Genomic DNA, 72,089 nt, shown 5'->3' with positions numbered 1-72,089 from the left:
AATTTAATAGTCGCCATGTGTTACTTAAAGGTTGTGTTTTTAGTCCCCCAGAAACCCAAATGTAATTTCCCAAAAGTAAAGTAAAAGTTGCACTTAAAAAAAAAAAAGTCTTGATAAATGTAAGCACAAGAAATTGGTATTTTAAACAAGGAGCTCTTACAGAGCGAAAATAAAATAAGTCACCAAATTGAAGCATTTGTCTTTGATAGACAACACACACAGTATGAGCATGTTGCTGGAGTTGTCCATCGGCACAGTACAGTATGACTGAGGTTAGGTCTCTGTGGGGATTTTCTGTGCTGCGATTCACATGTTTTTCATGGATTTGTTGGAAGCAAGTTTGCTCTTTTTGGCAGAACATTTACCCTGAGGGTTGGGTGAAAGGGTTCACCTGCTTGACTTCTTTTCACAGGTACTTATCATATTTTATATGCTCACTGTACTGAAATATTACTTCAAATATTTAGAATGGCTGCACAAAGGCATCAGGCAGTTGAAAAAAAAAAATCTCTGACACAGTAGAAAAAGAGAAAAATGAGCTTCAATACAAAAAAGCAAACAGTTAAGCTTTGGCGCTTATGTTATGTGAAACAGATGTAGGTCAGTGAGGTATGTAAGGTTAAGAGAATGTAAAGTGTGTGTGTGTGTGTGTGTGTGTGTGTGTGTGTGTGTGTGTGTGTGTGTGTGTGTGTGTGTGTGTGTGTGTGTGTGACTACCTCCCATCCTCAGAGGATATCTGTGTGGGTGACATGGAAGTTCAGGGCACATCCAGGAAACAGGCCCTCTGTCCGACTATCATCCATCACCTGCAACCACCACAGGAGTCCCACGTGAGGAGGCGGAGGGGTGAAAACCGATGTTGGAGGAGGAAGAAGAGTATGAGGTAAGTTACTGTCTTTTTTGGCTTCACTCAGAGAGCAGGCCTAACCAATGTGTTTCCTCAATTTGCAGTCTAGTTCAACAGTTATATGTTCAAGTAACTTGAGCCAAGTGGTCCAAGTCTCTTAGAGTTCAGGGAACAAATCCAGATTAACTGAGGTGCAGTTTTCTAGGACACAGAACCCACACCATGTCCAGAAAACCCCAGAACCCAAAGGATTATGGAGCATTAGACTGTTTGCATCTGATAGTCAACAGGTCCTCTTGCTTGATTAGAAGCCTCTTCATGTGTTCGTAGCTGTTCTTAGCAGAAGGAGAAAGAAAACACAGATGACGATTGACGTTCATATCTGAATCATCAATTATGTAATCAAACACCTGCATGTTTCCTGTTGTTTCACCTCACACAAGGCGCCACAAATGACAAAAAGAGGAACATTTAAAATGCTGTAAAAGTTGGCATATGTCCATAGCTGTCAGCCAACCTGAATCAGTTCCTGTCATTACATGGCTGCTGTTGCCGTGGGTGAAAGCGATCCCCTTTCTCTCATCTTAATGTCACTATAGCAACACAAATGCGCAGGTCACAGGGTTTAGCAGGAAAGACGATCACTTCAAAAGGGACGTCAGAGCAGTATGTGACTGACTGCATTAAACAATGTGCACACAAATGAATGGGGAATAGTGTGAATGAGTTTTTTTTTCTTCGCATTCTCAGTCATCAGATCGGCGGCCTTATGACTTGACTGATAAAAGTGTTTTTCTTTGTTGTCACTAAAAAAAAGCTAAAGTCGTGAGAGCTGCACAGCATATATAATCCATTTCTTATCTTCCATAATATGACCTTTGGGGTCTCTCTCTTTTTTCCCCCAGCGAAGTGAAAAAACACTGATTATTGGCCACATATTGTCTCCAGACAGGTCAAGGGGCTTCCAGTAGCTGAGTCAGACCTCTTCCTGGAAGCCTGTGAGTCACATCCCCCCTGATCCAGCCCTCTTCTCCCCTCACGCCCCTCCTGATATATCCCACATATCATCTACTTCACTCAACCTGAACCGTCCTCATGCACGTCTCTCGCTTCAAGTACCCCCGAGCGCATGAACATTAATGCAAAAGAACAGCTCGAGCATTTTGGGGGTTTTGAAGCAGGTTGGTGTTATTTGTGCAGCTGGATTTTTTTTCTTCTCTTTAACTTTTCTAATATACATGCATGCATTCTGCAGAGTAAGGAATGTCACCACAAAAGCCTCCCACCCCTCTGCCCCAACAGCATTATACCCCAACCCCTCCCCCGAGTCTCGGGTTCCCCCGCCCCCACCCCTCTTGTCCCCCCTTTCCCGGCCATAATGATCTCACCCAGCTGTCACTGTGTAATCCCACCCACACGCACTACAGCACATACGTCTGCTGCTGGTGGCCGCTGACATCATTTGTTTTGTGTCGCAGTTTCCTGGAAATCCAAAACAAGCTGCCAGCCAGAAGCTTTTTGAACAATGATTTGGGGCCATTTTGGTTTCACTGTTAGTAATGTACTCATTGTAAATGTTCTACAATGTGACATATTTATATTCTACACAGTGGAGTTGGATATAAACAGGTTTGTGAAACTGGGGTTCATTGGACCAAATATCAGAGACACCATTTGATACAATGCAGTATAAGACAACAGCAATTACGACCTAAAAAAACTCAAATGTTGTTGATTCCTCACCATCTCAACCAAAAGTTAACCGGCAATAATTGATTTCTTGGCCACTTGTGCAGAAAGTATCACTACACTTTGAAATTGGTATGTCAAACTTGTCAGCAATGATTTTCTCACAACATTTGGAGCATGTGAAGTCATTTTCATGCTACCTGATAGATTTAAATCCAATATTCCCTCTCCTTTCAGCTCTTCCTTTGATCTTGACCGACACCTGAGGTATACATCTGTCTCTTTTGCTGCTAAATGCTCCTCCAGCTAGTAGCTACATGTATCTCTATGAGCGGGTAGTGTTAGAGTTTAGCATTTAGATTTTTTTTTCTGCCACCAACAGCTGCCGGCTGCGCCCAAAAATGACACTATTAGTGGTGAGAGTGAATTAAAGCAATAAAGTAGCAGGACAGAAAACCAAGACAGTTCCATTGCCATCCATTGTTAATACAAAAACATTATTTATATCCGACTAAATATAGTAACCTTAAGGTAGCGTAATACTAGTGCATTGCAGGTTGAATTGAATAGAACAGGTGTAATAAACTGCAACCCCAAACACAAACACACAATTGAGTGCCTTCTAGGCGACCACTGGATATGAACCTGTAGACTTGTAGACCTGTAGACCTGTAGAAGACCAGGCAAGGCACAGGAGCATCTCCAATATAATAAAGAAAAAAACTCATAAAGCATGCCTGTTCCTTACTTATTTTCTAATTTTAGGATATTTACACCGTGCATACAATTGCGATTTTGCCAGGAAACCTTTGCCTGATAGTGTAGGTTGGCATGGCGACTAAGCAGCAATGACTCTCCTTTACGAAGCTTTCAGTATCTGTAGTTTTGACAAACAACAGGAAAATCTGAAACATGTGTTGCATTATCTTGTCTGATTCATTGTGAGACACACAGGCAAGATGCTGAGCGGCGCTCTTGTTTAGTTCTCTAAATATAGAACAACTTAAACAAAGTGGCCTTTATGCTAAATGCTGCACATCAGCTCTGTGCATTTACACAGGAATGTAGATTAGTTTTTCGTCTAACTATCTTCTTAACTTACTATCTTCTCTTCATTAACGGTCCTCCAGCGAGACAATGTGGGGGGACAAGAAGCAGGAACAACCTAAACTCAATTAGACCATTTTTTCACTTACGGTTATATGCTATAACCTCAGGGTTCTATGTTCTTATCGCAGGGTTCTATGGTCTGACCTCATGGTTCTATGCTCCAACTTTATGGTTCTATGCTCTGATCTCAGAGTTATCTGACCTCAAGGTTCTATGCTCTGACCTCCGGGTTGTATGCTCTGACTTTAGGGTTCTATGCTCTGATCTCAATCAAAGTTCTCTGACCTCAGGGTTCTGTGCTCTGACCTCAGGTTATATGCTCTGACCTCAGAGTTCTATGCTCTGACCTCAGGGTTCTATGCTCTGACCTCAGGTTCTATGCTCTGACCTCAGAGTTCTATGCTCTGACCTCAGAGTTCTATGCTCTGACCTCAGGGTTCCATGTTCTGACCACAGGGTTCTATGCTCTGACCACAGGGTTCTATGCTGTTACGTGTCAGTGTTGTGTTCTCCCCTCCCCTCTTGTTTTCCCCCACAGGTTCCTATTGGCTAATGGTTGCCACCTGTGAAGGCCAATCGGCGAGACGGTCGGCCATTTTAAAAGGAGGAGGTCGGAAGAGTTCGGGGCGGATTTTGTTTGGTCATTACTGAATGCACACTGACACTGCTAGGTGGAAGGTTTGTGGTGAGAGGTTGAGGGCAGTAGGTAAGTTTGGGGTACCCTGTACACTGGTGCAGACACGTAGGTACTTTGTGTCTAGAAACACTAGGTTATTGGTCGGTGCTCCCTCTGTATATGTTTTGACCACTCTTTTGTAGAGAAGTTAGAGAAGCCATTTTGTTTGTTTATTTTCCAGAGGTAGAGAGCTAGGCCTAGTTTTGTTTTCTTGATTTCTGTTTGTTTGGCACGACCACAAGCTGTCCCCAATCTCTCCCACATGACAGAACCTTTTCTTGGTGTGTTGTGAACCGCCAGTGTCGAATAAATATTGTTTCTTCGTTACTCCTATTTTCTGACTTTGTTTCCTTTATTCTTTGGACTGACCTGTGTTTGTTCCCCCCTTATCCCCTAGACGGGAAAGGGGACGTAACACATGCTCTGACCTCAGGGTTCTATGGTCTCACCTCAAGGTTCTATGCTCTGACCTCAAGGTTCTATGGTCTCACCTCAAGGTTCTATGCTCTGACCTCAAGGTTCTATGGTCTCACCTCAAGGTTCTATGCTCTGACCTCAAGGTTCTATGGTCTCACCTCAAGGTTCTATGCTCTGACCTCAGGGTTCTATGGTCTCACCTCAAGGTTCTATGCTCTGACCTCAAGGTTCTATGGTCTCACCTCAAGGTTCTATGCTCTGACCTCATGGTTCTATGGTCTCACCTCAAGGTTCTATGCTCTGACCTCAGGGTTCTATGCTCTGACCTCAAGGTTCTATCCTCTGACCTCAAGGTTCTATGCTTGAACCCTGCTGGATGTTCTCCTCCCCTGTCTCCATTATTACATGACGTTACCGTACATCTACAATTTAGCCATTAAAGTCCTCTTAAAAGACAGCGAATGTTCCCTTTTGTTATGTTTGGGAACCATTTGATGCAACTCATACGATAAAAGATGCTTTCTGAAGGTCTTAAGTAACTACCAAGCACATCCATAGAGCAAATATTTGGGTAACGCCGGGGGTGTTGACCACGAGTGGAGGGTAATCTTATTTACATTGACTTTCTTTGTCTGCCACTCTGACAATAAGTCTTCCTCAACCGCACTCTGGCAGTCGTGGGCGTCAAGCAGTCGATCGAAAAGCCAAATCTCAAGAGGGCCCTCCGCCGAGCGTCGCCACGGTCAAGCATTGTCGGAAGTTCATGCGCGCGGCGAGCTCATTGGACATACTACGCAGCCGGAAGCTGTGCGCTCGGGTGCCTGGTGTAGGAGTTGGGTTATTGAAATGAGAAAACCCTGCAGCCTGTAAGACACAGAGATCAGCTATTCTTGCCTCCACGGTGATGTGTCAGCATGTAAGAGGCGTCAGTGTTGAGCGCCGCCCACAACGCCAGGGCCCGGCCGCGCTGTAAATCTAACGCTGTGTTTATGTAATTGGATGTTTATGCAATGAAAAAGGACTGGACTCTGTTGAGGTGGATGGCAGAGATGCGGTGGCAGTTGAACGGGTGGGTATCGTGTGCACCCACCTCGCTTTAATTACCATATTTCAGAGGAAATTAGACTGTTGAAGGGAGCATAGTATATATATTTTGAGTATATTCTAAACATTTAGAGAAAGAGACGAGGTGTGCTTTTAAACTCTGCCAAAGTAAAAATGATTGTGAACCTATTTTTTTTTTTTAAAACAGGACTGCATGAGTGTGCCTGCTGTTACATGAAAACCTTGATAATCTTCTTGTTTTCACTGCAATTTAAGGATAACTTTGTGTTATGGGGTGGAGTAATTTCTCCAACCTTGTGGGGTCCTTAAATCCTTTCAAATCCCCATCAGGTATCAAGAAAATGACTGTTATCAACACTGTTTTTCTTAATTCTTGAAAAAAATTAAAAAGGTTAATGCAACAACATACAATTCCTTGTAAATAAAGAAACATCTTGTAAAAAAAACAGTGTACGAACTTCAGCCGAGAGTCAATAACTGTGATTATAGATTCACTCAAAGGTACAATTTAATGGTTTACCAATAAACAGTGAGAGATCCAGGTCTTTTGAGAACGGCCATGACCAGGTGTAATTACCTGTGAGCCACAGTCTGGTGTGAATGACCCGATGCAGTCTGAGAGTGTGTTCATTACCCTTTCGCACACAAACAACTAAAAGCTGGGCATCATATGGCGTGGCATGTTATGTGATATGTGAACTGATCTGCTACACTTGAATAATCCTGCTTTCAACTGCATCGCCACATGATGACACAACAAAAAAAAAAGATCATAGCTGCACCAACCAATATATTTTATAGTATCAGTTGTTTAAACGTGAAAGGAGCCACGATTCTCACATGGAATTATCCAACTCTGCAGTTCTCCTCCAGTTTTATGGAGCAATGGAGTGATTTCCAGCTTGTTTTGGTTCTCTAGCCAGCCAACTCTTTCACCAATATCATTTTCTCTGACAACAACAGACCAGACAGCGATTTTCCTCCAAAAAGCTCTGATAAGCCCGCCGAATGCTACTTTCCTAGAATCTGACGACAGACAGACAGACAAAGTGAGCGACTGGCTGGTGAACACAGTGAAGCATTTAGCAGCTAAAAAGTGTGATAGTTCTTCTCAGGAGTTGGTGGAAATCTCCTTCTCTGCTGGATGTGTAACCGTACACTTTACTAACATGTTCGTCATCACAACTTTATGAGACAACAGTGTGTCAGATGTGTTTTCAGTTTGTCCGGCTGCCCTTAAATGACTAAAAAAATGAATGAATGCAGCTTTAAGCCAACACAATTTCCACTGTAATGAGTTACCTATACTGGAACTGATTTCAAGATGCCATCCGCCCACTGCCATCTGATTTGCACAGTGCTGAAATGAATGGCAACCTAAGAAAGGAAGGAAAAATAATCCAATGTTCAGCGGTAATGATTTGCAGCAAATGTCCTTCACATACAAAAGCAATGCTACTACGTATATACACACTTCAAGGCTGTTCATGCTCAATGTTAAATTCAATTCATCAATGTATTCTTCTTACAATATAATAGCTATATAATGACTCAATAATGTTCATCTTAGGTGGATATCATACATATGTGTGTTGTATTCCTGAAGCTACTAGCAACTTCATGACATTATTGAACAATATACAATGTTATGAACACAAAATAAACTAAACTTCTACAAACGCTTTGTTTTTAAAGCTACTGAGACCGACTTACAACCACACACATACACACATTCCGGGAGGAAACCTTACACCTCCCATATTTCAGCTCTCCAACAAAAACATGCACTGCCCCTTGAGTTGCGGTTGAAAAGAAGGAATTCGACAGACGGCCGGCCAGCCAATCAGATTCTCCGGAGATTTCGATTTTTCGCCTCCTCCGCCGTGATTGGTCGGCGTTTCCCGCGAGAACTCCGCCCCCGCGCAGCGATTGGCCGGTTTTCCCGGCTCAATGGAAGTCATTTGAATACGCCTCGCTTTGAGGCTCATTACGGCGCTGCTGGTTCAAATTGACTCAAATATCAGAAGCAGGAGACACAATGGAGGAGAGCGCGGCGCAGACACACCGCTGAAAGACGTATCTGCTGCGCGTTTACACACCGGGATAGAAGCTGCACGGTGCACGAGCAGCGGGGGGTTTCTGACTCTTTGGATAGTTTTTGGTTCTTCGCTTTTTTCCAACTGTTTCCTGCCAATGAACAGCATTGCATTCGGACACTGAGCTGCATCCCACCAGCGGTAAGTTGGCCGGAGTGTGGATGATGTGGTTATTCATGTGAAGAATTCACTTTAATCTTCCTCCAATCAGACCATTATGGTTACTAGAGAGCCACTAACTTGTCTGTAGCCCAATTAAGGTTTATCTATTGGCTATAACAAACTTCACTTTCTGAAATTAAACTTTATTGGCAAAAAAAAAACAATCATGTTTACTCAAAAAGCCTTGTGGTGTTTGAAAACCCAACGTTATATTCCTCCCTCGATTCTCTTCTCTTCCTCCTCGCTACATTTGTTGTTGTTGTTATTGTTTACCGCCCATGTGAGTTTATAATTAGGCTGGCTGTCAGACGCACACACACACACACACACACACACACACACACACACACACACACACACACACACACACGTTACTCACCAGCAGCACCTGCGATGGGACTGTGGTTACACAGCATGGCATCTTCACAGTCAGCCTTTACTTTTACTGTGTTATGACTCAGTTAGAAACCCATTATGTGTGTGTGTGTGTGTGTGTGTGTGTGTGTGTGTGTGTGTGTGTGTGTGTGTGTGTGAGAGAGAGAGTGTGTGAGAGAGACCAACAGATTGTGTATGTGTCTGTAGGGAAAAGACAAAAAAGAACGAGAGAAAGTGTGTGTTGTTCTGGCCAAGCAGTCTTTAAACAGCCTTATTCCCTCCACACACTTATATTTATAAACCAATGGTCCCTTAACTTGCTGTAATGAGCTGTGGAGGCTGCTTAAATTAACCTCAAATTAAATGGTTTCAAAAAAGCAATCTGGGGAACACGAGCAACATTTTTCTTTTTCTTTTTAAAACGTTTTCCAACTATAATCTTAATATACTGCGCGTGTGGTAGTGGTGTGTGAGATTTGTAGGCTTATCGGCAATAGCAAATGTGTATCTGTGTGAAAGAAAACCCCTTACACGAGCTTATAGGTTTATTATATCCCAGCAGCAGAGGATATAATGGGTCTTTATCCTTTCTGACACTAGGTTAATACTGTACTAGCCTACCAGATCATGCAAGGGACAGGTGCGGGTGTGTTCCTGTGTGCCTCTCTATGCACTTCTAACCCTGTGTGTGTGTGTGTGTGTGTGTGTGTGTGTGTGTGTGTGTGTGTGTGTGTGTGTGTGTGTGTGTGTGTGTGGAGCCTACTCACAGGGGAATGCGTGCTTGAATGCAGTGTGTGTGTGTGTGTGTGTGTGTGTGTGTGTGTGTGTGTGTGTGTTGGAATAAAAGATAAAAACAGGACCAGCAGTGGGTGAATTGTATTCCACTTATCTCTCAAGCCAATCTGAGCATGGGGTCTGTATCCGGTTCTGTTTGCCTCTCTATCAGATGTGGTTGCAGGTGCATGTTTTTTTTTAAAGTGGTCAGCGGTCCCCGGCGTCTGGTGTTTTCACAGAAGCGGCAGGCCTCACCTGACCCATGAGATTACTCTTTTCAGCGCCGCACTGTTTCCTCCTACTTTACGTGTGGCTCGTCTGGTCTGGTGATAACGATGATTAAAGTCTGGTGGCCGGCCCGGAGGTCGGAGTGTCAGACCTCAAACATCTGAACCGTGGTGCAGATTGTTTTGAATGCCATTCATACTTCTTACAAAGTGAAAGGGAAACGACCCCAAAACACAAAGGATTATGGGTGTAGAAAGGCGGATGCAGGTTCTTATGCTTGGACAGCCAACGAGCAGAGACATCATGATGCTTGTTCAGCAGTAAATGGTGTGTTCTTACATACAGACGAAGAGACCCAGAAGTGATATCAAGTAGTAAAACATATTTTTACTATCCATTATTCTGCAGATTATGATTTGATTAATTCATTGTTTGGTCAAAAAAAAAAATATCCAGAAACCCCTCATCTTTAACTATATAAACAATGGATATAATTATATAATTATAATTATAATTAATATAATTATATTATTATTATAATTATATTATATTATTATTATAATTATCAAAACACTAAGAGATGTATGTTGTGTCCATCCACTAATTGTTTCAGGGGTTTTTCTCAGTAGAAACAAACACTGTGCTGCTTTCACCAAAACCTGACCGTTGTCACAATACGACAAAGAGGATCCGATTAAAAGCACCACTACCAGCTGCACTTCAACAGCAGAATCAGTGGAAGGTGGTGCTATGTGAAAGGTGATGTAACAGGATGATACACAAGCTAATTACAGCCATCATATGTCATTCGCATAATTCAAAGATACCAACAAGATGTGGGGAAATAGTCAAGACTGCTCGTATTAAAAGTTTTAGTTGGCCACTCTTAAGGAACATCCTCATAAAATGAAGATAAGAAGATAAGACTGCTGATGGAGCCATCAAGGGTCCATCCTATGTGGCCTAAATGGCATTCCTAAGTCAAGTATATACGGTCGCTTCTCCGCCTACAGGAAGTAACACATTAAAGTGTGGCAGTGAAACCCTCTAAGTCTAAAAGGCCGTGAGCGAGCCTCCTCTTCCAGAGAAAGATGGCCTTTTCTTCTCTTTTCCTTTAGTGTAAGTGCTCTCAGGTGCTGCAGGTTACCGGCCCCGTCTTACTGTACAGGGTTTCCGTGTAGTGCTGTTTAAAGGGTTAACTATTGTACGCGGAGAACTTGCCCAGTGTGCAGCTTTGACACAACCACGAGTAAGTGATATGAGCGCAGCCTGGACTTTAACCTCATTTATCGTCACGAGTAAGACTGTGAAGGGGTTTCTCCCAGACGAAGACGCTCGTCTTGCTCACGCGGCTGACCCGCTGTAACTTATTAGTGTCAAAGTACATACGGTGCAAAGTAGAACAAAGATAGCGATGCATAGGCCTTTTACTGCTCTGATAAATTGTTTTACAGGTCTCCTTATCAGGGGCTTTTCTCTCACGCCATGTGTCCACATGACGCTAACAACCTACGTGTTGAACCTTTGCTGAATGTGTGTTTTCTTGCTCCCGGCCCTGCTTAAAGACCTTAAAATGTGATTAGACCTCACAAAAACAACTAGGAGTCCTTGCAAACAAATCTTCTCTTGTTCCTTTCAGCTCCTGTTGTGGTTAAGCATCAGTGGGGTTTCAGCCGGTTTCAGCACCGGCTATTATTAGGTCAGTTTCTCTCTGTGGTCAGTTGGCATTGAATAGTACAATTAAGACTGACTAAGATAGCTGCAGGGTGCTCACACACTATGACGCACGATTAAAACGGGCATGTTTTAGAATGTATTTTGCATGTTTTTCCCTCGTCACACTAAATGAGAGCCGCTTAAAGTCCGTGAGCCACGTGAAGTTATATCTGCTTATGTCAATACGTGAGATTCGATATAGGCTCCTTGGCCGAAGTTGCCAAGATGGCTTCCTCTGTACACCTTTTGTTGCACTTTGCTCAAATACAAGTGTGGATTCATGGCGCATGACCGCACAGTAATTAATGTCTGTTACAGGTGTAACAAGAGTTCACACCTTACAGGAGGATTGAGAACATTGGGGACGTGAAGATGATACTGCAGCCTCAAATTCCGTGCAGACGAGGCGTCATGCGCCCTGACGGTGGGCTGGCTGGCCCGAGTGTGTGTGTGTGTGTGTGTGTGTGTGTGTGTGTGAAAGCTGCCGTGTGTGTCTGATGTGCTGTGATCTCTTCCTGGGGGTCTTTGTGCGGTTGTTAATGCCATGACAGGAGAGATAATACCTCCATTGTTGAAGAGCCCCCCCCCCCCCACTCGTTCTCCCCCTCCTGTTATAACTGGTCTCAGCATTGCTGGCTGTACCTTTTTTTTTCTCTTTTCAAAACCACATTGTGTGATTTGGAAGAAGGAAAAAAAATCGTCTGCCTCAGGTTGAAAGATTTAAGTTGGTTTTCTGGAACCAACTGGAGGGAAGTTAGTCTTAAGCCATCAATGCTTCGGCGTATCTGCAGCGATCCAAGAGGGAAGCTGGTCCCACCGCAAAGCAAATGCACCTAAAGAATTCATTTCGTTCATGGTTTGAAAAAAAAAAAGAAGAAAAAAAAGCATTGGACACTAAAACTATTAAAAGGCAGCATTCACATCATTTGACAACCGTCACATTCATTAAAAACCTCCATATGATGTTGGGTCTTTGAAGCAGCTTGGACAATTTCCCCTGGTTTTGAATCCATTAGCAGATGATATTTACCTGCAGCTCCATCAAACGGTCAATTAGTTTCAACCTTTTGATGAACCAGGTTATGGCATTTTAGGCACCACACGCTACATATCGCACCGATATGTAGCGTGTGGTGCCTGAAATGCCATTTGTCCCATGGGAGATATTGTTTGTTGTCACAATAGGAAAATAGGAAACGGATGCCAGTGGCAGGGAAAATGCACGATAGAACGTGCAATGCTTATTAAGTATTTTAAGAACGTCTGTACGGGAGCGTGATACTGGATCCTTTTCGGTTTTGTTGGGATCATTTCTGCTCTCTCCCTTATTTTCATTACCACGGGAAATCCCATTTGTAAGGCTGCAATCCTTCAAAGTTTACAAATAAGAGAATTTAAACAATGCTTTCAATATGAAATTATGCTCCCAACGCCATCATTACGGCGTCCATTGGATAGCCCAACCTATGATTTAGAGAGAGACACATTTTTGGTGCTGCAACATGGAAGCCGCAAACTATCCGAAGGGTCAACTTTTCAGGAAGTCAGTCTGGAAAAACAGTTTTTCCCATTGGCCTACGGTCACCTTTTCAACGCAAACAGAGGCTTCGGAGAGAGAAAAACTGTTATAAATATTCCTCACTAGATGCCTTATGTCAACTTGACCGCCGGAGCTTTTCCAGATTATATTATATTGTGACTTCAGGAAGGTAAAGCCAGTGTAATCTTTTAACTGAGTTAGAAGGAAAACAGCAGGCAGAGATCACAGAGTTCAGAAGACGGGCTGGCACTGGACTGGCTGACACTGGCACGACGCCAGGCGCTGTGGTGCACTGTAGTGAGAGTGTGTGTGTGTGTGTGTGTGTGTGTGTGTGTGTGTGTGTGTGTGTGTGTCGCTCAAGCCATCATTTGTTCATGTTTGACATGTGTGTGTTTGGATTATACCGGCAATGGGGCTTGGCGCCATGGTGGACATGGGTATGTGTGTGTGTGTGTGTGTGTGTAAGATGTTGGCTCAGGCAGACACTCCTCTGTCGGGCCCTGCGATGGACAAACAAAAGTCGGCTGGATTCCTGCAGGGTTTTGTTTTCTGGCACAGTGAACGCTCATGTGTGTGCGGCTCGATTTACGCTGGCATGTGGTTCCTAGACAGACAACAGTAGCGGGATAAAGATGGCTCCAGAGTTAAAGCACGCCTTGGTGGTGATCTGGGATCAGCTTACCAAACTCAAATCCAATTATCTACACCATTAAGTCAAAAAAAATCACTGCGGTCTCGAGATCTTCCATCTGCTGGCCTATTCTTTTCCCCCTTTGTGCTGCCCCGATGGCGGAAAATACAAAATGCACCGTACAATATAGCAGAACACAGTGAAAAAAATAGGCTTTGAAAAAAAACTATTTGTAAAAAAGAAAAACTTCAAATAACTCAGAGGAAAAGTGAAAAGTGAAGGTATTTTCCAAGAAGGTATCTTTCGAAATTCAAAGGCAAAACTGTAAACAGAGGAGGGGTAAAATTATGTGATTAAGTGTAATTGCTTTCACAGACGCTTCTAAGTCTCCGCTTTGCGTGATCAAGTTGCTCAAACAGATATTTTCACAACATGTGGACGCAGCTCAAACACCGAGCACATTCCACGGGAGAGAGGGAGGCGGTGTGGTCGTGTGAAAGAAAGGAGTCTTGACTTAAGATAAAGTAGAGTGACGACTTCTAATGGTGACGGGAAGCTAGTCGGTAAAACAGGAGCGGATATCGGTGTTTGATGACGTGTTTTTGTACGTGTTTTTTCCACTTTTGTAGTATTTAATGCCACTGCTGAAAGTATTAGGTTGCTTAGCTGATCGGCAGAAGATCAATCAACAGAACAATGTGTTATTATGTGCTACTTACAGCTTCTTCAATTTGTGGTTTTGCAGATTTTTAATTAGTATAAATTGAATACATTTGGGGTTTGCTAATTTTTATAAGCAATATGACATTAAAAAACACACATCATAATTCATTTAGGGAACAATCACACCTATCGATGGGATATAGGACATAATCAAAGCGTTCTTCTTCTTCTTCTTCACTAAATCCTGTTAATTTGTGAGATCTTACGATGATAATTGCTTTTCTATTCCCCCCTAACCTCCACCGTGTGTCTTTTCCCCCTCCAGGTCAACATGCCTCCCACAACCCCGTATGCCGGGAAGTTCAGCTCCTGCGCTCCTTATGGCAACAACAACAACAACCACCCTCAGCCTCACAGCCCGTACCGCAACGGCACCGACCCGAGGCCCGCCAAGGAGAACGCCTACAGCGGCGCCTACTCTCCCACGGAGAACCCCTACGACGTGCCGCAGCCCCACAGCGCGTACCGCAGCTCCTCCGTCTCCTCCGCCACCGCCAGGGAGCACCACTACAACAGCAGCTGCGCGGTGTCCGAGAACCCGTACTCCTCGCCGCAGCCTCACAGCCCCCGACAGCACAGCACTTCCTGTCCCGGCCGCGCGTACCGCCACACCACCGCCGCCGCCGCCACCGTCGCCCCTGCCGTCGCCGCCGCCACCAGCAGCAGCGGCAGCAGCGAGCAGTCTTCTCGCAACAACTCCGTGGCAGCGAAAGGCCGGCGGCACGGACACGGCGTCACCGCCAGCTACGGGGAGATGTGTTACCATGACAACAGTTTGGTTTCCGCATCCCTCGAGGCCCTGATCCAGCACCTGGTTCCCACAGTTGACTACTACCCGGATGTAAGTGCCAGTCAAGTGTTGTGAGACATGCGTGGCGCCCGTTGTTCTTGTCCTGAGAGCTGTTGTGTTTCCTCGTCATCAGAGGTCGTACGTGTTCACCTTCCTGCTGAGTTCGCGCCTCTTCCTGCACCCGTACGAGCTCATGACGAGGGTGTGTCACCTGTGTGTGGAGCAGCAGCGGTCCGGAGACGCCCTGCTGGACAAGGTGGGTGGACTACACACACACACACACTCACACACACATACACACAGCTATAATTTGTCTCCCCGCCACAAACTCAGACACAAACCTCCGTAAATCTTTTTTTTGGGAGACTATTTCATAAGCAAAGAAACTCCCGTCCTGAGAGGGCTCAAATTAGCCAAAGGGAAATAAAAATGAAAGGGAACACATTTAATGGGAACAATAAAGTAGACAAACAAACTACCTAACGAACATCAGCGTATTGTGTCAGAAAGACACGTTATATTCATTGATGCTGTGTTTCCCAGATCCGTTTCCGAGAGGTGGCGCCCAAGCTGGTGCAGCTGCTGACCGAGTGGACGGAGACGTTTCCGTACGACTTCAGGGACGAGAGGATGATGCGCTGCCTCAAGGACATGACGCACCACGTGGCCCGGGGAGACGAGGTCAGTGCCAAACGTGGTGAACTGTTCTTTCTGTCACATCGCACGTGATTCCTTTGTCATGTTGCGTTCACACCAAAAGCGAATTATTCGCGCGAGTAGATTGCATGCAAAGTTAATGCACAGAAGCGAATGGATGCGAAAAAAGTGAATTTTCCAGGTGGCGCGAATGAAAAGCGTTGCGAAAAAAATTGCATTTTTTCACCCGACTTGAAATAATTCAACGTTTGTGGGACTTCCACAACAAGCAGGGTTCTTATGGTCATGGAAAACCTGGAAAAGTCATGGAAATTTAAAATGGTTATTTCCAGGCCTGGAAAAGTCCTTGAAAAAAATAAAATCCCAAAAGCTTTGGAAAAGTCATGGAAATTTGAAATCATTAATATGCTTTTAAAAGAAAGACGCTCAAAATATAAGCAAGCATGCATACAGGCATCTATATAAATGTTTATTCTTTTAATCAAACTATTGTCTCTCATTCATTTGTGTCATTTACGGTTTACTGTATGCTTTGGAATTCTCATTGTTAGTTTTTAATACTACAATTTCACCCTTTTTCATGTATGCACCGAGATTTCACAATGTTTGGTCATGGAAATCCATTGGTCAAAATGTGTATGAACCCTGAAGTCTAAAGCAGAACTAGTGGTTATTTGGTGGATGGCGTAAATGGTAACTGTTTTCACGGAGTTAAGCCACGGAAAAGCCGCGCCCCCTTTCCGCCACGAAAAGGCGAATGACGCGAATTTACCACATAAAGTCGAGCGAGTAAACACAGGCGACAAAGCGTTGCGAAAACGCGTTTTGGTGTGAACGCAGCATGAGACAAGTGAAAACTATGAATCTATCGGTTGATCGGTATCTAAGGCTGTGTGTTGCTCCCCCAGTACTCCTGGCGAGCCATGCAGCAGATGACCCAGCGGCTGATCAAACGCCTCTCCGCCCTCGGCCAATACGAGGAGGCCGTGTCGGCGCTCAACGCCGTGGCGATGGAGCGGCCCGCCTCCCTGAAAAGCAAACAGGCCTCGGGTCAGCGAAGCGACGTGATGAGCGTGTGCGACGACCCCTTCGTCCTCGCCCAGCAGCTCACACACATCGAACTGGTGAGCAGAGATCTGGGACTCTTGTTTGGAAGGACGTCTGTCGTGAGATTTAGGAGGCAGATCTGCAGCCGTGTGTCTTTGATGTCTTGACATGCGGTTACTGCTTTACAGGCCTTTTTTTCACTCTATTCAAATGTAGTGAATTTATTACGTCGGTGGTGTAAAAGCAACGTTTGAGAAAACCAAATTATAGACTTAATTAAAATGTTCGACCGCTAAGTGTCCCGCTCATGTGTCGACTTATTGAATTCATGTTTTACGCTCGTTGTTTCTTCGTTTTATTGCTTTCCCATAAACCCCTTTGTGTGGTCTTTTTAAAAATAGAAAGTTTATTAATACTGTCATTTTATATGAGGTTAAAATGCTTTCAGTCATGTTAAGTCTTAATAGTTCAACTTTTTTTATTTGTAACTTGTTTTGTTTTTGTGATGATGCTTTTTCATAAAGTCATAGCTCTCCTTTCTTTTTTGTCTCGTGGTGTTTTCAGCCCTTTCTTGTTCTCATAATGTTTCAGTCATTCATCTCCCTCTTATGTATTTCTGTCATTATTGTCCTGATTGTTTCCCGTCCCTGCTCTCTGCCTTCAGGACAGACTGAGTTTTATCGGTCCGGAGGAGTTCATCCAAACATTTGCCAGGAAGGATCCTTTGGACAACCATAAGGTACAGTTGAGTTTCAGTTTTGAAAATGATTTGGAAATGAATAAAGTCTTTCTACGACAAGATTCATGGGTGATGTCAGTCAGGGTTAGTAAACAGATGGATCTAGCCGCTCCGGCTTGCTGCGTTTAGATGTTTCTGTTTAAAGACGGCTTAAGAATACAGCAACGTGACCATTTTTATTGCTATTATTATTATCAGCATCAAAGACGTGATAAAGAAAAGTCCCAGATCTGAGTTATATTTATTGCAAGCGTCTCAGCTTCAGTTCTGCTTTGATAATGTAATTTGTGGTCTGCTTCAGTTCAAGTTGATCTAGAAGCCACATGAAAGATCCTGCTGGCAGATTTGAGGAATTATTGTTATTTTTTTTTGTAATGTAGCTTTTGAAAATGCATCAAACACAGTACGAAAGAGCCGTAATGCGTAAGTCTAAGTGTATCTGAGGGCTCTTTTCCTCCTAAGTGGCCCTGTGAGTCAGCTGAAGGGTCGCTTTCAATCAGCGTGGCTGGCAACAAGCTTTCAGCCGCTGTTTGTGACCGAGCAGCGCTTCAGTCCTCCGCGGTGCTGCGGCGGTTATATAAGACCCACTTTGTATAAAAGAGCGGTTGAGTCAGCATTAGGGGTCCCGAAGTGTAAGGGGGAAGTTTGGAGTGGAGTGGGCTGCTGGTGTTGTGTAAGCAGTTAATAGAGCCATGAATCTGCGGGATTACATCATCACAGCCAAACCGAGTTTATTTGTGCGGCGCTTTTCTAATGTTTATTTATATAAAAAGGGCCCCCTGGCAAACAGGTTCACCACCGATTGTCTCACAGAAAACCAAAAGACTCAGAAGCAGATGGAAATGAGATGAAAATAACAACAGACACGTCACAGGCTTCACTGTGCAGGAACACAGGTTGTGTGGGTGTGAGGGCTGTCAAGATCCATTTGCAGAGGAAATAACAGACCAGCAGCACTGCTTCCTTCTAGTTCTTCTTTGAGACAATTATGATGTAAAATGTCATCATCTGAATTAGTTTTGGCAAAAGAAATGGCCAAAATATGATAAAAAATCTTCTGACGCTTTCATTTAAATCTTCCTGGTCTTCCTCTGCAGATGGAGTAAGTACAGTATTTGCATTTTTTTTTTTGTTGCATTTATTACACAGACGAATGCATTCAAATACTGCCTTTGCGTTGGTGTTTTTCTCCTCAAAATGCATTTTTTTCTTACGTTTTATGTGTTTATGTCTGACAAACAAGAACACAGTTCTCTTGTTCCAAAAATAATGAGATATGGTATAAAACACACAAACACACCAACAAATGTCACATGTGTATGCTTGCATCCTTACCATACCTCCTCACCTTTTTGTTTTTCAGGGTTTCTTCCGGAAGCGTAAAACCAGTAACCTGGAGGCGTACGTCAACTGGTTCAACAGACTGAGTTACCTGGTGGCCACTGAGATCTGCATGGTGCGTAGTCCTTCAAAGGAACAGTTCAGAAATAATGCGGCACCTCCCTGATCTACACACACCAAAGCTTTGGTTCTTCAATGGCCTTCATGAGCGCATGTGTTCTGTCATTACAGCCCGTGAAGAAGAAACACCGAGCTCGTATCATAGAGTTCTTCATTGATGTGGCTCAGGAGTGCTTCAACATCGGCAATTTCAACTCGCTCATGGCCATCATCAGTGAGTATTTGACAGAAAACACACTTTTCACCGACGTAAAATTGAAAGCATCCAACATATCTGCCCCTCCGCACTGTTTTAATGACAGGTGCTTTCTGGGGAATGAAGTGCATTGTTGTTCCCACCACTTCTTTGTTGAATAGACACAAAAAATCAGGTCAACATATATAGTGCCAGCTGGAGTTTAGGCTCACAGTTCGAGGATGTAAACGTGAGTTAGTGGAGGCCTGAAGCAGCTCATATACTTACATACTTTCTCTGTCTTTCAGCCGGGATGAACATGAGTCCTGTTGCCAGACTGAGGAAAACCTGGAGTAAAGTCAATACCGACAAGTTTGAAATACTGGAGGTAAGAAACCCAGCATCTGTGATCCCCTGGTACATGTATTATTTTGTATTTTTCTCCCAACTCCCAGCTCTTAGTGTGCGCATACATTGTGCATGTGTGTGTGTTTGATCAACGTCTGCTCTTTCTGGCCTCACAGCACCAGATGGACCCGTCCAGTAACTTCAGCAACTACCGCACTGCGCTCCGTGGCGCCACCCAGAGGTCTGAGACGGCCCACAGCAGCCAGGAGAAGGTACGAGGACACACAGAAGTCTTCTGGGGCGAAAAGAAATCTCAATGTCCCGAGTGTAAAATGTCAGTTTAAACCGTCTGTTGTCTCCTTCCTCCAGATTGTGATCCCTTTCTTCAGTCTCCTCATTAAAGACATCTACTTCCTGAATGAAGGCTGTGCCAGCAGTCTGACCAACGGGCACATCAACTTTGAGGTCAGTCCACGATTTACGAGATTGGTGAATGAATCAGATGGAGGTCTGTTTCTTTTTGATGTGGTTGTTGTTTGTTTGTCAACAAACATTATTGAAAGCTAATTTAAACAGTGTCAGATTTGATCCTTCATTGTGAAATGCTCCACAGTCATAGTTATGGCTTTGAGAATAAGTGTTTGATGGCGCCCCCGTGTGGCTTAAAACGAGCACTACAGTTTCCAATTTATTTTGAGATACATTAAAAAACTACTCTTTTTAGATTATCTTCTAAAAGTGCACTATAATAATGTTACATAATGTTTTTTTCTGTATTTCCTGGATATCCAGTGTTAAAGTCCGTCGTCCTTTTGTCCCAACAGAAACTTTGGGAGCTTGCAAAGCAGGTGAGCGAATTCCTGGTTTGGCGTCAGGTGATTTGTCCGTTCGACAGAGACCGGCGGATCCTCCAGTACCTCGTCACCACGCCTGTCTTCAGCGAAGACGGTCAGTATGCGAACTTCTGCACATTTAACTAATCGTATGTAAAATTGCACGACTGTCGAGTCGGCAAGCTGGAGAACAGATCTAACTCCGGCTTCATCTGGTTTTATTGCTGCAGAGCTGCACCTGTCCTCATATGAGAGCGAAGGACCTGAGAACCACATGGAGAAAGACAGTCGTCGGTCTCTCAGGTGAGTGAACACACGCATGTGCACACACACGGGAAAAACACATTAAACCACCTCAACAACAACATATTTCACGAGCTAACATAATAACTGATAATCTGTGTTCTGCTCTACAGATCTTCCCTTCTGCATCGAGAGAATCGGTCCTAAGAGAGCGACGATCTCCTCTGCTCTGCAGACTGTAAATGAACGAGGTATTTTAAAGCTACAGGTTCCTGCATATTATCTCATGGACCCATTTTTTACATTCCCTTGGAGAACAAACGCTGCTGGGCCCTTAATCTCGCCGATTGGCGGAGGAATATAGTGCAGCATGTGTGCTTTGAGCTCACGATTTTTAAAACAAACCCTTGAACAAACTGATGCTGCCGTACTGAACCTCTGGATTCCCAAGAGGAGCTCGGAGTGCTGATTTGGATCACAAGCTGAGCTTCTTCTTCTTCTTCAACCTCCGCTCTGTCCAAGGCACTTGAGAGGATTTCAGATGACTCACAAACGGAGTCAAAAGTGTAGATTTTGTTTATATTGCCAGTGGACCTCTATCATGGCGACAACATATTGTTGAAGGACCCATCCTATGGAAGCGCAAAGGGCCGGACGTGGACCCGATTGGTTACATCGCAACATTAGCACTGCTTCTCCGCGGACATCCGGGCTGAGCTCAGTCAGAGAAAGGAGAGATGCCCCCTGAAAGGAAGATCATCGATTTGTATCATAAGCAACATGCTGCCTTCTGCTTTCTGAAGTGGTGTTTTCTGAAGTGTCGTCCTGCTGAGTGCTCGATTGTAATGGCAACACCGCGAGCAGCAACTGCACCACATCCTTTCCATTTTCTCTCAGTTTGCACACAACATCAATTTACGGCTATTTCCAGGTCATTTGAGCCTTTTTATCTAATTTAAAAAAAACTAACGCAAGTCAATACACCAGCTGCACATTGCCAAACACATTTTACAGACTTTGTTGTGCACTTTGACTGCGTATTGGTGGTGCAACATCGTGCTAATCATGCAAGTTAAATCAAATGCACTTCAGTGGGTTCTTGTGTATTATTGTACTATAGGATGTGGTGACTCCTATTTTAAGGCGTCTTTCTATACAGTATTAAGTTGTATTTTGTATCAGAAGGTAAAAAAAGTGTTTTTTCTTTACGTACTTTTTCTGAAGTGTCACTGTGAGCTTGTTGCTGGTTGGCTGGCTCTGAGTAGGTAAGCTAGTTTTGTTAATACAACACCAGTTCATGTATGACAGAGAAGTGTTTTGGGTCTGACTGGAACAGAAACCGATGAGTGTATGTGCAGCTCGGATTCAAACAGGACCGTCATCCTCCTCTTCGTCTCATCTGTGATGATGTGAGCTTGATGTGATTCTTAAAAATCTGCCTATGAGTGAACGTGATGCTATTGTTATGATGTTGTTGTTTTAGTTTTTTTCAAAAAAGCTCATTTTACAAGTGTTTTCTTATGTATTCTTTTGTGTGTGTGCGTATCGTTTGTGTTGCCGGTCAGGGTACTTGTACTGAAGGTCTTTGTGAAAAGAGAATTATATTTTTTCTTTCAAATAAACTGAATAACAAAATAAATGATTTGTCTTCCTCACAGGTAATACATCTCTGATTACATTAACAACACTAGAATATAAGTAAAGACATTTATTTACAATACACGTTAAAGCCGAACAACCATCTTTTGAGTGTATCTCACTCATGTCGGTCATCTTTGGCCAAAAACTGGAATAAAGTGAAAAGTGTTGACCCTCTTGGTTAAACATCAGTGACTCTGAACTCTGGTGAAGTTAATACAGCGACCCTGGAGACAAACAAAAAACAGACGATATGGTCAGATGCGTTTAGGACTTCAAGTTCTCCGATTCTGAGTTTATAAACAGAAGATGATATAAAACCACACAAGCAAACCAGAGGCGAGGTGTGTCGTGTGTTAACACAACACACTGATCTGACTCGTGCTTAAAATGGAAAATATCACATTTTTAGTTAATGCCAGCATTGGATTAGAGCGCTTTCATCGATTCAGTCAATTGAACAAAGAGGGACAAAATATGAGGACAAAAATCATCACAATCTCTCCAGTAAATACTGTGAGGAGAAATCAATCCTAAAACTTTGGCTCGCCTTATTCAAGCTGTGTTTGAAGTGTTGACATGTACACTGTAATTTATTACGACTGAGTTGATGCAGTAAGCTGTCTGTTGGGTAGATAATTAGAGGGTAATTAATGTATTATGTTCTGTTATTATCTAATCAAATCCCTTTGGCGTCAAGAGGGTGGGTCCATTTCCTAATTAAATCAACTGGTATGACAAAGAAAAGAAATCACGATTATTCCTTGGTGACTACAGACAGGAAGTCTGAAAGGGAGGAATGACGATCATCTAAATTGATAAGCGTCCATGTTTTCTTTCATCCGATGAGTTGACTTGTACTGGAGGTAAATACTGGAGAGGCTTCTCACCTTGTCCTGAGATGTTGGCCTCATGATTGCCACTCGGTCATACTGTCGTCTCAGTAATGCCCGCAAGGCATCAAAACGTCCCTGAAAGTCAAATTCGGTTAATTCCATCAAAAACACGAGATAAAATTGCGAATAAAGAACGGTATGCAACACAGGCTCTAGTTTTATTCTGGTGGCATCATAACATGTATTTGTACGCGTGTATGAATCAGTCAGGATCAGATAGATATCTAAGTCTTAAAGTTGTAGATATCTACCAATGTACCAAAATGCTCAGTGCAGCTGGTGACTAACGAGGGTTATTGCCTCACCTTGATGGGAGTGTACCATTTGGACTGTGACGGGGGGTTGGACGCTGGAGGAGCTCGAGGTGGGCGTTGAGGCATGATGGGCTCCTCCACTCCCTCCGGCATAGTGACCACAGCATTTTTGGCTTTCTCGAGCCGCGACCCTTCCTCTGTGGACCCCATCTGCCCCCAACGCACCTGCGGACCACGGGTACAAAAAGACAGACGTCACCGACCCGTCTGTTAGTGGCAGCACGGCAGCTAAATGGTGCCGTGCCGTAAAACACACAGAGACTCTCCAATAACGTGTGTGTGTGTGTGTGTGTTCGTCAACACTTTGCTAAAATGTTAAAGTTAACCCTAAACAGTGTGTAACAGTGATTACAAAATAAAGTAGAAGGGCACAATTATATACTTATTGTTTCTTTATTCTATTACCTCCATGCGCTTGATTCCTCCAGGGCCTCTGCCTCCATAGTATGAAGCATCCACTGTCGGCCACCTGTGTTTGGGCGAAAGATCTTCTTCTGGCTCCTTGAAAACAACACAAGTACATTTAAATAACTATACAGTGATTTCAAATTTTTGTGCTGCTGATGAAAGAGAAACATGGTTTTCAACAGTCTGTGGCCGACTCACAATGACGGGAGGCGGCGGTGGTGGGCGAGACGGGGGTGGGTCTCTGATCACCTGGAAGAAATGATGTGAAAAAGTAAAACAGTTAACATTGTCAATGGACAGAAATAAATAAGTGTCACTATTGGAACACTGGCCAAATTGCAACGCGTGGGATAGGTCCATAAATTCAAAATAGCACTGAATTATGGCCTGTGCTTCTCCATTGGAGATTTTACACAAATACATCGAGGCTGAAGACTCACCACAGTGCAGCAGAGAGGCCAGAACCACCAGAACAAAACCAGAGCCAGCAACAGCAACAGAGCCAACAGCAACCAGAGCACCCAGATCCCATCTGACTGCAATACACACACAAAGCTACTGTCAACGTTGTGTAAAAGGCACACTTCAGCAAATCAATGCTGGCAATTACTGGCAACCTGTCACAAAAAAGCGTTTTTCTCATTTTTGTTGGTACTCTATGCTTGATACTCACACACGTTGTGGCATAGATGGTGATGGGACTGGAGATGTAGGATTGTCCGTTGTTCAGGCTGACCAGCACTTCGATTGATCTGCAATTATTAGACAGAATCACTGAAAACAACACCAGAGGCTCAAACTATTAGCCGCTACATGTTCGCTAAGCCATCAGTGTGATGGAAAATACAGTGAGGGCCATGATGAGTGTGTTGATGGTGGTGAAATATCACGCTGTCTTGAATTATTGACAATTAAGGGGTTAAGTAAGTATTACAATGCTAGAGAAGCTCTGCCATAGGGCTGTGTTTCTTGGTGACCTTGTCAGTTGACCTTCCACCAGTGCCAACACTGACTCACTAAAAAAGGAAGTGCTTACGATTCATATTCTTATCTGTTTTTTTTTAGCAGATTTCCTTTGCCATTACAGTTTGCCGTCGGGCATTGTTTGGTTCCAACGTTCGAGGGTTGAACTCGACAGAGACTGTTTCAGCTTCGTCCCTGAGAATCTCAGCAGTGTGCATGAGTGTTTCAGGGAGGCGGGAGCGTTACAGAGTGGGTGAGACATGATGGGGAGTGAGAGGCGACGGGGCACAGATGGAGGGAGAGAGAGCGAGCTGTTTGAAGTGGGTGAAGCTAAATCAGCTTTGGCTCGCTCTCTAAATGCCACAGAGATATAACAGAGATATTCTGGTCAAACTGGCTGCAGTTCATGCAACACTTTGAGCCGCTGATAGTTCTACTCTAAACATTGTGCTCACTCTCCGCTACAGACACACAACAGATTTCTAGTTTCTAATTTCAACCTGCGGCCTCATGTTGTGATTGGACAAAGGAAGACATGTTGATGGGTTGAAAGTGATACATTTGAGCACAGTGATGTGCAAATGTAATTTTAGAGTTCTTTGAATTTACTTGAAGAAAAGACATTCAACGTATCAGTTTTCCCTTTGACACTGTTGCAAAAGATACATTTCATAAGCTTTTTTCTTTTAAATCACTTCTTAAAACCCATTTTTATAGAATTGCTTTTAAGTGATGTCGTCCTTTTATGATCTATTATGCAGTTATTTTGTTTGTATATTTGATTTATGTGTTTGTTTGTTTTATACTCCATTTGCTCTTTTTGGTTATTTGTTTGGTTTTGTTGTATTCATTGCCTTTATGGTATGGTCCTTTTTCTTTACCGGTATTTAAGTTATGTTTATGATTTGCTTCTCTGTAGAGCACTTTATAAACTTTGTTTTTAAAGGTGCTATATAAATAAAGTTATTATTATTATTTGTGAAAAGCTTCCACACACAAGCGTCAGGCCGATGAAACCCTTTCTCTATAAACCTGTTGTCATTGAAATACTTTGGTAGTGAGGTTATAAAATGAAGACATGACAAACTGCGTTTCACAGAAATCCACGGCTTGTTCTATTTAAGGGCAAACACAAGCTCAGTGTTGGCTCAGCAGTCTGGTGCTCATGACTCTGATATCTGCGAGTACTCACAGCCTTTGGGGATAACTGATTTTAATCACAAGAGTTTTGCTGTGCAACAAAGAAAAACAAGCACAGAAAGGATCGAAAACTGACCATGCATGAACACTTCAGTCACTACTCTGTGGTTCCTCAGTTGCAGATTAAGGAATTATACCACGACTGTTTATTTTGTGGGCAACTGCAACTATACACCATTGACTTTAAATGTTATATTGAGACTATATACTACTGTGATTGTAATAAGTTCTTTTTGAGTGAAACCTTGTGCTGACATTAAGCTCAGTTTTCTTTTTACTTTTACAGCTTGTTAATAGTTTGACACGGTTATGAACACTGCGTGTCACATGACTTACTGTCCGACCTCTTGCAGAACAGGAGCTGGACACAGCAGATAGCCGTCTCGAACCACTTTTGGTTTCTGGTCTGAAAAGAGACAGACACACCAACTGTGATCATTACTGCCCATAAGTAAAGGATTTTCTTACAAAAATATGAAGAAAAGAAAGAAATACACAAGGTCTAGTTGTAAATGTAAGAAAAGCTACATCACTTTGGATCGCAAAACAAATTCACGCCGGTGCTCAAGGACAAATGTTCAAGGACGAGTGTGCAGCCATAGCGTTAGTACATCATCTAATTATACCCACTGCAAATTCATAAACTATTTCAGTCAGTAACTACTTTAATTGTATATATTCAGATGCCCAGGCAGTATAAAACTTCAGCGCAACCCAGCAATGGCAAAGAAGTAAAAACAAGGAAGAAATAAATTCCAGCAGAAATGATGAAAACAAGCTGGTTAGAAGTCAAACAGGAAGATAATACGCATCTGTGTCCTCTCAGTGACATGAGGAGGACATCGATCTGTTAATAGACTAATGAGACAGAGAGCATGTGCTCCTCCCTCTGCGCCTCATAATGCCTCCTCTGTTCTCTGGATGAAGTCAATAAAAAGCAGCCACTGTTTGTTTCTGGAAGCAGTGACTCTGTCTTTCCACTGCAGCACAGACTCCACATCCTATCACATTTCCCTTCATAGATGATGTTATCCCAAAGAGAATTGCAGTATAGAGGCATATTTGATCCTTATTAGTAAATAAACTTATAACATTGCTTCATGTTACATAAGTGCATAGTTAACAGTGTGTTGAGTGTGTGTGGCATTCACTGACCGTACGTCTTTTGATTGACTGTGAGGACGCAGAGCATATTGTCCGTCCTCCTGGATCCGCTGAAGCCGCTGCCCCTCAGCACCACACTGAAGGACTCTGAGAAACATCAGATACATTAAACAGCATTTATTAAACAGCAAATAAGGGGATCGGGCAAATGAAAGTCAACAAGACTTAGAGCTCACAGGCAGGCTGGTGGCTCTGTGAGGTTAACTAACATTATACTAACGCTAAATGAAAGCCAAATGTTGAGACCAGGGAGGCGATTTGAGGAGGGATGAGTACAATGAGCAAAATGCCCTCCCTCTCCATCCCTTTGAAGCAGAGACAGTTCAGGGTCAGAAGCGCTGTTTAGTGAATATGTAAGTCTTGTCTGCCTGACTTATTGATCCTTTATCTAACTGAGGTTATTTATTGGTTTGTCATTGACAAATCCATGGCACTGTCTATGGTGCTGAACCAGCAGATGGATTTGGAATTGCACTTTTTTTTTTCTTCTTAGTCCCACCCTGCTATCAGTTTCGTCTTGGATCTATACTATTCTCTAAACTATATACTATAAATACCACAATTCTATACTGTATTTTAACCTTTATACTGTAGAGTAGGGTCACCTTCATGATCTAAGTGACAAGTAGCATTGTGTAGTTGGGGAAGAGTGCGATAGAGTTCATAGAGTCACGCTGCTGCCTTTAGTAATCCTATAATTTAATTGAATGATCATTCAGTATGTCTGTGTGGCTGAAAGCACACCCCCCAGACCGAGCCACCTCTGGAAAACAAGACCACAGTTGTGGTTAAGGCGTCATGCAACTCTGTCCTTTGGGAGGTGTACATCAGTATGCTGGAAAACGTGTTGCTCCCATTGGGACATTTGGCGAGCACCAAAGTCATTAGGCGTCATCCTCCGGGAACCAACGAGTGTCCGTACATTTTGTCCCTGCATCAAAACTCTTCCCCACTAACTCACCATTCACACAGACACTGGACGGCTCGATTGTGAAGACGTCTGCGCACGTCTGCCTCAGGATCTGTGTGGAGATACAGATGACAAGGCAACGAGCTCAGGATGTCACTCTCACACGGTGCGCCGGGCGTGCTTTGGTATATCTGATTGACCTCACCGAGTTGACGACGTCTTTGAGGGCATGAAACCCGGACAGCACCGGGAAGACCTGTTCTGTGCTGTCGGCTATGTCAGCAAGCTGAGACCAAAACAAATTAAACAGTTTAGCAGCATTTAAATTGCATGTAATTTAGCTGACGCGTTCATCCAAAGCAACTTTCAACACATTCATACACATCTAGAGGAGCAAATAGGGGTTAAGCATCTTGTCCAAGGAAACATCGACATGGACCACCGGAGCCAAGGATCAAACCACCGATCCTCTGATTGAGGGATGGACTTGCTCACCACTGAGCCACAGTCACGCTTCCAAGACAACGTTTCATCTCAGTCTTGGATTTCTCGCCTCCTCTTTGGGAGGTCTTCTGCTCATGCGGTTCAGTGCTTCGGCAGCGTTTAGGGAGGAAGAGCCTGTTTCTGGGAGATGAAAGCTCTGGACAGCTGGATGCAGCATTTATCTCCTGCTTTAATGACAGCAGAACAGGAAGCTGGCCGGGCATTATATAATTGGAGAGTGATTTAATTACTTCCTCCTCAGACTGCAAAGTGCACTCGGTCAGTAACCGGGCAGAAGAGCGCTGGCAACCGTTGACTGCTGAAGACTTTTCTAGCCAGGAGTTATGAAAGTTTAAAGCCAATCTGATATGCTTATTAATACTCATTTTAAAGATCAATACTGTCACTGTAATGTGATTAGAGAAGGATTCAGGGTGGGGGCCGTGCAACAATGGATGACACTTTAAATGAATTATATTGTTGTATCACATTTCTCAACAAATGTAATTAAATTATTGTTTTCTTTTCACCGCAAATTTCATTACGGAAAACAAATGATGCTGACTGTTGAAAAGATAACGTCTCACAGTATTGCTACAAACACAGCAGATCGATGGTTCTCAATCATTTAGGTGTTTTATAGGATAATGCTGTATTCCTCCCCTCCCCTCTCTTTTGTATTTCTTAGTCAACAGTCAGCGGAAGACATTTTGGGTTTGTTCTTATTCAGCATGAAAAGCTTTGGACACGTTCAGTTTAACCTTTGTTCTTTGTTGCTTCCTTGCAATACCCTGATACCTGCACAGGAAGAAATACAATAAATTCAAATTTCTCCAATGATATGATAACTTAAAACATGTCGCAATACAAAACGTATTCCATGTTTTTACATAAACCAAAAGCAGCATAAACCACTAACTAAATCCCCACCAGCTGCTTGTTCTGTCCTAAGGAGGTTCCAGTTGAACTCAAACAGACGAAGCAACAAGGCCAAGGTTTGCTAATACATCGGGGCTAAAGACAACTTGTCTATTGAGCACAACCAGACATAACACACACACGCACACACAAACACACACACACACATACACACACAGAAAGACAAATACAACCACAGTGTTTACACAGCCAACAGTATGAGTAACAGAGAGAGGGGTTCTTTCTCACAGTGCTGCATGGCCGTCAGAGGCCATCAGAGGCCGAAAGAGGCCGAAAGAGCGCGAAGGTCCTCCTACCTGTTTGTGGTCAAAGTCCATGACCCCGACACAGTACACTCTGGCTCCAAACCCTCTGGCTTTGTCAGCCTGGGAGGCGAAACACAGAAAGTCCTGAGTCAACTTCTGCTTGTACTAATGTACACTAAACCCATGTTCATGATCAGTTCTCAGAAAAGAAATAAGCGATGAAAGATCACACGAGGGTCCTATCTTGTGGGCAAGAAATGAGCCAGTTGCTCCTTTGAATAAGCATCATTTACTGCTATGAAAACCATATAGTGATAAGGTATGCTTCCTCCATGTAGCCACTTGCTTATAACCATTTGAATGATACCTCCTGTACAGTCAGTTCATAGGGGAAGACCTCCAGCTTGCCATCAGTAAGAACGATGATGATGGTGGAAGAGGGTGAGGTTTGTGTCTTCATCTGCTCCGACGCCTGAAGAGTGAGAGTTGATACAAACTCAGTGCAGCTCACACACACATGCACACGTGTGTGTATGTTGCTGAAACACTTTCTGTTGCCAGACCTTGTCAGAGCTGTTTGAGATATCTGATAACACATCTACTGTGTTTATTTTTTTGATATATTATAATTGTATAGTCCACAATGAGACCAAATAGACAAAGGCACATAGCCGGCTGCAGTGTTTTAGAGTAATCAGACGCGTGTACCCACCGCTAGCATGCCTTCGTGCATGTACGTTTCACCAGCAGGTCTGATTTGGCTCAGCTTCTCCAAACCCTCATCTATCTTTGACCTGCATCAACATGGACAACACAGTTTAAATACAGACTGATAGGAGCTCAGTTTCTGTGTGATCTGGTTATCTGTGTTTCTGCATGAGGAGGAGGAGGAGGAGGAGGAGGAGGAGGAAGCTGGGTTAGGGAGACAAAGGGAAGAAGGAAAACTTGAAATAATGAAACTGGTACCTGTCTCCAGTGAGTGGCAGTATGACAACTGCTTTGGCTGAGAAGACGATGTAGGAAACCCTCATCCTGGGACTGAAACACACACAGGAAGCTTGTGAATCTCATCTGCAGTACAGAAACACATCAACTCCAAAACCAGGTTTTGTATCTTTGAAGGTCAAAGATTATAAGTGGGTTTGGTCCTCATGTCCATAAAAAGGATTGGGCTAAATTAAATCAGATAATGATACTTATATATAAATACATATGTATTATATATATGTACTGAAACAAAACATGACATAACAAATATTTATTATTATTATATATTAAAAATGACATTATGATTATATTTATATATAACTTTTTGGTGAGGTATTACAATGCAAGTCCCTTCTTCCTAGGTTTTGAGGTTTATATTTATATTTCTCTAAATGCACTACTGCTATTAGTATCTATATTGTGTTGTCCTGGTCCTAACTGTGTAAATCTAATCCAATAACATTATACAACATGACAAACCCAAGCATGCCACAATAATAATATGAAATAACATAACAACATGGTAACAAAACATAACATGACATTACTTTTTAACGTGATATAATTAAGTGTATTGTAATGAAATTGCAATACACAGCAAGACATAATGACTTTACATACTTCTACATAACGTGGCAAAGCAGATATGTTGCAAAATATTACATGACATAAATAAACAAATCATAAAATGGATATTACACATCAAGCAATATTGTTCTTTACTTGGTAGGGAGTTGAACCCTTAACCCTTTCCACTGGGATACAGGCCTGTCTGCTGTGGTCAGCACCAACTTACACATCTGGCTGGATGTTTTGCTTTCATATTTTACAACCTGTTATTAAAACTAAAGATATCACACACACACCCTCTGGACCATTAGGGGTTTTGGAGCAGTTGGTCTGCTGCTCTAAATAGACATGGCCTACTTTCTACTTACTACAACTGTTTGTACTACAATTTTAAGACCTGTAACCACTCCACGGTGTTTAATATAGTTTTCTTTTCATTAGTTTATATGACTGCGGTAAATGTAATATTCCTGCAAAGCACTGTTTTTACTTGGTTTTGAACTGCGATATATAAAGTTGTATTATTCCATATTTGTTTAGGCTATTTATAGTAGAGCTATACTCCTAAAATCTGAAGGGGATGAGAGGAGAAGACAGGGAAACAACGGCCACTTCACTCACCTGACAAACCTGTTGGTGAGCTGCTCCACAAATCCATAGATCTCATCCCAGTGTCCAAAAACACTGCCTGACCTGCAACAACAGCAGCACCAGGGCAATGAATCACACTCGCCCAGACATGAAGGTCAAATATATACAACAACAACACAACTAACGCTTGAACAATGAAGACAGCACAGGTGTGTAAAAACACATTTGTATCGCTTATATTTTCTGCATAAATGAAGTTGTGATGCTGCAGAATGGAGCTTGGTCTAGGTATTATGTTGTTGCATAAGACATGAACAGAGAAAAGATCTTTTATTCTGTTTTTGTTGAACAAGTCTGTTCACACTCAACAACAACACACACTGAGAGGAACTCTGAAGGTAATGCAAGTGATCACAAAAAAAAAACTCTGTCCAACTTTGCAGTGAAGCAGTAGAGGAACCAAACTAAACACAGCCATACATGGAGAGGACCGAGTCCCTGCACTTCAGTAACACACATTACATGAACACATTGGTCTGTCCCGGCGGGCTCCTAGCTTGTCTCCCTTCCAGCAGCACACGTGCACGCAGACAGATGTTCACTTACCTGTCTAAAACAAAATAGATATCAAACGCTCCATCACAAGACGCTTCGTCGCCATCACGCAACGACGAATTGGCGCAAAGACTTAGACAAAGTATTTGACAACATATCCATATCAGATCCATAATCCATGCGTTTCATAGCAGCAGTGTGTTCGTTAAAAAAACAATCCCCAAAATCAGCAGCTGCGAGTCTCTTTCATCATCTTCTCAGCATCAGCCCGGAGGTTCACATGTTGACGCTGCAGCGTGTAACAGTACCACACACGGGAGCCCGCACGGGTTGCCCGACTACTGCACATGATAATGAAATAAACGGGGCAGGGCACCAGCTGCTCTGTTCCTCTATCAAACCTGCAGCTGCAGACAGAGCAGCTTCCCTCAGGAGTCTTCAAATTAAACTGTACTTGTCGACGTCAACGTAGGAAACATACTACTACTCTACTACAGAATTACGGTAACGCTCGTGATCATATTTGTCATGTATTCATGTGGTTATTTGCTTTGACACAAGTCTCATTTATTTCTTATGGAGGCTAGCTTTGATATGCTTTTATTCATGTGTATACAGGTACATTTACGTTGCTGTTACTTAGACAGAATGAGTCCAAAGTGTGTCATCTGTCCCTGGATATATTTGTTTAATTAAAAAAAGATTATAAATACTATAAAACAGCTACTAAAATAGGTAACACACGAATGCAGAGGGATGACGAAAACAGTAGGTTACTAATGTTAGTAAATATATATATATATATATATATATATTTTTTTTTTTTTAAGAAAAGCTAAGGGTAACATGCATTTATATAATGTAGAATGTCATGTAATATATGTTATGTTGTGAAAAAAAACTCTTCATAATGTTTTATTTTTTTCTAATGTCATTCCTGTCGGCTATGGCCTACTCCATTATGCTTTTATTTTGAAGGGAAAATAAAAACACATTTTCCTGTGTTGTAGATGCCATCTCGGACTTGACTTTTGGATGCTAGAGCAGCTGGCATAAATAGAGACTTGCTAAGATAATACAAGAATAGAAAGAATGGCAGACAGGATAACTTTCCTACAGAATACATGACCCATAAATATGATTGTGTTTTAAAACAGAAGTAAGGGAGCCATTTCCCTCATATAAGACAATGAATCCCTATTCTTATTAGTATTTTACAAATGTTTTTATCAAGGTGCTGCATTTCAAGATTTAATCAAAATTCGCTCCTCACTCAATGATCAGTTGAGGAGTGTTCATCACAATACATTTCTCACTGACTCATAAATCACACACCCAATAATTATCTCTGAATGCCTGATGTCTCTTTTCTTCTCAGCACAAACAAGTGCATCATGCTCCAATAAACTAGTTACAGATGGAAAAATAAATTGAATGGGCTAACATAACGCCCTTGGTATGTCAGAGTGATTTGAGTATGATCCAAAATGTACTCCCCAAAATAAATTAAATCTACTTCTTTGTTTCACAAGAAAGAAAGAAAAGCATATCAACACTAACATATGACCATGCCCTCAAAAGCCTAACCCTAACCCGAAGACATTAGCATTGCATAATGAGGAACACATACATCATAATAAGCTGTCCAACACCTTCCAGGAGTTATGTTGTGGTGTAGCACTGTAATTATAAATGTCATTGTGTTTGCAGGGATGTAATGCAGCAACTGCTCACAGCTTCCCATGTTTAATTTCAATGTTTTAAGGAGGGTGTAGTCGTAACATACCAAAGTCATTGTGTCAGCAAATTACATCTATTCTGTTTAGTCGTGCACTAGCAGGGATCCCCTTTCCATATTTCATGGACGGCTGTTATGGATTATGTGGTCTGTGTTTTTTTGGGTGTAGCAGTTGGACTAGGAGACAGAGACTCGTGTTGCATGTCCCTCTCCAATCATTGCACTCTCTCTTCTCCATGCAAATAAACACACACCACTTTTACAGAGGATTTTAAGAATGCAGCGTAGCTCGTTACTTTGGCTCCAGGTGCAATGCTCCACATTCACCAGCTGGTGGCGGTAACGTGCCGTCTCCTCCTTTAACACCAGAAAGAAGAAAACAGGTTCGGCGTCACCCAGTAGCTTAGCTGAGTATATGTGTTTTGTTTGTTTTCTCTCTCTCTCTAAAATGTTTTTTTTTGTTTTTAACGTTTTTTTAACGCGAGGCCATCTTAATAATCACACGGTTATGGCGGATTTGTCCGAACAAGGACGTCGACGGTCCGGCTAATGGTGAGCTGTGTAACCCGGTGTGTGTGAATCCCTTCCTCCGGTACAGAACATGACGGGCAAGGTTAGCGTCGCCTCCCTTTGCTCTCCGGGACTCGCTATTAACGAAACGCTCATTCATTCATTGTTTTGGAAGAGATGCCAGTATGTCTGTTTGGCTGCTTTAAAAAAAAAGAAAAAAGCTTTATTTCCAAGTGGAATAGGTAATAGCATCTGCGTTGAGTCATGGCGCTGCGGGTGTTAATACACTGTAGTAAACGCATGCTTTGGAGAGGATGAAGGAGTCAGGAAACATGGACACCAACAAGCTAGCTTCCATGTAAACACACGTTTTAAAATGTTTCACAAACACGAGATGTCAGCACTGTTTTCTGCTCTAGAAATTCTCCATCCTATAACTCTTTTACTAATAGAAAATGAATTAAAACGAATTACACAGAGCTGCCTCTCCTTCACCGGTAGTCTCTCTCTCTCTCTCTCTCTCTCTCTCTCTCTCTCTCTCTCTCTCAATTCAATGAGCTTTATTGGCATGAATGTAAAAAAAGACAATATTGCCAAAGCATTACAACAACAAGATTACAGTAAATGTGTTAAAAGACAAGGAAACAGTTGTGTTTCTTGACACAATTATTATTATTATTATTATTATTATTATTATTATTATTATTATTATTATATAATCCAATCCTTAATATATCAATCTAATTGTATAATAATTCTCTCTCTCTCAGCCTAAACCTTTCCCACCTTGCCAGTGGCTGAGAGCGAGACGCAGCTGAAGATGCCCCAGAAGCTGCTGAAGACGGCCCACTACATAGAGCTGGGCAGCTACCAGCACTGGCCGGTGCTGATACCCCAGAGGATACGGCTGTACACCTACGAACAGATCCCCCTCTTCCTCAAAGAAAACCCCTTCATCACAGGCGGCTACAGGGCCCACCTGCCCTCGAAACTCTGCCTGAGGAGGTGGGTGTCATGTTGGATGTACTTTTTAGATAGGAGTTTAAGACTTAAGATAAGATAAGATAAGACATTTACAGGACTCGTTCTTATTCACTGTGCTTCTTTTTGTACTTTTTTTGTCTATTGGTGTCAATGCTGTAGAATCGTATACGGTTATGCAAGTGTCGTTGAGGTGCGTTTTCTTCTTCTCCATTGCAGTATTTTCATCCTGTCCAATGAGACTGTGAACATTTGGAGCCACCTTCTCGGTTTCCTGCTCTTCTTCTTTCTGGGGGTCAACGACCTCTCATCCGTACTGCCAGCCTCTGGAGCGAAAAGAGAGGACTATGTCATCTATGCTATAGGACTCTTCTGCTTCCAGGTAAAAAATGCTTTGGCTAACCGTCCTCTGGAGAAGTCGCTGGTATCGAACAAAGTCTCACACACTCGTCCAGATCTTGTTGATCACTGGGGTGTTTAGACGTGAAGCTGAATGTGAACCGCTCCACGTTAATATCACAAGCTGTCTTTGGTCCTCCGAGTGTTCATGCTTGCAAAAAACAATACGTATATGTCTGTAATTGTATTACTTTAACAGTAATTACAGTTTGCTTTTTAACTCTGTTTACAAGTATCAGTTAGTTATGAACAGCATTAGCTTGGTATTTGTACTGTATCTGAATAAAGTATGTATGGCTTAATAAACTGATTCATGGATGTTCACGTTTCTTGCCGCAGCCGCGCAAACAGTTCACCTCAAGCCACGCAGGTGTGTAAGATGTGTGTAGGTGTGGCTGTTGTATAAAGTTGGGCACAGTATGTTGTACTATAAAACAATAGCAATGGTAGAGCGGTTCAAAGGTCCATTGAGACGGCGTTAATTGTTTCTGTGTTAGCTGTGTACGGTTCGTGTCGGTGTGATCCTCCCTTACAGTAGGTATATAGTGTAGTATTTGTGACCCGCACACTCTTTAAACCCCTTTCTTTGTCCATATAAGTGGATATTGTGAGTATCTAGATTGTTTTCTAGATTGTCCTCAAAAATCACTATTCCTTGATATAAGTTAATGTATTGCAGTCGCAGAAGGTTTGTGTTGATTTCCAATCAGAAAAGGTAAATATGTATTGTCAATAATGACATTCACAAAGAAAGCTCTAAACATAAAACAATAATACGAATTGTGTTGGATGTCATGAGTGCTTTTTCTCTCCAGTCTGTAAATGGTACTGTGTGTTTGTTTTTTTACTGCAGGTGTGCATGTTGTGTTCTGTGGGGTATCACCTGTTCTCGTGCCACCGGTCAGAGAAGACTTGCCGTCTCTGGCTGTCTTTGGACTACGCAGGCATCTCTGTTGGCATCCTGGGCTGCTATGTGCCCGGGCTCTTCTACGCCTTCTACTGTAACGCTGTAAGTGTGAACCCTCGACATTTTCTATTTATTTTATCCTCAAGATGCTAATAAAGAAACAGATGCTCCAGCTCTGATTAGACCGTACCTAATCTCGTCGCTCTCCTCTCCTGCAGTTTTGGCGACAGGTCTACCTGCTGACAGTGCTGTCCCTGATCCTGGCCGTCTTCTGCGCTCAGGTCCACCCGCATTACCTCAGCAACGACTGGCAACGGATTCGGACGACGATCTTCTGCTGTGTGGCTGGCATCAGTGTGATTCCGGCATGTCACTGGGTCTGGCTCAATGGAGGATTCGCCACTGACGTTGTACAGGTCAGGAAACGGAGTATTCCTCTGGTGACCATGTGACCATTCATGAATCTCAGCACTTTCTCTCCCCGACTGTACAACGTTCAGCGATACAAACTTTGTTTTTTTGTTGCACGTGCAGCTGTTCCTGCCTCGTGTGCTCGTGATGTACCTGATAGCTGGATCTGCCTTCTTGTTCTACGTCACCAAGATGCCCGAACGCTGCTTCCCCGGTGAGTCATTCTGCTCCGTCTCTATGGGTGCACAAGTGGGGAGCTGTGGCGTTAAAACAAGTGAGACGTTTGCTCAAGTCAACGAGAAATACATCTGTAATTGAGGTTACTGTGTGACTATGAATAAACAAAAGTGGCCATTTATTGTTTATCAGTGTAAATTGTGTTTTGTCGTCTCAGTGAAGAGTCGCAGAAGACGGCCTCTTAAACCTCATTGATCTGGTCTCAGAAGCTGCAGCTTAAACTGCATCTGTAGTTTGGGTCTAAACCCAGTGGTTCTGTAGAAACAACTTAAAAACCACTGGAGGTTGTCATATCTGAGGTTTACCTTAAACATCTGGTCGATGTACAGATGTAAAAAGTAAAGACACGAAGGAAACGCTACAATAAGTTTTAAAATAATGACACTGTGTAACTACAATGAAACAGTGTCACAACTACCTCCAATTGTTTTTTTTAAACTCAGAATATGTGACAGACTGAAGACTTCAATGTGTTCAAATGCATTACTTATAGTCCAGTATGTGTATGGTACTGGAGATGTTGCAAGTTTAGGATATCGCAAAAAATCATATACTATTTTTTACAGATTATTAATACTGTAGTATCTTGAAATGAGGCAGTCTTATTATTGTAGAGGGAAACAAGTTGTACAATATTAGGTTGTTTCGTACTGATCAAAATGTACTTGTACAACAATGAAGCTGTATTGTTAAGTAGCATTTGTTAAATCCTCAGCTGACCTGGAAAATCCGGCAGCTGAAACAGATTTCCTTAATTACTTCTTAACGAGGCAAAGCCCAGTGCTGTGGGCTCTTTCACTGTGGATATGTTTGACTTGTCGTAGCAGGAGAATCCCAGGTGTTACTAATAACGTTCACGATGGCACCATTATGCAGACGTCCCAATGAACCCGTACAGGGTCGACAGGCAGCTGTGTATGTGAGAATATAAGGATAGACCGATGTACTGTTTCTAGACATTTAAATGTTAAGCAACCTCCTAAAAATGAATATATTTTCAATTTTGTACATTGTGACAAAAGTACGTGAATGAAGAAAAACAATATGAACAGTATTTAGAGCCTTTTCTCCCCCTCCCCCCTCTTCTTATAGGCCAGCTCAACTACCTGGGTGCCAGCCACCAGGTGTGGCACATACTGGTGGTGGTGATGTTTTACTGGTGGCACCAGACAGCCGTACACATCATGCACTTCAGGCACAGGCAGTCCTGCCCGACCAGCAGCAGCAGCTAAGTTGAACTGATCCAACAATGTTCTGGAAAGGCAATGGGTAGCAGACTAACAAGCTATAACTGCTAGTAGACATCAGTTAAACTTCTTTATGTTAATACTCAACCACTTCTTATCAGTTAGCTGCTGGTTAGAAGTTGCTGCCTCAAGGTTTTTTCAACCACTAGCTGCTAAGTTGTAAAACTTAGTCTCATGGTAGCTCTTATCTTTCACTGAGCCGCTGGTAACTGTTTGACTGCTGTTAAAGGCCAGTGTATACATTAAGTTTACTGTCTCCAACAGTAGATATCAGCTGGGAGTGGCTAGACGCTACTGTACACCTTAAAATCGCTTAACCGCCATATCCATTAAGATGCATGAAGCTGGAATTTAAGTTTGTAGAAACAGACTAAGGTCTGGTGTTTTTTTAACTGGTGATCATTTTTATCTCATGGTTGGTTTAGATTTGGATATTTTTTGTGTTTGTACAGAAGTTTTTACAAATATCTACGAGGATTCTGTTGAATCAAACAATAATGGTGTGTGAACAATTACCTTTTGTTGTTTCTTCATCATTTCCTATGAGGTTAGCTTGTATGACATGTCTTGATGAAATGTGGAAAACACAGAACAAAAAACATGACAACTGGGAAATCCACATATGAACACTGTGAACTCTGGGATATGTAACGTCTCAGCGCCTCAAGCACTTAAAGCTTTCGAACAAATAGTTAAAGGTCAATCAACGATCAATCTGCAATATATACGAAGAACATGTAGGAACCATATTTAACCTACAGTACATTATTTTCTTGAACCTGCTTGATTTTTGTGTGTGTACCTTGTGTATCTTGTCTTTGGAACAAATAAGGTGGATGTTTCGAATAACTCTACAGTGGTCAAATCCAGTATGTTAGGCCAGTATATACTAGGCAAGATGTCATATCAGCCTTAATACCAGAGCAACAGAGTTAGTACAGAATATTGTACAATCAGCCCCTTTTGATATAATTGCTATTCGTAGAGTATTGGATGTAAACCAGTAAACAGGATGTGTCATCACAAGGCAAGTGGTGGAAAAAAGGCTGACTCACTGGCTAAATCTGTTGATCATCTCTGGTCTCCTGACATCATGGTAAATGATTCTGGTGTCACCGACTACTGCATGTTTTGTTAGAAAGTGGTTCCTAAACCTGAGTCTGCATGGCTGAAATGAGCAAAAAATGTTGATTGTAATATGGATGAAATGACCCTTTGACAACAGTTTGAACTGGACAATTAAGACATTTTTGCTGACAATCCAGTGAGTAGTAGCACTTTTAACTCTCACTTATTGGTCAACCCCTGTGGCTGATAAGGCAGGTACCTAAAGCCCAAATTGTTATCAGATGTCACCTTTGCAGCCTTTCGGTCATATAGTCTATCATAAAAGCTAATCGTGTGAAACATCGTCGTTATTGTCTATTTGATGCTGTTGTTTAAATGAGGCCAGTGTTAAAGTGTTACACTCCCCTCCGCACTCTATGGGACATATTTAAAGGTTTAGTGTTTGCTTTATTACATAATTCCAATGATGTTTGTATGTTTTTGCCTTATCTTTTGTGTATTAGTACTATACACACACTTACTGTTACAATCCAATTGGGTAAAAAACTAATGATGATCAAACTCAGATAGATTTCATCTTTGCTATTACACAACAAGGCCAGTATGGTATTTAGTTAAATTGAATGCTTGGAACAAGTTATGAATTTTAGTTGTTATCACTTACTGCCACAGAGCTGCAGAACTAGAAGTGGCACAATGAAGGAAGTGACTTTATTTTTGCCTTTTTGAGTGTGTTTTGACTTTTTATCTAATCATAAACATAAAAATCATCTCATGATTGTTTTATCCCGTGTTTGTGTTTCCTTGAATATAATTTATATGATAACGCGCTGATATACAAAATGTATAATATTTATTTCAGTGCCTATGTGAAATTATATTTTTAAACATTTAGAATGAATAAAGAATGCTGGGAAATAAATAGTTTGGTTGTCTTTTATGAATAGCTCAGGAATACTTTGATTGATTTTAATGTCTTAACCTAATCGATATCAATGTGCTCATTTCTGCTGTTCATATAATTAAACAATAGAGGGCAGTATCGGTAAAGCTACCAATTCACAAGCAAGAGTTCAAAGAAGATTTTCAGATTTGTGTCTATCACACGCACATACACCCGCATTCAGTTCACCGGTTTGTCTAGATGTAAGGAAACAAGTTTGTTGCCAGATTTGACCAATTTAACCATCTATTGTCTTCTAAGAAGGTGACTTCTCAGACTGTTTCACATTTGAGGGCTTTCTGTTCAGCCGGTGTCGAGGGATTCTCTTCATTTAGCAAATTGAAAATGACATGCTTGTTAAACACAGGGCTCTCCTGATGACTCAGCAGGCCCGTGGCCGGGTCACGTGCTCAAAGTATCGGTCTCAGAAGCAGGAAAGTTACGGCAAATCATCCTCTGTCTATATTGTGCACTAAGACCATCTCAGTTTAAAATGTATTTCAAACACAAACAATACTTTTGTGATTCAGCTCCTGTCTGGTTGCAATGCTGTCATCCTGAATGATTGTAATTTTCCTCTGCAGTGGCTTTATTATGATAGTTATGTTAGAAAATGATATACCAGCACAAAATCACCTTATGCAGTAATTCATATTTGTGCAAATGGTGTCTGACACAGTAATGATGGGAAACAACTGTGAAAATACAGTTTTCTTATAATTCATTTCCTCTGGGTTTACTTTCAGTAAGGAGACTTTTTTTTTTGCTTTGTTAAAGGAATAGTTGGACATTATGAGATTGAATTCTTTTATTCACTTTCTTGCTGAGCGTTAGATGGAAATATTGATACCACTCATATCTGTCTGTTAAATGTGTTAGTTAGTTAATGTTGTTAGCTTAGTTTAGCATAAAGACTGAAAACAGGAAAACAACTAGCCTTAGAAAACAAAACATACGCCTACCTGCATCTCTTGCAATGTGTACAAAAACCAAAGTGAAAAAAAACATTAATTTCCATAGATATTCCCTTGCTATGATACATGTCTGTTATCAAAGGCAATAATTGAGTCAGAGACACAAGCTCTTCACTAAAAACGTATCAGTTTAATTCAAGTATTAAACAATAAGGCAGTGTTTGTACTGTGCATGAGTGAATGTCAAACAGTGTTGACATTCACAGTGTTGACAGTGTTTTACATTTGATGACAAAATAAGTGTAGGAAAATATAAAGTGTTAGGTTTCTAAATGTACCAAAGCAATTGTCTATTTTAATAAAATGGCAGTTTATCAAAACTGTATGATAAAGTATTACAAGTAAAAATACATCCTTTTTGAAGTATTACATAGATCAAGGGTACTTTCAAGACAAGTTTTGCACTTGGCAGCAACCAAATAAAAGACAAAAGGAAAAACTGTGATTTAATAACAAAGAGACTAAATCTGTTCTAATTTTGTAAGTCACAAAACACTTGATTGAACAAACCAGTATTTTGATAAAATATGTGGTATCACCTGCTGCCATTAGTTTGGATACACATTTCAGAAGCACCAAATGATAACTTGCTTTCATCCAGAACCTGAGAAGAGATTATGGATGAGTGTAAATCCTTTATTTTTACGAGAACAGCTCTAGGAGCAGATACAGCTGCCATTGCTGGGTCACCAGAGAACAGGGCAAGAGTACACGCATTTTGTAAAACAAAGCTGTCTGTGAGACTGAGGCTGAACAAGCACTGGTGAGCCACGAACGAGTGCTTCTTCTTTCAGTCAGGACGAGTTTAACTGGAATGTTTCGCGCTCCAATGTCATAGTTGGAAGATTAGGGAAAACTGCTAATAGTGGTTGAATCTTCATGTGTGAACTCTGGACTCCTGGATTACAGCCATTATGGACTTTGGCCCAAGGCTTCAAGCAATATAAAAAGTTAAAACAGCTTTCATTTTAGTCAACGTTGCTTTTGATAATGTGACACAAATCACTTGACAGGAACTAACCAGGGAGTTTGACTACGTCGGGCATGTTTACCATTACCTGCTGGGGCAGGCCATTTTCTGATATTTCCATTTGGGTCTCCTTTATTGAAAAAAATGACATTCAAAAATCTTCTGGTTGACTCAAAGCTTGGATTGTTTTCTGAAGTTTTCTGAACCACATGCTGTATTTTCATATTTTTTGCAAGGCCACCATAGAGACAGTTAAGAGGGAGCCTTTACTAAACTAGCAAAATGGTCTGTCCACAAAATAGATTTTTGGGTTCTTTTGCTAAAACTGATATTACAATTCCAATGAATTTGGAGAAAACAGTTGAATGATATCGGAACCAAATATCCAGGTACTGAACGGGCACAAAGCATCAACCAATTACTTGATAGGATACTCTTCATCATTGAATCCTCTTGGTTACCCCAAGTACCCCAAAGCTTTCTAGATAGCGATCTCAAAGCTAACTTGCAGTATAAGCATACCTCAAATCATGATAGCATACCTAAATTGCTTCTTCTTCCAGCTGTTCTAAACCCCAGAGTCTTCTGACCTGCTTTCTGCTGCTGCAGATGTGCTGTTTGCATGAAGAACTGCCGCGTGAACGTTATGAAACAGCAGGCTGCTCATGTCTTTGTCATTTTCCCCAAAGAATTGTCCTTTCTGCAGGGCATCAATGACTGAGGTGTTACAGTTCGCAAGGAGCACACTCACACTTATCTCTTTGTATTCATTGACCAGCCCTATAAATGTGGCCATGCCTGTTGTGTCCATGAAGGGTATGGCAGAGCAGTCTAAGACGATTGTGTGGAAAGCCAGTTCTCTTTGTACAAGTCCTATAACAACTTCTAAGTTGTTTTTATCCCCATTTGCCTTGACAAGCTTTGAGGACATTTCCTTGGCCTTCTTCTCTGCCTTCCTCCTCTTAGTCAGCTCCAGGAAAGGTTCAACTCCGACAGCTTTGTAGAGGGATTTGAGGAATGATTCCTTGTTTGCGTAGTACAGCGGAGCCTGGAAACGGAATACCTGAACCCGAGGTGGCGCCACCAGGTTCTTGTACTCGTCCAGATCCTCGTAAAGATCTGTGTCATTGGCTCGGCCCAGGAGAGAGACCTGGAATTGGACATCAGATTAGATGAGATCATGTGATAACTAAAGGCCAAGGTCTCTCCACATGCTGGAATTATTGTCATTTGCATCGGTTTTCCAAAACCATTATCAGCATTAAGTCTATTACTCACCTTAGGGTTCTGGGTCATAAAGATGACGCAGATCATGGAAAAACATATTCCGACCACAAGGCCAACCTCCACACTGATCAGAGCCGTGGCTGACATGGTGACTAACCACACAATACCGTCGTTCCGGCTGGCGCGCCACTTAGCTGGGACATCCTTGAACTTCCTCAGTGCCCCACGGAGGCTTACAATGATGATACAGGCAAGAACACACTTCTGCAGGGCGTAGAAGAAAGGCGCAAAGAAGAGAAGGACGAGAAGCACAACCAGGGCGCTGATCAGACTGGAAATCTGAGGGAGAAGCAGAGAAATAAAAAGAGACAGAGGAAGAAAGAGATATTATAGTGAGCATCTTCTACAGACTTAACATGAACAGATATAATGCAGTATGTTTTGCTCCTCTGAATCCTCAAGACTGACTTTAGTGATGTTCCTAGAAACCATTCACTCAGGCAAGGAAAGCAAGAACGTGCCAACTGTAGGGACACTTTTCAAACAGTTTTCAAAAGTATGAAATTCACCTGTGTCTGGCAGCCCGTTGAGTCCTTCACCATGGTTTTTGCCAATGCTGCACTGGCGGTGAAACAGTGGAAGAAGGACGGGATAATATTACAAAAGCCGATGGCCAGCATCTCCTGGTTGGGACGAACCGTGTAGCCATTTTTCTTTGCAAACATCTCGGACAGCGACACCGTGAAGGCAAAACTAAAAGTTAAAATGAAAGTTTGTTTACCAATTGAGCCTGTGAATTAATCTTTAACAATCCATATAAGAGACATACGCGGAAGCCGCACAAACAGGAAGTTAAATGTCTGGCACATTACCTAATGACGGCCAAAGGAACGGCATCCAGTAACAACCGTGACATCAGACTAAAGCTGGGCACCTGGGGAGAAATGAACCCTGTGGGGATGTGACCGGATACACTGGTGCCATATTTGCTGTTCAGCTCCCCAAAATGGCTGGCCAGTGTAGCTCCTGCCACGACTATCAGCTCAGTAGGCAGAGGGATCTTAAGACGACCCTTGAAGCGCTCCTGGATCTCTTTCCCTGCCACTACAATAACAAAAAAAGACAGTTTAGAGTTATCTTTTTAGGCTATAGAAATGTATGGCCAGGATTGGATGCCTCACCATGTCATTCTTGGAACTGTTGTATCAGTAACTTTGAAGCACATGAGGCCGTTTATAACCTTACCTAATATAGAGATACAGATGGTGCTCGTGATGAGGTCACACAGGTTGACACTATGAATGTTGGCGAAGATGTTGATCCAGGTGACGACAACTGTGCCATAGCCCTGGTGACGGGGGATCTTTAGACCCAACAGGTATTTAGCCTGCACGGTGAGGATGGTGAAAGAGGCTCCCGTGGCAAAACCATCAAGCATTGGAGCCGAAAGGTATACAGAGACGAAGCCCAGCCGAAATACGGCCATCACGACCTGGTGAGGAGATTAGGAGTTGTTGGTTACTAACCAGTGATCCCCCGACTTTATATTTAGCGCTATCATGCGGTCAATACTCTAGATACTAATAAATTGAGGGCCATTGATTGTCCTTAGCGCTACAAAGAAATGCACCTGCATATATTACCTGATAGACGCCGACCAGGAAAGTGAGGGCAGCAGCGATGCTGATGGAGTAACACTCCTTCCCACACTGCATACCCATTAGCTCCACACTGTGAAGTGGACCAGCCGTGAGGTTAGTGCCCGGTGTGGCATTAAACAAGTCATTGCCCAACGCTTTGGAGTCCTCATTGAGGTCAAAACCTGCCAGGAACATCTCCTTATACACCACCTGCAGTCAAGTAGAAGTCTTAATCAATCCATTAAAATCTAAGAAATACACCCGTAAAAAACAGTACAATTCAGTGGCATTGAGTAATCAATTCTCCTAATTGACGTCTTCCCAGTGACAAGTAGCCTATTGGAAATAATTTGCAAAAATGTAAATGTCCTAATAATGTTTAATTAATTTTTTTAGCAAATTTGTATTATCCATTTAAATCTGCAAGTGTTAAATACTAGTGTTTTATTTCATTCACATTTTCTTTCCATTCCATTATCCAAACAACTTACAGTGGCTTGCAAAAGTATTCATACCCCTTGAACGTTTCCACATTTTGTCACATTACACGCCACAAACATAAATATATTTGATTGGAATTGTATGCGAAAGACCAACACAAAGTGTCACACAATTGTGAAGTACAAAGAAAATTATACATGATTTTACATTTTTTTCACAAATAAAAAACTGAAACGTGCAGTGTGCAAAATTATTCAGCCCCTATCGGAGTGCAACCAATTGCCTTCAGAAGTTGCCTGATGACTGCTGAATGATTGAATGTTGACCAAATGACTAAATAGAGTCCATCTGTGTGTAATCTAATCTCAGTACAAATACAGCTGTTCTGTGACGGCCTCAGAGGTTTGTTAAGAGAATATTGGGGAGCAAACAGGACCATGAAGTCCAAGGAACACACCAGACAGGTCAGAGATAAAGTTGTTGAGAAGTTTAAAGCAGGGTTAGGCTATAAAAAGATTTCCCAAGCTTTGAACATGTCACGGAGCACTGTTCAATCCATTATCCGGAAATGGAAAGAGTATGGCACAACTGCAAACCTGCCAAGACACGGCCGTCCACCTAAACTTACAGACCGAACAAGGAGGGCACTGACAAGAGATGCAGCCAAGAGGCCTATGGTGACTCTGGACGAACTGCAGAGATCCACAGCTCAGGTGGGGGAATCTGTCCACAGGACAACTATTGGGCGTGCACTCCACAAATCTGGCCTTTATGGAAGAGTGGCAAGAAGAAAGCCATTGTTAAAAGAAAACCATAAGAAGTCCTGTTTGCAGTTTGCCAGAAACCATGTGGGGGACACAGCAAACATGTGGAAGAAGGTGCTCTGGTCAGATGAGACCAAAATAAAAATTTTGGGCCTAAATGCAAAACGTTATGTGTGGCGGAAACCTAACAATGCCCATCACCCTGAACACACCATCCCCACTGTCAAACATGGTGGTGGTTGCATGATGCTCTGGGGGTGCTTCTCTTCAGCAAGGACAGGGAAGTTGGTCAGAGTTGATGGACGATGGATGGAGCCAAATACAGGGCAGTCTTGGAAGAAAGCCTGTTGGAGTCTGCAAAAGACTTGAGACTGGGGCGGAGGTTCACCTTCCAGCAGGACAACGACCCTAAACATAAAGCCAGGGCTACAATGGAATGGTTTAAAACAAAACATATTCATGTGTTAGAATGGCCCAGTCAAAGTCCAGACCTAAATCCCATCGAGAATCTGTGGCAAGATCTGAAAACCGCCGTTCACAAACGCTCTCCATCTAATCTGACTGACCTTGAGCTATTTTGCAAAGAAGAATGAGCCAAAATCTCAGTCTCTACATGTGCAAAGCTGGTAGAGACATACCCCAAAAGACTTACAGCTGTAATTGCAGCAAAAGGCGGTTCCACAAAGTATTGACTCAGGGGGGCTGAATAATTTTGCACACTTCACTTTTCAGTTTTGAGGTTTGTGATTTTTTTTAAAAAACATGTATAATTTTCTTTGTCCTTCACAATTGTGTGACACTTTGTGTTGGTCTTTCACATAAAATTCCAATAAAAAATATTTATGTTTGTGGCATGTAATTTGACAAAATGTGGAAACGTTCAAGGGGTATGAATACTTTTGCAAGCCACTGTATACAGTTATTTCCATTTAAGATAAATACAATTTTATATTTAAATTTCATAAAATACCCAAATTGTGTGACCATTGTTTGCCACCTGCGATCCATTGCAGTACCTGTCCAACCATGAGGCTCATGAGGCTGAAGATCCCCACAGAGACATGTCTGGACGTCCCCATGAGGAAGTAGATGATGTTGGCGTAAAAGGAGGTGTATAATCCATAGATGGGCTCCACTCCTGCCAGCAGGCAGTAGGCGATGGCCTGCGGCACCAAGATGATACCGATGATCACCCCGGACATCACATCGCCCCAGACGTACTCGCGGAGCTTGTATTTAGGCAGCCAGCGCACAACGGGGAAGAACCCGGTCAGGGTGGATCGGACTCTGGGCACCGAGCAGGTCACACCCTGCTTCAGCTTGGATTTGAGGACTGAAACGGCGGGCTGGCGCTGGCGAGCCCGACGCTCCAGGAGAGGTGGCGTGACCTTGGTGACCTCCTCCATGGTCTTATTGAGGAAGAGGAGGCAGCAAGGTGAGAGGAAGAAGGAGGGGAGGTGGATACTGTGGTCAGCTGTGCTCCTGTAAGATCATCTTCAGAGAAAAAGGAGGCAGGGAGAGAAGGGAGGGAGATATAGAGGACAAAGACACGGAAATGGAAACAGTGAATATCATTAGAGATGACTTTAAAAGTCAAATCTATCTTCTAGTGAGGGCACTCTCACACTATGCATGTTTGCTGTGGTATATTTTAATTCTGGGGCATTTACAGATTCACTTGGGTGCTATTTGTAGTTTTTCGGGTCGGTAATGTTCAGTCAGGATTATGAATTCAGTGTTTTACGGTGGTTGACTTTATTTTTTCCAAAATCAAATAGTAAACCAAAGACAATTGTGCAGTTAAACTTCAATGAATAGTTGTGCAACAGTACAGACTGCAAAGTGTCTTTCATGGTAAAGGTGATGGACTAACATTGTGTCCGGTGTTAATGAGCTCCTTTTCCAAGGACACCGGTTAGTCAGTGACTGAGACGCACTGTTGTGAGCACATTATAGTACTGTAGCATCCACATCTTTTCAAGTCCTTCACCTGAACTCCGTCTATGTTTTGACACTTTCACTCTTCACTATACTGATAGGCCTACCAGTGCCGCACCCATGGCTGGTTATCTGTCCCTGTGTTCTGATGTGTTGCGGTCATGTGGGCTGAGAGAGGACACGGCCATTATAAAAGTATGCCAGAACAATGGGAGAGAAAAGAAAACATCTTTACATGGACTGCAAGAAAAATGTGAAATCTTGGAGCTGCTTCTGGAATATAGAAAAATCTGGAAATGTTTAGTTTTGAAACAGTAATGACTATGTTATTCCATTTCTGGCAAATGAATCTCCCTAAATGTTATACACTGTTCCTTTAACCTGTTAGCGTGCTGACGGGGGCCGCTGACTGGCTGGCTTACCTTTTAGGTATATGGACAAGAGACGGGTTTCTGAGCAGTTTTCAGAACAGAAGTACTCGCCACCCAAATGCAGAAAAATGCAATTCCCACAGGAACCTCCAAATGTCATTAAGTTTTTATTCTAAATTATAGCATGATATGTTCTATGTTGTTCCTGCAGGTTAAATTTAGCACCAAATCTGTGTAAATGGTATCAACAACTTACGAGACATAATAGAAGCATGTTAATGGACCCCATATACTTCCATCATAATGTTCTAAGCCCTTATATATTTTCAAAATACACTTTAATTAAATTAATTAATTCATTTAATTTCTGGTTTTTGAATACAATAACTTGTGCTTCGTGTCAAATTCATCTTCAAGGTCCCAGCTTTCAGATGGTGTATACCACTTCTATGTGGAATATACAGTTGACCTTTTATCTCCTATACATCCCCTGCCCCCACCCTTTCCCCTACAGAAAAAGGGGCAGAATGATAAAGGGATTAAATTATACTTTAAAGAAATATTGTATCCTACAGTTGAAATAGTATCACTGCTACATGATGGTCTTAATTCTGTTTGTGTGTGTTTTCACAGAAAACTACCATGAAACAGTTTCAATTGTTTTTCAGAAACCATAACTGACGACACCTATTTAACTTACACGTCATCAAATGAAAGCTAATGTTCAACACATTCACGACACTCATGAATGAAAATATGATCGACTGCTTGCATAAGGCCTTTCTCACGAGGTTAGCTGTTTGCCGTTTGCTGTACAGCTGCGTCTCAACGGAGATGGCCATGTCACAGAAACCATTAAACACTCTCAAAGATGTGCTATCAGCCTCGGCCATCACAACACTGGTATGTGCTGTGATTTAGACTTCCTGTGTCACCACGGACTGATATGACGGGGTGAAGAAGAGTGAAATTATTTATTTTATGTGTAAATCAGATTTGTATCTTTGCATTTGTTTAAATTACATTTAAGTTACATGTTGTTGTTTTCCTCTTCCACTCGCTGTTTAGAGGCAGTTTGACTTTGCTTGACATTACTTGCTCACTTTGCATGGAAAACAAACCAATACAGAGGCCAGTCTGTGTTCATATGGGTCTCATAAATCCAGCCTGACCTGTCTAACAGATAAAAAACACGGGAGATAAATAATGAGCCTTTAACAATTTGACAAAAAAGAGACCAAGACCTCACATTTGTGTTTAACCCCGCTGCCAACAAAATGTCCACCTAAACAAGGTCCTCTTTCAAGAAGCACACCTGATTGACTGCTGAGCATGGCAGGAGTCACACTGAGGACCTTTTGGACCCAAATAATAAGATTTACTTCAGCGTCAACCCTGAATATTCGATCCAAGCTGTCTCTGGAAACTGTTTCTAATCAATGTTCTCCGCCTTTAATCATGTGATAAAGGAATCCCCTCTAAATGCTGAGACATTACCATAGACTGTGAAGCTTCCTTTCTTTGCCTTTCATGTAAAGTCTTTTCTACCCTGTCAAGTTACAAGTCTAAAGGGGTGAATCTAACTCTTTTTTCACCAATTTGAATCAATGAAGTTCTATAAGGTCTTCAATTGAAAAGAATTATGTCAATCTTTGACCAAAAGTATACCCTAATTTTATGACAAATATCATTACTTGAGTGTCATTTAGACCCCCAGTTGAAGAATTTTCAAACAGTGCTAAACTACTGAAGCCAGGACTATTGTCCTTAGTCGACACAACAATACCGGTAGTTTCATGACATGACAACCAGATAAAAATCAGCCCAATACTCGTTGATTTGGAGAACAGGTGCTTATGAAAAGGTGCAAATCATTCTCCAAACCTTAATGTTTAACTAAACTTCCGTCGAGAGGCAATTTCTAATAGATTTGATATGAATGAAAAGTCATAAAAGAAAGTGATTCCCACTAAAAATGACACTCTTAAGTTCTTGACTTTAATAAACTAGATAAGAGATGAGTCTTGTGGAAAATTACTCTAGAAAAACTTGCTGGTGTCAGGGCTAAGGAAAGGTCCAACCAACAACTCCCCAATGTAAGTAATGGCTTCCAAATTAATACAGTGGAAACCATCTTTTCTTAGCAGAAAACTCTGAAAATCAAGTCAGACATGCGATGGGAAATCATCCTGATTGGAGCATGAGAGCAGAAATGTAGGATTTACTGTAATTCTTACCTATTCAAAAGTAGTTACTCCAACAATTATTGACTGTAGATACTCTTAAAATAGTCCATGAAAGAATATTGATGGCCCTACAGGTTTAATATAATCTAAATGACCTATAAAATAAAGTTTGTGCCATAAACATCTTATCACCTACAGATCAAAACTGTGACTTTCCAAAAGTAATAAAAAACAACTTAAAACAACATCAGTGGTTCTTTCTTGGACACACAGTTACAGTCAGTAATGTGTGACAACACACTTACCTGCAGAGTCACTGGCACAGGGACAAACAGGACCACGAGCCTCTGATGTGTCGTATTTAAATCTTCTTTTAACTTCTTCTCATGTGTCATATGTCTCTCTCTCTCTCTTTGTCTCTAGTGTCATCCGAGCAGCCGGACAACAGTAGATGTGAGTGGGATCTCAGCTGGATAAATAGTGAGATAAGAGCAGCCCTTTGCTCACCCAATCAGTCTCCTATTGGCTGGGTCACCAAGAGTGGGTGGGGCTTGTCAACATGTGCACCAACTAGAAACCTTGTGTGTGTGTGTGTGTGTGTGTGTGTGTGTGTGTGTGTGTGTGTGTGTGTGTGTGTGTGTGTGTGTGTGTGTGTGTGAGTGTGAGAGGCCACTCTGGGCAAGAAGTTAAATCCAGTCAATATTTTACTGAATCACAGTGTATATCTGCCCTGCAGACGGCCAGGGCCTGCAATCATCTTTGCAAAGTGAGCACAGACCCCTATGTCAGCAAGTCATACTGTTCAAATACATCCTTGTAGAGGACTGCATAGCAAACAGGAGATAAACACCTGTGATCTGTGTGATCGGCGACAGAAACAACCTATATATGTCTCCTAGCAAATACACTCAGATTAGACCAGTGTTGTGTGAAAAGGTGAAGTAAAAGGGAGTTGTACCTGCCAGGTTAAATCAAAACAAGACACTGTAATGTATATATTAAGTATTTAGTTTTTTCATTTACATTTCTAAAAATGAGCTCATAATTAGAAAGCCATGCACTGAGGACAATCTGACCTGCTAATTCACTTAAAAAGAAAAAAAAACACTTTAACGGTGGTTTAATAATACTCTCATGAAATGCTTTATAGTCAACCAACCAGAGCAACACTGAACACTCCTTTAGTCATTCAGCTAAATATTTAATTAATAATTGAAAAAGGTGGATACTGTGCTTCTGAATAATCAAGATGTTGGACGCAGTTTGATTCAAATTCAGATAACATATATATTACCATACAATCTAATATACCATAATAATACTTCTAACCATAGAGGGATTTTATATTTTTATCTTTTCCAGGAAGCTGTGTTTCAGTTTATTTCATATAAATCCTGACCTAGACATCTTATCTGTAAGAATACATTTTCCTGACCTAAATTATCTTATTTTTTCTTAAATCTAATTCCATGTTTTGTTAACACCACAAAACCAACCAGATACAGTTTAACGTGTATAATCTCGTAATTTTCACCACACAGTAAAACAATTTTCTCTCACTGTTAAATGACCCAAGAAGTTATTCAGTTTCCTGCTCCCTCTTCCTGCTAATCGCTTCTCCCCTTGAAGTTGTTGGGGAAAGACATTGTGTTTCTTTCTTCCACCTTGAATGCCAAATCACAGCATTTCTTTGAAGCATTTATTTTTCTCCGCTATATTTAACTGGCAGCTTTAGTTACTTTGCAAAATCAGATTATTAATAGAAGAATATAGTAAGTCAACAAATACATTATTATAGCTGTTCCTTTACCAGCTGCAACATTATGACAGTATTTTTACATTGCAGTGTATTGCTATTTTCACTTGAGTAATATATCTGAATACTTCTGTGTTGAGCCTCCATTTGTTTATTTTGTAGAATGTGTATCACTATAACTAAAACCAGTTTTGCACTACTCCACATTGATAGGCTTCAGTGCACTATTGCGCAATGGACCCTGCAGCATTCGGCTCACTTTTCCCCATAGCCACCACTTTGGAAAGACAACTGCCTTTAGCAATGTTTAGCAACAACATGTATAAAAACACACCTCATGCATACCTTGCATGCTGGAAATGTAACTTGATAAGCAAAAAATGTGTCTTGTGTAAATAATCTCCATCATAGCCAGGTTTTATCACATGACAACTATGTGCACAGTTGCTAGAGGTCAACTACCTACTGGCTAATTCCCCCGCTCTACATGAAGTGGTGGTATTTTGAAATCTTTTATCTTGGTCGACTCAGCAGTAATTACTGAAACACTGAATGGCATCTATGGTATTAATGCTGGCATTGCAATAAGAAACAAAACTCAGAAATTAAGCGAGAGCTTCGGATTTTCTTTATAATCATGACTAAAATGAACTATCTGAAACAAAAGTGTATCTCTGTGTGTTTGTGCACGTGTGTGGGTGTGTCTCTGTGTGCATTATGTGCTGGACTGAATGGCATCATTGTCAGTGTGGAAACATTGCATTTGACTTCATCTAATACAGTCGATCACAGTTTAAATTGGAGTCACAGTAACACTGCAGACCTATCAAGGGAGAGGGGCCTTCCTGTTGGAATGTGTGTGTGTGTCTGTGTGGTTAACATGACAATGTGCCATGCACAGTAAGACTGGAATATCCCTTCCGACGGACAAAAAGCAGACGAAACCAAACAATCGGAACATGTGAGGAGTTTCCGCCTGTCTTGTCGCCTTTGCTGACCCCTCTCCCTTCAGCCGGAGAGGATTACCGCTCTGCTCCTTTAAATCCACCGGCAGCATCCTCTGTCCGCTCCACATGTCTACAAGCTGCATCAGCTGTCCAGCATGAATTTTGGACACCGGTTGTCTGTTCTCCTTGTAATTGACAAGTCAAACGAGGAAGGACTCACCCGAAGAGGACCAGAGGAGCAAACAGGAGGCAGCATCAGCCATACCTCCCTGACTGGTGCCTCTGCATCTACATCGGTCTGTGTTTGCCAGTACAGCCGTCCACTCGGCTGCTCACTGACCGCCTTCTTCCTGCTTCCTTCTGCAAAGCATGATGGGAGCAGCAACCACCCGTCGTGTTCCTGTCTGTGGATTGGAGCCGAGCAGAGGGGGAGGGGAGAGAGGAGAAGAAGAAACGGAGGGAGGGATGGAGGGAGGGAGGAGGGACTGTTGCCAGTGGATGATGGTTACCTTGGTGACTAAGCGGCAGTGATGCGTGTGTGTGTGTGTGTGTGTGTGTGTGTGTGTGTGTGTGTGTGTGTGTGTGTGTGTGTGTGTGTGTATTCGGATTGCTGCTGCTTTAGTTAGTGATTCCTATATTAAAAAAAGAAGACCATTAAGCACTTCACATTTCTTTGTTTATGCACCATATCAAGAACTCCATTATCATCTAAAAACTATGAGAAACACTTCATGAATGAGCCAAACATGATTTTTCATAATGATTAACATCAACTCTAGTTTATTTGATTCAATTCCACAAACGCTGTCCTGCTGCCAGAAATACTCACTAAAACACTCGTTTTTAAATGTGTATAAATCTGCCGATCAAAATATTCTCAAATGAATGTATATAGTTTCTTCCCATTTGAGTAACGTTTGACAGAATATACAATGCCAGCTTTTTCAGGACATTATTGAGTCTATTTAAAAAATAAAACTTTAAATTCCTGACTTGAAAAGACGTATGTGGTTAGGAGGAACCAATGGGTCACTCTGTGCCAGATGAAGTTGAGAAGTAGTTAATTATTATTACAATCAGTCAGCAACTTTCTACTCACCCACATCTAATTTGTTGTCGCTATGAACCCAGAGGATACAACTAATATGTATGAACCTGTGAGTTTCCCTCAAAACCACATTGAAAAACTAATTCTATAATACTATCTTTATATTAACTGTGACTTTGACAAACCAACAGATCAGTACCAGTCCACTCAGCATTCCCCCTCAGTTATAAGATTATCTTAAGTGTTTCTTTGTCTTTGAGTTCTTTGTTTTGTTTTTCCGGCACACATTTTTACAGTTTTGGTTCACTCTCATGGCTCTCATTAGATTGTTACTGTAACGTTGACTTATTTGGGTCATTACTTCTGTACTTAAGCATCGCCAATCCTGTAGTTATTTCATCCCGAGCCACAATCTTTTCCTCAACCTAACCAAGTAGTTGTGTTGCCTAAATACTGCATGGTAATATTAATAAAAAATAACTTCATAGCAGGATGAGCTATTAAATAAAATCAACCTGTGAGCAATGTGAAAAGATACTTTTGTCAGACCTTCTCCAAACACAGAGAGGATGTTTACCTCTACTTCCTGATAACCCCCATGACGTGCCACCACTCAACCTCCTCTTCTCCCTCAACATTTCCCGAGTGTTACAAGGGTCCTTCAGCAGAAATGTGAAGAGTCTACTTATTATTAACTCCTTGAAGTGTCTGTGAGGAACGTAAATGTTTAAAGTAGATAAGCTGTAACACAGGAAGAGTCACGCACACAAAACGCCTGTTGTCTAGTCGTCGCTTACTTTAATCATCTCTCAGAAAGTCAAAGACCTGGTATCAGTGTTTGAGTTAGGTTAGGTATAAAGAGAGGCATCCTGTTGACTCAGCGGAACGAATCAGTTAAGTTGAATCTGTCTCACCCTGAACTCGCAGCTTCTTTGAAACGCACTCGTCAGCTTTCTCAGAACGCATTTGACACATTTGATGCCTTTAGCCAAGTTGCTATTTCTGTGTTGGTTGTGGCTGTGGAAAACGTTTGCATTAATGTCCATGCAGCCGACTCCTGTGCATTGCAGTAAACAGCCTCTTCCATGAGTAATCATTGTTGAAGTTAAAATGCTACCAGCAGCATGAAAACATGTAAACGTTTGCTGTTTGCTGATCAACCAGGCAAATATTAATTTTTAACCACTTACAAGGTTATTTGCTTTCACAGACAAAAAAATAATCGAAACCAAATGGCTTCTTCTGATTCAACCCTCTCACTCTTTGATGTGTTTTGGCTAAAATCCTATTGCATGCATTTAACACGTCATTTTCACAGCTATTCGGCATTGAACAGTGACTGACAGCTTCAATAGAGGGTGCAAGAAAAGAACATCTGAATCTTTAATTTAAACACCAAACAAAAATGTCAGAAACTTTCTTTCTTTCCATTTTAACGAGCACCTTTAGAAAGTCATTCCTCTACTCAACTGACTTGATTGCTAATTGATTGCACCTGTGGCAGGTATGTAAGTGACCTGAACCCCAGAAGCTGTACGTCTGAGGACTGAAACGTTTGCCATCGATATGTAAATAATGCACACAAATTGGCAATTTGCTATGAAACTGCACTGCTGAAGGCTGTAGTTTTTGTAATGTTTTAAAACCTGCAGAGGTTATCAAATAATGCTACGATAAAAGCAAAGCAATGAATAACCGTTTAGGTTTTGTACTAGCTGTACTTGTCTCACAATTATAACATTTCCGTAGTTTAACCCGTGTGTGGTGTTCATATTTTTGTTATTCAGCCAGTGTCCGTGGGTCTGATGGACCTGCTGCATTTTGGGGGTTAATTCAACACAATCACACAATTTTATGTTAAAATACTCAACAATGTTTACTTCATCCCAATTACAAGCAACATAAACATCATATATGGTTAATATTTGCTCTCTACCTTTTTTTTACATCACGTGTATGAATTAATGTGATACTCCATCAGGTTCCAAGCATACGAGGAAGTGACCTCACAGGCAGCCAGATCTGTGTTCAAGAAGACCATTCAATTAAAAAAATAAATGACATCCATATTTCTTCACTTGCTGGCTGCTGACTGGCTGGTCCTGGGGCTCATCTTCATGTTGGAACTAGCTGATCTCATCCTCTTCTTCAAAGTCAGACTGAATTTTCATAAATGTAATCCTCACATTCTGAAACCTCTTCCTCTACAGCATCATCAAAAGCATCCCTCTCTTCCAAAATCAATTGCAATCAAGTGCTTGAATTTATCAAAAATGTTGCAACCTTGTGCGGGAATGGCAGGGGCATAACAACTAAACACACACACACACACACACACACACACACACACACACACACACACACACACTCTCACACACACACAATAAGCAGGCCCAAACTGGAGGACAGAGTGAAGGTACACAAGCCCTACAATTTCCAGACTACTTAGCCCTGGGTCCAGTGGACATGAACATCCAGTATGTAATATATATGTGTTGGGGGATGTACAGTGTGTGGTCTGTGAAAATGTGTTCTAATTTATATTCTTTACAGAAAATGAGCCGAGGCCAATGAGTCTGAGTTTGAAAAAATAATTAATTGTCTACTTTTTCTGTGGATAAAAAAAAATTAAAATGGGTCCCACAGACCCGAACACCACACAAGGGTAGGTCTTTTTTTTCTTCTTTATTTTTACAGAAGATACAGCACAGGTGTCACTGATGACATTAACGATGGCTCTGTTCAATTCAAGTGTCCAGTAAGTCATGCCAGTGTGTCAGTGCACAGAACCTGGACCCTGAAACCGAAGCAGATGAATGGAACTCAGTACTTTTGACTGTGTCCACACTATAAAGTCACAGTCAACTTCAACCGAAAACTAAATATTTGAGTTGCTTGTATTGTAGCTACATCTAGTGGCAGTGTGGAGATGCGCCGGCAGGGTGTTATAGCTGACATGACAGCAGCTGATGCTGCAGTCTGATAACTGAACACCTCAATGTCAGTTCTGTGTGCCAATTGCATCCTTCACACATGCTTCATGCAGGATGGTGGCAGTATTTGTGGGTACAGCAGGGTGTGGCTCTCACGGCTCTTTCCATGCGGCTTCTTTATTTAGCGTAGTTGTCTAGCTGCCTGGTGTTATTTATTCAATCAATGGATTAATGAAAGGTTAAAACATTAATAAACATTTTTCACTGGACAATGAACAGTCTCCCCCAGGCAGCCTATAACCCTGATAGAATACTTACCCATATACACTTTTCTTTCTTCTTCTATTCTTCCTTCTGTGGTCTGTCGAGTGGGACCACATGTTGGCATAACTTATTTCCACTAGGTTTGTGATAATATCCGTTTTACAGACATGAAATAATTTCTGTTGTGCAGCTGGTTTTGAATTGTCTTAAACCAGATGTTCATTCGGCAAACCGATCCTTCAAGTCTTTTTCATTCTTATGCTTCTTATGAAGCATACATCTTACCTTGGTGTCAAATGTCAAAGTTTGTTTTTGTGTGTGGAATAGGCTGATTGCTGCTCCTTGTGGCCATCCACTGCAACTGTAGTTCTCATCTAAACTGTCAAGAACCATTGCTGTTGGTCCTCTGCATGGCCCATTATGGCTCGGCATGCCACAATGAGGGGGAAAAGATACTGCACTAGAAATACTAAAGTCCCATTCATCCTATCGAAACAGTATATTGGGGTGTCACAGGAGAACATAGATGAAGGATAAGGACCAACTGGTTGGTTTGGCAAAGGTATGTGTGGTTAGCTCCCCCACCACCGGTAAAGAGCAAAAGAGCAGTTTACAGCTTACAACCGGGCTCATCTCAGGGTTTCTGCTTTGATGTTGAGACTGATACCTCCACGTGGAAAGAGATTAGTGATAAATTCCCTGGAAGATTTTTGAGCCAATTCTTTTTTCAGTGGCCATATCTGTTAGAAAAGCAGATTAGGCTGAATTCACACAGGAACCAAAACTAACATGACTAATTTCTAGCGGCCCATAGAAGGATGAAATACAGGATTTATTTTGTCTCCCTACGTTAACTTCCGAAAATCCGGGTCTAGCTCTGTCATTGCTGTGCTCCGAGGAAAAGCCTTGAGAGATTGTGTCAGTACGTTTCGAGAGGGCTCACAGAATAATGAATTCCTCCTTTGGATGTTCTCTGATTGGTTAATGTCCAGCAGACTCGGGGTGCTGAGCACCAATCAACCCAGCAAATCAGTGTGAAGGTTGTTTTCAGCGGCAGAGGGAATGATTGGGGATAATCGTGTTCGCTGTTACCAAATAGGCTTCCTGACGAGGGGCTTTGTGTGTAATTGCCGCCTGCCGCCGCCAACGGTAATAAAGGATTGTAATAAATGTGTTTCAGACCCACACAGAATAATATTAGTCGGTGCTTGATGTTCATGTTGTCTTACCGAAGACAGAGCTCAAGCTATAATGTATAAATCGTCGACAGAAAGGTGTGCAGAGACTAAAATAGTCTAGTCCACCTGCCTAAAATGGGGAAAAAATGCACTTTCTTAAAATAATAAGTTGACAAGATGTGAGTATTCACCATATTTGACTGGTGCTGGGCAGTGGTTCTTAAAATAGAGATTGGGCCTTTAGATGTGGTGGCCAAGGGGTTTGGGGGTTCGTGATACATAGGAGAGGACAAATGGTTTTGATGTTTTTGTAACTTGGGGAGTACAAAGTCATGATTAAACACCACTATATACATGTGCAGTTAGAGTTTACAGAAAAGTCGATCTAACTCCAGAATGTAATCTAACTCAGTCGGTTATTGCTTGGTTTAAGTTGACATGGAGAGTTTTTAAACTTCAAACCATCTTCATCCTCTGATGAAGACCACAAGATGCAGCTGAATGCTCTGCTAAACAGTAAGTGGAGCTTGTGATTACAATTTCTGGAAGAACTGTCCCTTCAAAATAAAAAGAGACCACAAAGCGGCACAAATCCATTTTTTTTATATTGACAACAACAGGAGCGAGAAAATCTCCCACACTGTAGTTGGCCTCTTTGGATCATTTTAACGGAATGACTACGTTTGCATACTAATGTTCAACCATTATTCCAATAATGACAATAATATCCATATTTGATATGAGTTACGTAAACAGCATACTCTATTTATATATTCTGAATTAGGCTTTATTCTGAATTGAGAATAGAATATGCCGACTCTGAACATATTGAACACGCAACACACCCCCCTGCCTGCTCAGATCTGTGCATTGTACACAAACCAACCAGCCGTTTGCAGAGGTGCATCCCCAAAATAAAAGCCCATATTTGTGGTCAGGAAGGAGTAACCCTTTTAAAACTAAACTACTAAATTCTTCAACAAGTTTTTGGCTTATCACAAATATTGCAAAGCCTACCTTTTTATGGTTTTACCAGTTACGTTAAGGGAATGTTAGTGGAACATTCATTTCGACATTAGCCATGTAAGCAGCTTAGTTGAAATATTGTCTTTTTCGCAATAAAGGAATATTTTGTGCATTTAAACATGTCAATGTTTTGGGTTTTCAGCTGTCCAGGATTGTGACTCCAAATGAAGGATTGCTGCGTAACTACTGGATGCGAAAAGAAGCAACTGTTTGCTCACACGTTTGCCATACGGATATGTAAAAGAACCAAGTGGCCAATACATACATTCATGGTTTAATCAATTCCAACTACACTACTCCAGCAACTCTTAAAATGACAGTAAAATCAAGATCTGGATGAATCTGCATGGCTCAAAAGAATTTGCACATTTGACAGAGCTGATATGAATCAATTTACACCAAATTGTTGTTAAATTCTCTGTTTATTCATCATCTCCATCGCACACAATAAAGATGAAATACAGGGCACAGTGGACTAGTAAAGGTTGTCACATTGTAACAAGACATTCATTCAGCTCGTCATCTTTGAAGCTGGACTTTGAGGTTGTGCATTGAAAATAAAAAGGAAAGATGTTGAGTTAACAGTTGTTTTCTGAGGCAGAGATGCAGAATTTTTTTTTCAAATAAAAATGTCTGAGGACAAAGTGTAGGCGGCTGAGTTGGCATCACACCTCCGTGTGTCCATCCTGATCATGTTGTGACAGACAGAGAGAGAGCGAGAAGGAGTTTGGATATGCAAACTGAGCATCAAACATTGGAGGAGCGTTAAATCAGGGTTAGAGGCATTTTTTTAAACTGCCTTTGCATCAGATTCAGTAATGTCCAGCTAAAAACCCACTCTGCAGCTTGATAATAATGTTGTACATATTTCATTATTTAGTTTTTTCCCAAGCCTTCCAAGTACTGTACTGCATGTGGCCTAGCTTTATAATGCTGAGAATATGCGACATGCCCAACACAAAACAGCTGGGAACAGCAAAAAAAAGTCTGCTTGAGAAAATAGTGACCAAACCAAAGCTAAAAGGAGAGTGAATATTGACCTCTATTGGTCACAAATCACTTAATGCTGCTTTAAAACACGACCATTAGACAACACAAACACTCTAGCTTCATTAGAGTGATATTTGCCCCTCCCTGAATGTCTAATCATCATGTCAAATGAAGACAATGTTCATATTGTTTGCTCAAATGTTGCAATTTATGATTTTCAAGTTCAGTGTGGAGAGAACAACAAATAGTGCTTGTGCAGGGGAACATGAAATTCACTTTTTCAATGTATTTTAATTTCTTTAGACAGAAAGTGAAATGAGTGCTTCCTTAAAATGCTGATGTGGCACAAATAAGTTTGAGGTTAGTCAAATGATTATGATGATGCTGCTTGGACACCGTCTTGCTGTAAATACTCACTTGACTTGGGCACCAGATCAGTGGCTGGAAATAGTCGCCCACATTTCCCAGTTCACTCTGTTTGAGAAACACTTGCTAACAGCTGCAGTGCCCACTTTACATGTGTTGTTAGTTACACATTGATGAGCTGGAAAAGGGAAACAAAATCCATGTGTTGAACTTTCAAGATTTTAGTTTTCTTCAATTCATTCAAAATAAAAAAAAGGCCCAAATATCAAAATGCTAAAATAGATAATAACAATTATGATAGAATTATAAATATTAAACGTTATTGAGACGTGATTTGAGGATCATAGGCATCCATCTTCAGGATCATTCTTTCTCGTCGGCCTTGTCACGGCGGCTTCCCTCAGCTATCGGTTTACGTTAGAAACATTCGGAGCGTTACCATACATTTGGTGGACGGGCCACATGTAACTTAGCCAGTGAAATCCAAACTACTACTTCCTGTTTCAAGGTGTCTTCTGCATATCATTCATTCCTGGTGGGATTTTTCCCCCCATGCACAGTGCACATTATCTTCATTTAATTTAATTGTATGACAGTATGTCTGTGTGTATGCTGTATATGTATATGTACTTTCAGTGCTTTTAAACCATGTCTTATTCCTTTACAAAAAAAGTAGACTGAATTCCTACTCATGTCTCTGTCGCTCCTTGCAGTAAACGCTGGCAACTAAGCTTCCCTCCTTGCTGCGGCGATGCAGAGCTGCACTAGCAAACCAACGCAACATCACTGTCGGTTGTGGAACGACATGCAACACAGTTTTCATCCAGAGATAAGTGCAACAATATTTGATGTGCCCTGGAAGGTTTCGGCAAGTGTTTCATCACAATGGTCAATGATACACGTTTTATATGACGCTGTATTTCATCACAAACTGCCAGACTGTAACGTCGGTCCTTTCTGATTTCACATCCTGGGCCTTTGGTGTTTTGTTTACACCTATTTCAAGATGGAATATGAAATGAAAAAAAAACAACAAAAAAAAACACGTCTACTTTTGACATTACATTCAGCAGTTTCAGATTGCTCTCAATGCTGGTAAAAGACAATAATACAAACTGCTCTACAATAAACTGAACTGACTCTATTAAGACCTGCAGTCGCCTGCATGACCAGCTGGCAGTTACCTCTGTCATAACTATGCAGAGATGCCATAATAGAGGTTTAAGAGCAGAAGAGGTTAGCTGGAGTTTGGCATGTGGTCTGCTGTAGCTTCTGAGATCTGTAGCGCTGGACATCTCACTTCATCTTCACGTCCTATGATCCTGATGTCCGACTGAGAAGCACAGTTCTCTGGGTTTTAGAGAACTCGGGAAAATATTGGCTGGGCTTCAGTCCATGGACGCAAAAAACACTTGTGCTTTGGTATGCACCAATTTGATTCAATCTAATTTTTGAGTCTCCAAGAGTCTGCACTTATCTGATGGCCAGCAATAGTGCATCTGACCCTGGACAGCGTCAAGAATACATGTAAAAAAAGTAATCTCATGAGGATTCTGGTTCATACAGTGAATATCCAGGTGAGATAATCCCAGTCTCAGGTCAGTTCACTAGGCTGTGACGAATTCTTCGTCTATGAGCGAACTCAAAGGTCCCCCACATCAGCTGATGATGTCAGAGCTCTGTCAAGACATTCTCAAAGTGGTCCGAGAGAGTCCTGGGACTCGTGCTCGTTGGCCAGTATCGTCCGCCCGTTGTCGCTGTAGCTCCGATTTGGCAGGAATGACAATCTGAAACAGAGACAAAGAGTTCTTCAACTTTACAGTACGTCATCCTTCCACGATTTGTGAATTACTGTACATACACATTATTTACAAACTATAATGTCTCTGATACCAAGACATCCATCATCATAAGGACTGCCACAATAAGAATGAAACGAATCAAATGAAAACTAATACAACAAAAATCTAATAAAAAGGTCTGTTTCGAATAATCAAATAAAAAAGGTGTGATTGGTATTGGAAGAAAAGGTGAGGGGGAAAAGTTAAGGTCAAGGCAGCGTTGTCTCATAACTCATAAGCGGGTAGAAAGAAGCACTTTCTGCAGTGGAGTCAGTGGGAAGAGAAGAGGAAGGAGGCAGAGGAAATGAGTAAAGAGCGACTGGCAACTACTGTCGACATTCTTCTCAAAGTTGGCAGCAAAGTCCTCCGCCAAGAGAGAGGAAGAGGAGGGAGACAGGAAAAAAGAGTTCAGTTTACAAATGACATTTTAAATAAAAAAACAAATGCTGAGCAAAAAGGAAAATATTTTGTGGTCCTGTGTGTTTTGTACGTTTTCATTGGTCTGTTGACTGAGCAGCAGAATGTATTAATGTATGTTTAAAATCCGAATGGATATTTGTCCGTGATGTTCTGGTGGTTTTACAGCCTTGATTGCTTTTGTTATTTTCCAGTACAGTAAATGCACAGATGCTCTATATTGTGACAGGACATTCTACATTTATTATTCTTAACATTTTTCAGAATGAATAAATTGATTTAATAGTCATGAAAAGCATTTTGGGAAATGTACATTGGGAAATACGATGGGTTAAATTCCTTCGGAAAGGAAAAGTACAAAGTGTGTCTTTAGTTGAACTCAAAATTAAACTGGACTCAAACTGACACTCAGTCCAAATAGAAACCCTAAACTAGCCTGAAGTGGCAAAAAGTCCTTTACTGGGAGGACGTAAGTCATCTGTCGTCTGTGTGAAGACTGTATGACCTCATGAGCATGGGCATTCTGGGAAATGCACACATACGCACGCACGCACGCACACACACCAACAAGCAAACACACACCAACAAGCAAACACACACCTGAACGGAGGTCCGGGTGGCTTCCTTCTGGTAAGTCCCAATGAATACTAGCTGTTATCAGACCATTCACTCCAGTGACACACACAGACACACACACACACACACACACACACACACTAATGCACACACTCGGTCCCATGTGGAGGCTTGTGAGGGTGAGGAGGCGAGAGGGGTCGGGGGGGTATGAACACAAAATGTTCTAGAACTTTTACTCCTCTGTTTTCTGGACAGCGCGTGTGTTTACAGTCTAAACACTGTCTGTCTCTCCGTCACACGGTCGTGGCCGAGACCGCCAGCAGCCCCCAGAGGAAAGATCAGTATGAGATACCGAGGAGGAAATTCAGGGAAGCAGGCAACCGGATTACAAATAATCATGGAATTAGAGTCTGAGGTCAAAAAAGCTCCCCACAAAAATGTAAACCTGCCCGATACAAATTACTAATTTGCATTGGTGAATATGTTGCGGAGGAAACGTAGCCGCAGCAACATTTTGTTCCAGTGGAGGAAGTGTTGCTTGGGGTGCATAGATAGCTTAAAACAGCACAAGACTGTGTCATCAGAAACCCTGGTTGGCAGCCTGCATCCCTGCTGAGGTTTGGATTAGGAAACTCAAGGTCAGAAGAAAAATTCTGTCGTGAGAAGGTCAACATGATGCAATATTTAAGTTGGAATTAACTTCAGATGACTTTAAATACTGAACCAAGACCACAATCTGTCCTTGACCTTCACTGAGCGGTTACTGAGTTGTCAGGATGAATCTTGGAGGGAAAACGAGTGGATGTCACTAAATACGAACATTTTACAGATGCGCTCAATAAAAAAATGTCTTTCTTGTCTTCAAAAACAAAGTAACCCATTCCAATTAGTTTATATGAATGTCATTTTTAGGAGGAATTTTAGAAGGGTGGAAAACTCACAAGTAACTCTGTAATGCCGTGTTCACACCGGACGCGACGCGAATTTGCGGCGCCGCGTCCACCGCGGAAGTTTCCTCGCGCGAGTAGAAAGAGGGTGTTCACACCAAACGCGAATTCGCGGCGCGACCAAAGGGGCGTGGCTTAGCTCTGTTGCTTGCCTCTGTGAGAGACAAGCGACAAAGCTTTCATTTCCGCTATCGACCATGGAATAAATAACCACTAGTTCTGCTTTATACTTGTTGTGGAAGTCCCAAACATGTCGGAACATGAAACGCCCTCATATTTGGGTTCAAAACATCATCCGTAGCTGCACACAGGTCGGTGAATTTCACCGACTCCTCCAGGAACAGCGTCTCGCGTATCTCCGTAAAACGATACCGATTATGCCATCCACCATGGAAATAACCACCAGTTCTGCTTTATACTTTTTGTGTAAACTCCACATATGTCGGAACATCAAACTCCATGGTGTCTGGGTTCATACTATTATCCGTAGTCCCACAACAGCGTCTCAATGAAGCCGCTGTCGGCGCTGGTTCAGGCGGAGCAGCAGCAGTTTCATTCAGAAACGACGGCGGTGGTGACGGGCGGAGCTTCTCAACGCTGATTCTCAACGCTGATTGGATGCCGCAACTTTGCGTCACGCGATTTCTCCGCCAGAGTTGGGATAATTCAACTCACGCGAATTCGCGCCGCGTCCTTCGCTTTGTTCGCCCCAGGTCAAACGTTCTGTTCGCGCCGCCTCCAACGCGTCTATCTCGCCGCACATTCGCAAATTCGCAAATTCGCGCCGCAGCGCGTCTGTGGATTGACTTTACATGTAAACTGGTCGCGCCGCAAATTCGCGTCGTGTCCGGTGTGAACACACCATTAAGGAATAAATATTTAATATATCAATATTTTCTAGAATACAATACTCATTCACTGATATTTAGACTGACCGTTTGGAGACTTTATATTCATTTATTTTAATCAAGTAATATGAACCTGGATAGGTCCATGTCCTGGTTTTCAGAAACACAAAGCTGCTACAACGATGTATAAATTATCTATTTATTGTGTTATTTAACAAGGACAAAGCACATCAACATTCATAATTGTAAATAGCCCAGAGTTAACCTAAAGGCTGTGGACTGATGTTACGTAAGCTCCATAACAATAAATACAGAATTTGCTTTTGCAGAGCAATAATAAGTATCCTTATTAGGGGTGTAATGCAGAGCTACTCTTTGTCTCTAATTTCCCCAAAAAAATATTGTTCGGATTACATCCGAAGTTGTTAGAAATTGTATAGTTTTGCATTCAATTATCATTTATACTTCTCATTCACACATCTATAAGTTTAGCATGGCAGCAAAATCCTCTCAAGCTTAACTTCGCTCATCACTTTTTACGTCTGCTGTCACACTTCAGTATCTGATGTGCGACATCAGTCCAGTTGTTTCCCACACTGCCCGACGAGCATGATGAAAACTGATGAAGTTAGTGAGGATAAACGTGGCTGTGTCATCGAGTATTGAACTGACTTAAAACGCCGCCATGTTTTCTGCATGTTGGCACATCTGAAATCATGAAACGGTCGTTCTGCTGCGGCTAATAGCGGTTCCTGTTTACACTGTGGCAATAATCACCTCCTGGTTATGGAGCAAAGAAATCTGAATCTGGCAATTATCCGCCAAGATCTTAAGTTGAAAGGACGTTTATCTGGAGGCGCCACGGCAAAGAGTCAACAACAAGCGTCTGCTAGCCCCAGCTGTCCCCTACTGCCTGGAGGAAAATTAGAAGGTTATTGAGTTTATTTTAATCAAATTGTCATGCAGAAATCCTCAAATAGACCCGCTTGTAAAATGATTTTGTTTTTTCTTCCTCTTCATTTAATGAGGCATAACAAAACCCCGCTTATCCCCGAGATCTGACCCTGCACGGCATTATGCGAGGACTTAATGCAGCGTCTTCGTCGGGATGAAGATCAAAGCCACGTTAACACGTCACAAACAAATTCATGCTTCAATCAGCATCGTTAAGATAATGCTTTCCTTAACATCTGGGGGGCATTCTGGGTTCAATTCCATCCTCCAGCTTCACATTGACCCACATTTAAATTCATGCAGTTTGACCAAAACATGACTACACGGCTCATCAAGCAAAGCTGCTGTTTACACTTCTTCTCATCACCACAAAAAAGATTTCAACAGCCCCCCATAGCAGATATTTCCCAGAGTCACGGGGGGAAACAGAGTGTTGTGATTTTCCCACATGATAAATGAAATCATGTAACTTCACTCTGTCCAGAGATCCAGTGGTCAGAGCTTTCCCTCATGTGTCTCCTCCAATCCGTCTTGCTTTTTACTGTCCAATTTGGAGAAAAGGGAAAGGTAAAGACATCATTTATCTTGCGATACATGTGCACTCTGGCAATCTTCCATCAGTTTGATGGCAGTGAAATGTTTTGTGAGGTTTTGTCAGCTGACAATTATGATAAAAACAAAAACTTGTAGGGAACAGCGACGTCTCCCTCCTGGTCAGAAGGAGAGACTAACTTCTCTTGTGAGAATCTACAAATACGTTTTTGTTTTTATTCTGACACGATGAGCAGCAGTGGCAAGGAAAGCAGAGTTGTTTCTAACTCTTGTTCGTATTAGATTCTCACGACATGAAACCCCATTTTTGTCACTATTTATAGTCTACAACTAATCTATGTTCATCCAATAATAAGCTCTTCAGTTTTCACTGTGGTGGAGAGGTGGATTTAAATTGCCTTCACTCCCGCATGAGATTCACAGGATATGATGCAGCGTGTAATCCAGCCCTTACTGTTTTTACTCTGATCGCATTGATATCAGCCTCACTGTTCATTGGTCAATCTCCCACAGCGGTGTCAAAGCTGAATTAAAGGGCCAGTGTGTAGGATTTAGGGGGATATTTGGTAGAGGTGGAATATGATATGAATAAGAATGTTTTCATTCATATGTAATAAACTATGAAACTGCCATGTTGTACCGCCATGTTTCTACTGTTGCCCAGAATAGAAAACACTGTCTTTAGATAGGTCCATTTGCTTTTTTGTGTCAGTCATCGTAGTTCTACGACACGCTTGGCACAAGGGAGGAGTTTCAGTTGGTTGCAATCTGCAACCGCACCACTAGATGTCACTAAACCCTGGGCCTTTTAAGTTACTGCTAATGTAAACCCATCGTTTCATAGTATTGCATTAAAATCATTGGCATCATGAAGCAGCCACACTAAATGCAATGTTTTATGTTTTTCACTAAGCTTTAACTTTAGCATTAACCGCAAAAGTTCTTTAAACATGTGTTCACATGAAAAGAAATGGTCATTTTGGTCATATCTGAAACTGGATCATTAAAAATAATATTGCAGGCAGTGATGCATTGATGTTGCACTTTTGACAAGAAATGAGAAAAATATAACACTGTCTGGATCAACACAAATCTCCGGAATCGGCAATCAATGCCATCCAATGCCATTTAAATACTTTTTAAGACAATTTATTACAATTTCTTCAAGCCACAAACTTGAGATCTGTCACTGGAAACATGCCTGAGTTCCTGACAGGCAGCTCTCAGACAAGAAGCCAAGTTAAAAACAGCCTAGAACAGGTCATGTATTCAACTTACTGTTCCTAACTGCATCTGGCGCTGACGTGCTGCCAGATTCGCTGTTATCCGTCAGTTGGTTTGATATGTGGCAAAATTCCAGCCCGACAAATTGAAACGGTAGATCAAAACACACATCAAAAAGCTCCGTGCTTAACGAAAAGATCGTGAGAAAGAAGGAAATTCTGACTCCTTGAACTGATTTTCACGGGGATTTTAAGGTCTTTTGGAGCAAAGAGAGGATTTTAACTGACAGCAGGCATTTCAGATTAGGTTTTTCAAACTGTATTTATTGCTTTAGTCTTTTGTGTGCGTTGGCCGCTTCCTGTGTGTTCCTGTGTGTTGTCCAGAGTCTCTTCTGGTTCAAGCTGTTGACCATTTATGATATGTGTTGATATGATGTTTAACAAACAAATAATATTCTTTTAAGTATGCCCATTTAATCCTGAACTCAAAACATTATAAGGTAGACACCGCGACGGATCCATATATTTGTCTTTTTAATGAGAACCACATTTTGTTTGTAATTGTGTCAAAGCTGTCATTACCTGTCCTTGTTTAGGATTCATGCATGCTACAAGAAAATACAGAAACTTGAATGTTCATGCCAAGAAACAACACGTGTACGTCGTTCCTGATAGAAAACCCGTCACGCTCCATGCACCCTTTCACATTTCCATTTTGTAAAAAGATAAAGTTCCCAAAACAACTCTGCTGTCCTGTCATATGATCCGTACCCGTGACCTTAAGTCAGATCAACACGAGATGCAAGAGATGTTTGTGTTCCTTTTAATTTACCGCTAATATATTTCGGGGACATTAAATAATCAGATTTCCCTCTTATCTCCTGACGCATTGGGGGCTGAAGTAGCGAGGACGGAGTGCTGATGGAGAAGAAAGATACGGTGCGTTTTCCCACTGGAGCCCTGAGGATATTACTGGAGAAGCTAGTTTTTGCAGCAAACTAATTTCCACCTATTTCACATGTTTTAATTACAAACTGAGAATGTTTACCAAAGCAAGAGGGCATATTGTTCTTTGGAAACTTGAGTCTGAACACACAGTATCACTGACAAACTGATACATGTCCAAATGCTTTGATTAAATAAAATGAAGAACCAAATACTTAAACTCCGGCCTTTACACACACTGAAACCGTTGTGTCCACACACACAAGTACAGACTGAAGCCTTGCTGAGACAGCTCCATCACTCGTGGGAAATTCATCGGCTAATTGGCAGCGTGAATTCATGAAGACAAACTGGAATCTGGGCCAGGAAGGACTTCACCGTTTCCAGTACAACAAATATGTTGGACGGGTCTAGATTTAAAATGTTGAAGCACTGTGTTGACACACCGTCCTCAAAACAAAGCCGGAAGGAAGCAGAACCACTCAGCTCTGATAGATGAGCTCTTCCCGCGGTAATGGAGAGGACATGTTAGATAGTGGACACTCGGCCCAATTAATTATACATCACAGGCTTTTAGAGACCCAGATTTTTTTGATTTTTTTTACTTCTACTTCTTTCTGCACACTCCTATAAACAATGTCACTTCCTCCCTCCTCCCTGAAATGAGTTTTTCTCCCTGTGCTAAATGCAAAAGAGCTCATCTTGTGCTCTCATCCCGGCCCACCTCGTTTCAGAGTCGCTCTTCCAAGAGGCCAAACGGAATGAAAACATGGAGGGACACAACGGACCATCAGCTCATAAATAAACAGCGCACTAAAACAAATCCCAAAACTCTGGACAGGCCGAGCATTCACACAGTACACAAACCCCCCAAAAATGAAAAGCAATCCTCTAAAATCAAAACCTGCTCTGAGAAACCTGAGACGCTCCACTGGAGAGTCTTTGCTTCTCAGAAAATGCAAATGACTGACCACACAGTGAACAATGTACAAGCATGTAATGCCAGAGACGGCGTACTTTAGCATCAACTCACACTGGAGTCCTGCAGCCCCTTCGTGAGCATCATCTGGGTTTCTAGGACAGAAACAAATTCTCTGCGTTTCATGTTTCTTGCTATTTTGCTGCAGATGATGAAGCGGCACCCATTCTGAACGAAGACATACTTCCATGCAGTGACCCGACACCATCTCCCGACAGATCTTATAAGAATCAACAACACACTCATTTCTATTCGCGTCTCACTGGCAAGTGTTTGACGCGTTTCCTCTCCATCTGAATCTCAGTAACTAATCTTATGTGCTGAAAGATTCTAAAACGGGAGAAAACACTAATTAGAAAACCTCATGAAAGGAGTACAAAAGAGAGGATATATAATTAAGAAGAAACATTTAAATCATACTTTGGAGGGTGATGCAGCTCATCAGGATGAGATCAGTCTGTTTATTAAGCGTGGTTCTTCAATGCACTGATGCGATATCAGTTTTGGTCATATCACACAGCTCCGGTGCTGTCTCTGTGTGTCTGTGCAGACTCCCGTCATATAGCAAGCACTGGCTTTAAAGGAAACAAAGAAAATCCCTCCCGTTCGTCAAACAGAGCTTGTTTTGCTAGAGACCAATGCACCTGGACCTGATCTCCTCCACATCCCACTGAAGTTAAACCACCTCACTTCCTGCTCAGAGATGGAGCTGATAGTGAGATGCTGCTTCTATTTCAGACACTGTATGTCAGTGTGCTTGCACGTGTCCGTGCACATTTTTTAACAATATGCTCTTTTAGTTGGGTGAAATGTTGTCAAATCATTAAACCTTACTTCATCTTGTGGCTCATGCACAATGTGTATTGTTTTGGATGAACTTCTCAAAGCTTGTCCTCCGTTTGATTTCAACTACAAGCTGTATACATGCCATCACCTGAACTACTTTCCAAAGTTCTTTCAGAGGAAATCGACTTGATTTGCACGGTTCTTTATGTGTTAGTCAGAATACATGTGACTGTGCTGCTGTGAGCTGAATTTGACACATTGAGCTCCTGCTGTTACTCATCACATCCTGCATTTGAATGTGAAGACAGTGGAAGGCTGTTACCGTCACACCAACAATTGCATTAATTTAGTTTTTA

At 41.8% G+C, this 72,089-nt stretch overlaps 5 protein-coding genes across 5 annotated transcripts in view; 2 read left to right on the top strand and 3 right to left on the bottom strand.

Annotated features, from left to right (window-relative positions):
• Nucleotides 1-14,320: 14,320 nt before the first annotated feature.
• LOC306751789 (ras-GEF domain-containing family member 1B-B-like) lies at nucleotides 14,321-20,711 on the top strand (the record flags this gene model as incomplete). Its single annotated transcript, XM_079235430.1, has 13 exons — nucleotides 14,321-14,890; nucleotides 14,973-15,095; nucleotides 15,383-15,520; nucleotides 16,405-16,620; nucleotides 17,208-17,282; nucleotides 18,646-18,738; nucleotides 18,855-18,957; nucleotides 19,227-19,306; nucleotides 19,443-19,538; nucleotides 19,636-19,731; nucleotides 20,091-20,214; nucleotides 20,330-20,402; nucleotides 20,516-20,711. 13 exons carry the CDS (start codon nucleotides 14,321-14,323, stop codon nucleotides 20,547-20,549), a joined length of 1,821 nt encoding a protein of 606 aa, XP_079091556.1. The 3' UTR covers nucleotides 20,550-20,711.
• A 1,331-nt stretch (nucleotides 20,712-22,042) lies between these two features.
• On the bottom strand, nucleotides 22,043-32,447 carry LOC306751393 (anthrax toxin receptor 2-like). Its single transcript, XM_079234959.1, has 17 exons — nucleotides 32,257-32,447; nucleotides 31,681-31,752; nucleotides 30,469-30,540; nucleotides 30,215-30,296; nucleotides 29,870-29,974; nucleotides 29,554-29,622; nucleotides 28,041-28,121; nucleotides 27,887-27,947; nucleotides 26,917-27,012; nucleotides 26,098-26,167; nucleotides 24,272-24,350; nucleotides 24,039-24,134; nucleotides 23,797-23,847; nucleotides 23,596-23,691; nucleotides 23,182-23,355; nucleotides 22,871-22,951; nucleotides 22,043-22,207 (listed from the first exon to the last, which is right to left on the bottom strand). Exons 1-17 carry the CDS (start codon nucleotides 32,376-32,378, stop codon nucleotides 22,169-22,171), a joined length of 1,446 nt encoding a protein of 481 aa, XP_079091085.1. The 5' UTR covers nucleotides 32,379-32,447; the 3' UTR covers nucleotides 22,043-22,168.
• Nucleotides 32,448-35,262: 2,815 nt separating this feature from the next.
• LOC306751684 (progestin and adipoQ receptor family member 3-like) lies at nucleotides 35,263-38,620 on the top strand (the record flags this gene model as incomplete). The annotated part of the gene is made up of 6 exons (XM_079235299.1): nucleotides 35,263-35,458; nucleotides 35,654-35,816; nucleotides 36,687-36,842; nucleotides 36,959-37,156; nucleotides 37,275-37,365; nucleotides 38,481-38,620. The coding sequence occupies exons 1-6, from the start codon at nucleotides 35,274-35,276 to the stop codon at nucleotides 38,618-38,620; spliced, it is 933 nt and encodes a 310-aa protein (XP_079091425.1). The 5' UTR covers nucleotides 35,263-35,273.
• Nucleotides 38,621-43,158: 4,538 nt separating this feature from the next.
• slc26a1 (solute carrier family 26 member 1) lies at nucleotides 43,159-48,068 on the bottom strand (the record flags this gene model as incomplete). The annotated part of the gene is made up of 7 exons (XM_079234708.1): nucleotides 43,159-43,740; nucleotides 43,869-44,156; nucleotides 44,387-44,570; nucleotides 44,690-44,921; nucleotides 45,063-45,309; nucleotides 45,461-45,667; nucleotides 47,679-48,068. 7 exons carry the CDS (start codon nucleotides 48,066-48,068, stop codon nucleotides 43,159-43,161), a joined length of 2,130 nt encoding a protein of 709 aa, XP_079090834.1.
• A 15,290-nt stretch (nucleotides 48,069-63,358) lies between these two features.
• Nucleotides 63,359-72,089, bottom strand: part of LOC306751341 (5-hydroxytryptamine receptor 4) — a gene marked incomplete at both ends in the record, with an annotated part of 23,474 nt that continues 14,743 nt past the window's right edge. The window contains one exon of the mRNA XM_079234906.1: nucleotides 63,359-63,452. Within this exon, the coding sequence (XP_079091032.1) occupies nucleotides 63,359-63,452 (94 nt within the window). The remainder of the gene's footprint in view (nucleotides 63,453-72,089) is intronic.

The sequence above is a fragment of the Taurulus bubalis genome, assembly GCF_910589615.1.
Source record: "Taurulus bubalis genome assembly, chromosome: 19".
Lineage (NCBI taxonomy): Eukaryota > Metazoa > Chordata > Actinopteri > Perciformes > Cottidae > Taurulus > Taurulus bubalis.
Note: the sequence above shows the minus strand (reverse complement) of the source record. Positions and strands in the feature narration are given on the sequence as shown.

Bases quoted from the DNA above. Each gene is read 5' to 3' on its own strand.
- LOC306751393 (XM_079234959.1), bottom strand. From the start codon at position 32,378: ATGGATCTGATATGGATATGTTGTCAAATACTTTGTCTAAGTCTTTGC. The intron at 30,541-31,680 runs GTGAGTGAAGTG...TGTGTGTTTCAG, and splicing joins CTCACCAACAGGTTTGTCAG to TCCCAGGATGAGGGTTTCCT. The intron at 23,356-23,595 runs GTAATAGAATAA...CGTGGTCCGCAG, and splicing joins GAGGAATCAAGCGCATGGAG to GTGCGTTGGGGGCAGATGGG.